Source organism: Eschrichtius robustus, chromosome 5 (assembly GCF_028021215.1).
Source record: "Eschrichtius robustus isolate mEscRob2 chromosome 5, mEscRob2.pri, whole genome shotgun sequence".
Lineage (NCBI taxonomy): Eukaryota > Metazoa > Chordata > Mammalia > Artiodactyla > Eschrichtiidae > Eschrichtius > Eschrichtius robustus.
In genome coordinates, this window is record NC_090828.1 from 905,831 (window position 1) to 964,287 (window position 58,457).

Genomic DNA, 58,457 nt, shown 5'->3' on the forward strand with positions numbered 1-58,457 from the left:
TTGACAGGGGCAGCAGCTCCGGCTGCAGCAAGCGGGGTGTCAGGAGCTCCTCTGGGCAGGGGAGCGCATTCAGGTCTGGTCCCACAGGAGCCCCCATCCTCAAGCCACGCCTTGCCCAGACTCCTCAGTTTCCCCGTCTGTAGCTTGAGGGGCTGGAGGATCCCCCCTCCTCCCCCTCTGGATGGGCCTATCTAGGCATCTTGAGGCGCCTGCCTGCCTGCTCAGCCCTGGAGTAATTGCACCGCGATCTCCATCACCGTGGTGCAGACAACAGGTGTTGGCTGGGCGGGCAGAGTGGACCTCGGCCAGGGCTCCCCGTGGCTTTTAGATGACGGTTTCCCACGGGCAGCGGGAGTTGGGGGGCAGCCACTTTTGCCAAGCACCGATGCCCACTGCCAGATGTCAGCTCTGTCCTGTGTTTCTCCCTCAAACCGGCCCGTAACCATAGCAACTTGCTTCAACTCTCGAGCCTCTGTTTTCCTGGAACCCAAAGGGGTGGTAGAATCCTCACAGGCTGAGGGGGTACCTGGCTTGGAAACTGGCGTGAAAGTGGCCCTCCCTCCCCTGACCCCCCCACCGGCCCTCATGGTCACCGGCACCCAGGACCTCACAGAGCTGGGCCTCACGGGAGCTGGACAGAGAAAGTCACCCCACCCAGGGCCATCTTGTCAGTCTTGCTGGCTGCCTCACCTGATTCAAATATCCTGCCCTTGTCGTGTTCTGTCCTGCGTGGGCACCTGTGTGTGTGCGCGCGCACGTGTGGTGGCTCCGCCATGTTATTTAATTACGGGGACAGCTGTGGGCAATTACTCTTCTGTGGTGACCTGTTTGCACAGGGCCATGTCACCCCCCTCACACAGCGCAGTTTTGAGGTTCTAATAACTGGGTTAATAAACAACTCTGAGTCAGCTGGTTCCCAGGGGTTCGCTGGGGTCCCTGAGGGGTGAATCAGGGTGGGGACTGTCTGTCTGTGATGGCCGGCGGGGGGCACTTAAGGGGGTGGGGTGGCAGGGCCGGGCATGGGGCTGGAAGTAGGGAGTGATGAGGAGGGGGCGTGGGGTAATTCCCAGTAGTTACCGTTGTAGCTGCTGTTTTTGTTATGCAGGTGGGTGTTGTGAAGGAAAACTGAACCAGCACTTCTGGAGCTCACAGAATAGACACTGGGCATGGACCACCCCCACGGGTGCACGCCTCTCCAGGGAAGCCCCCGCTGATTCCCACACCTGGCCCCAAGGCAGTAGTGAACTAGACCCCAGAAGGTCGGGGTGGGAGGGTCCTCCCTGCCCCACCCCCAGCGTGCAGGCAGCAAGCCTGAGGCCCAGAGAGGGGGGCTGACAGCCCGAGCCCACACAGCGCGGAGCAGGGAGGCTGGGCCTGGGGCGCGGGTCCCCGGCCCCCAGTTCAGTCTCTCCCCAGGCTCCTGTCCCGAGCAGAGTCTGCACGTGTGTGCGCCTGTGTGTGTATGTGTGTGTGCGCCTGTGTGTAAGGGCACCTGTGTGTAAGGGCGCCTGTGTGTGTGTGTGCACACTCGTGTGGTGCTCATGCTGACCACGTGAACACGTGGAAGGTGCCCCTTGGAGCCGGGGGGTGTGGCCTCTCTGTGCAGGGTCCTTTCCCTCCCAAGGTGCCCTTGGGGCCTGCTCCCAGCAAGGTGCCCTTGGGGCCTGCTCCCAGCAGGGTGCCCTTGGGGGCCTGCTCCCAGCAGGGTGCCCTTGGGGCCTGCTCCCAGCAGGGTGCCCTTGGGGGCCTGCTCCCAGCAGGGTGCCGGAGGACAGCCACGCCACTGACCTGGATCACAGTGTCCAGCCCCGGCTGGGACCGCTCGGCAGAGCCCCCGTTGCCAGGCTCGCTGGAGGCGGAACTCATCGTGGGCTGGGGCACAGGACCCAAGGGAAAGCAGGGACTCTGCTGCCGGTGAGTTTCCTCCTGGGACCCTGGCCGGGCCAGGACCTCCTTCTGTGCGCCGACCCCGCACCTGGGCAGCACCTGGCTCCTCTGTCCTGGGCGCCCAGCTGCCCTCTCTGGGTTGGCGGGACAGTGTGGCTGACTGAGCCCGTAGGCGTTGCTGCGGCAACCGCGACGCTGAGGGCTGGTTTTCCCTGGAAACAGGAGTGCAGGCCCCGTTGCCATGGGGACTAAGGAGCGCTGTTGTCCAGAAGCCGTTCCCCAGGAGACCTGGAGAGGCGCTGGGTGAAGCCCTCCACGTGAGCGACCACACCCGGGCAACCGGCCTCTCCCCCAGGCCCCGAGCCCTGCAGGGAAGGACCCTCAGCCCTCCACTGGGCAGCTGCCCCAGGAGGAGTTGTGTGCTTGGTGGCCACACACCAGGTAGAGGAGGCGTGCAGACCACGGGTCCTTCCTGATTGAGACTCATAAACTATGACTCTTTTCCGAGCATTTGCAAAGGAACTTGAGTTCAGTAGGGCAATGCCGTGTAACAGGTGGGCAGACTGAGCCTGCGGAGGGGAGGTCACCTGCCCAAGGACCAGAGGAGACCCCCGTCTTCCTAACTCGCCCTTGGATGCGCCTTCTGGAATCTGGTTTCCCTCTGGAGCCCTTTCAGGGTGACCTGCCCCATGGGTTGTGCATTTCATACTTGCCACGGGAAGTTCACTTCTCCCTCACCTGAGCCTCCCCGGAACCACACAGAACATTGGCAACAGCTGACCCGTCGGGGGTGGTGATGGGTGAGGAGAAGGGGGGGATCGGGGCTGTCCCTGCAGACCCAGAGCTCTGTCCTCCCCAGCCTTGGCCTCTGCAGTGAGTCTGGCACCCCAGTGTTCCCTCCCCACTCGCTGCCCTCAGGGGATCCTCCTTCAAATCTGGACCTTTCCCAGCCGGGCTAATGCCGACAGGAGTCCCTCTTGGAAACGGGCAGCCTCAGGAGGCGGGCCCTGCAGCCGGGAGTGACAGCCCCCCTAATAAAAGGAGGCCAGTTCGGGGCCCTTGGGATGGCGGTGGTCCCCAGACTCCCAGAGACCTGGGCTCTTCTGCGGCGGCTCAGGAGATAGAGGTGGCCTGCCGGGCAAGGCCAGAAGGGACCAGCAGTGAGGGTGGACACTTAGTGGGTCAGCATATCTGTCCCCAGGGGTGCCAGGGGCGAGACTGGCGGGGCCCAGGCCACTTCCTCAGAACCGAACTTCACGACGGCGGTGCCGTTGCTTAAAGGAAGCTCTCCCCGAGAAACGCGTGCCCTCTGTCTCCTCCTGGTGTCCTCAGGCTGCCCCCACCCCCTCCCCACCACCCGTGGGGAGAGCCACGAGCATGCCCCACGCAGGGACAGGCCGGGCTCTTGGCCAGACACAGCCCTGCTGGGCATCCGGGGCTGCTGCGGGGCTCACCGGACAGTTCTGGGGGAAGGGGGACAAGGCCATCTGACCATGGCCCCTCTGGATTAGTGGTGACTTCTGGCTTCCGAAGGCGCCAAGCTGAGGTCCAGATTCTGACCGCCATGGCTGGGGCACCTGCCTGGCACCCAAGGCTGCCTCTAGCTCCTTGAGCCCTGGACCCCTGTGGGCCCCAAGGACTGAGCATCTGGGGAGCTGGGGAGGGGGCTGGGGAAGGGGCAGGCTCAGCACTGCCTGCTGCCCGGAGGCTGGGCCTCGTCTGCCCCCAGGGAGCTGGGCTCGGGGGTTGAAGAGTGTGACCCTGCCCTCTGGGGAGAGTTCCTACCTGGGGGGCTCAAAGGGGGGGGTGCTCGGACAGTGGGGGGTGAGAGGCTGCAGGGGTGACGCATGGACCCTGCCCCCCGGCACCTGCTCTCGTGTGGTGGGTACAGCGGAGCACCAGACTCTACATCACGGCGAAGACAGGAGCCCGGGGGAGGGTGCCTCCACCTGGGGCACCTGGGAGGTGTGGGGCTATCGGGGCATTAAAACCCTGCCACGAAAGTCCTCATCGTCAGAGCTGAGACGTAGGGGAAAATCTTCGTGGCCTTGGATTTGGCAATGATTTCTTGGATATGATACCGAAAGCACAGGCAACAACAAAACCAAAAATAATAAACTGGATAAATTAAAAACTGTGCATCAAAGAAGCTATCAAGAGAGTGAAAAGGCAACCCTCAGGATGGGAGAAAATATTTGCAAATCATATACCTGGTATCGGAATTAATGTCCAGAATACACGAAGAACTCCTACAACTCAACAACAGCAAACTCCAAACAACTCTATTTTAAAATGGGCAAAGGCCTTGAATAAACATCTCTCTAAAGAAGACATATAAATGCCAATAACTCCATGAAAAGATGCTCAACATCACTAACCGTTATGGAAATGCAAATCAAAACCACAATGAGATATCACCTCACACCCATTAGGATGGCCACTATCAAAAAACCCCAGGAGGGACTTCCCTGGTGGTCCAGTGGTTAGGACTCCATGCTCTCACTGCTGAGGGCCCAGGTTCGATCCCTGGTCGGGGAACTAAGATCCCACAGGCCGTACAGCATGGCCAAAAAAAAACCAACCAACCAACCAACCAAACAAACAAACCAAAAGCCCCAGAAAATAACAAGTATTGGCAAGGATGTGGAGAAATCAAAATCCTTGTGCATTGTTGGTGGGAATAAAAAGTGGTGCAGATGCTAGCGTCCTCAAAAAATTAAACATAGAATTACCACGTGATCCAGCAATTCCACCTCTGGGTATAAACCCAAAAGAATTGACAGCAGGGTCTCAAAGAGATATTTGTACCCTCGTGTTCATAGCAGTGTTCTTCACAACAGCCAAGTGTTCATTGATAGATGCATGCATAAGCAAAATGTGGTCTGTGCATACAATGGAACATTGTTCAGCCAGAAGGGGTGAAGTACTGACACAGGCTACAGCATACGTGAACCTTGAAGACACTGTGCTAAGTGAAATAAGCCAGCCACAAAAAGACAAACGCTCTATGATCGCATTCATATGTGGTCCTTAAAGCAGTCAAATTCATAGAGACAGACTGTAGAATGGGGTTTACCAGGGTCTGGGGGAAGGGGAGGGGGAGTGAGTGTTTAAGGGGGACCGAGTGTCAGTTTGGGAAGAAGAAGAGTTCTGGAGATGGATGGTGATCTTGGTGGCACGGTGTGAATATTTTTAATGTCACTGAATTTACACTTAAAAATTGTTAAGATGGTAAATTTTATGTTATGTTTTTTGGTCACAATAAAAACATATCAAAAAGAAAAACAAAAACGACCCAAATCTGCCTGCAGCACCTGGGGATCAAATTCTTCTCCCCCACCTGGCAGCTTCAAAGGAGCTCTAGTAGCTTCTTTGGTCCGGGCTGTGCAACAGATGCCGCATTCTAGGGGAGGGTTGGGGTGACGCCGGTCTGGCCCTGGGCTGACTGACTGGGCCTGTACGACAGAGCTGGGTCACCCTGCATGACACCAGGTGACCATGTGGCTGCTCCCTGGGCCTGAGAGAACGTCGGCCCTGAGCCCCTTTCTCACCCCCCCTCCTCCCCACCCCTGTGCCGAGGCCCTTGGGACCCCCCTCTCCCCATAGACCCCGGCCCGCCCCGTCCTGGGCTGTGGCCACCCCTGGCTTCCTTCCGCCTTGGAAAGCTTCGTGGCTCAGCTGTCTGCTCCCCACCTGGTGGGGGGGGGTTACCTTCCCGGTGACCCTGCTGGTCGGCCACATGCCTGCTTCTCTTTGGGCGGCCCGAGTGTTCACAAGCGCCTGGATGGCTCACCTCCTCGAGGCTCCCCTCCGCAGCCCCCATTGGAGAGATTGATCCTCACATCCCGGCCTGCGCCCCCCTGCCCCCTGACACCACACGTGCATCTTGCATGTTGTGCAGAAACCGACCCGAGTGCCTCCCCAGGCGTCTCCATCAACCTTGGGGTCGATTGTCCCATCACCTCCTTCCACACCTAGTCCTGCAGGCTCCCTGCGTGTTTACGTCAGAGCTGGGCGCACGCTGAGAGCTGGGTCCCTGTGAGAAAAGGCAGCAGGCTGGGTGGCCGCCTCCCCGGGGGCAGCCTGCCTCCCCTCTGCCCCGGGGCCCCTCCTAGCGGGTAGCAGCCTCCACACCCTCCGCCTCCCCCATGCCAGGGAAGAGGGGAGAGGCTGCCGTGCTGAGAAGCAGGCCCGCGGGGTGGTGATGGGTGGTCAGGAGGACAGCCCCTGGGCCACGGGGACCAGGAGCGGGGACAGATCCTGGCTGCAAGGGCTCACGTCCTGTAACCCGGGGGAAATGCTTTCCCAGGAAATCACTGGGATCCAGGGGCTCCAGCCCCAGGGGCATCACTGTGCACGAGTCTGACGTCCAGTAACGGGGGACAGCGGGCGACGTGGGATGCGGCCCAGATGAGCCGGGAACCGAGGGGCCAGGGCGGAGCGAGGCCACGCCGAGGCCAGAGTCCTCTCCTCCGTCTGACGCCGGCCAACCGGGAGGCTGCTCTGGAGGGCAGCCAGGGCAGGGCCGCCACCTGTGTCCTTCCAGGGGCAAGCCCCTCGCCACCTGGATTGTCCCTCACCTGTGCCGAGCCCTCGCGGGGGCTGCCATTGTGCTCCCAGGATTCATTTCACGAGCCTGTTCAGGTGGAATGCGTGACCCCTTTCCCAGCACCTCTGGGAGCTCCTGAAATACAGGCTCCCGCGCTGCCCTGAGCTACACTGAGATGGAAGCAATGCAGACACGCGCAGGCCCGCCCGCCCAGGGCCGCCAAGGCCCACGGGGAGCTCTTCAGATCCGCCCGCGACGCTGAGCACGTCCGATCCTCCCCTCACTCCCTGCTCCTCCCCGCTGGGGTCCCAGCGCTGTGGTCCTGGCGGCTGTGGCCCGAGGTACGTGGCTCCTCCGTGGTCTAATGCTGCTTGGCCGGCTGGGGTGGGCGCCTGCTTCCCCTCCGCCCTCGGCCCCGACTCTCTCGTCTCTCTCCCCGCTCTCCCGGCTGGGTCCTGGCAGGTCCAGGCGGAGCTCACATCCAGCTTTCCTGGGGCCTCCACTCATTGTGCCTGCTGCATGCCAGCCTCTGTGCCCACCCTGGCGTACAATGAGGAGGTCCACCCTGCCCCAGCCGCATGGAGCTTACCATGTGTTGGGGGCATTTACCACCCGTCCAGGGGCTGCAGGGGAAAGGACGTGGCCTGGCTCATCAGGGCTCCGATCAGAGCTGAGGTCTGGGAAAGCACAGGAGGGCAGCGGGCAGGGGCAGGGCATGGGGGAAGCGTGTGCAGAGGGGCCTGGGGTGGGGCAGCAAGAAACTGGCAGGGGACCAGTGTGCCACAGGAGGGGTCAGGGGTCAGCCAGGCAGGGCCTGCTGTCAGGCCAGGGGAGGAAGAGAGCCCTGTGGGCATGCAAGTACGGAGACGGATGACACCAGAGGCAAGCGGTGGGGTCGGATTTCTTCCCCTTGGGTGGGCAGGCTCTGGAGGCTCAGGGCCGTGGCTGGGAGGCCCGGGGAGGAGCGTCGTGGGGCTGAGGAGGGGTGGCTATGGGTGGAGGTGTGCACGCAGGGAGGGGCGAGCAGATCCAGGACTAACTGGGCAGACGCAGGTGACCTCGAGATGGGAGCGGGGGGTGGGAGAACCCTCTGGGGGCAGACTGGAGACGCATGTTGAGCTTGCTGGGTACAAGATGCCTGAGACGTCTGAGGGCAGATGGGCCTGGTCCTGGGGCCACAGGAGCAGGGGTGTCAGCAAAGGGCGATGATGGACACACACGGCAAGGGAGAGGAGCCCACACAGGAGGGAGAGTGGACGGCCAGCCTCAGGAACTTCAATGTCCCCGGCCGGGGGGAGGGGGCTCCAGGGGCCAAGAGAGGAGCGCTCCCCGGACACAGGGCTACCCCTGAGCCGGGAGCAGATACCTAGTGGGGCCCGTTGGGCGTGGAGCTGGGCCTTCCTCTAGGCTCAGAGCCCCTTGGCGCTTTGGGTACACAAAGTGTCGCCAGGTCTCCTGGGCAAATTCAGGAGAATTGTGAGATTCCTTGGAAAGTGAAGCTGGAGGAATGTGAGAGCCATCGAATCACAGGCAGTGGAGCCAAGGTGCAGACAGGGCCCCATGCCCGAGGGTCAGGGTCAGGAAGGAGGGACCCCAGTTCCTCTGCAGCAGTGCCCCCTCCCTGCAGGTCAGAGTCCCATAGAGACAGAGGGGCCGTGGCAGACGGCTGGGCAGGTGCTGGAGGGGGCGGCAGGGCGAGGCTTCCCAGCCCGGCCGGGCGGTCCCAAGGAGACTGTCCCCGGAACCAGGCTGGGTCCAGCTCCAGGCTCAGGTGGTGACAGCCCCTCTCAGGCGGAAGGGCAGGCAGGGTGGGAGGCGGGCACCTCCAGGGTCCGAGGGCCTGGGGCTGGGGGCCAGGGGCCGGACACACACCCTGCAGGGGGAGGTAGCAGGATACTCACCGGCACTTGGGAGGGCACCAGGTTTGAGGCTGCTGCTTTATGAGGGCACAGGTGCCTGAGGGGCTATCCAGGTTGCTGTGGAAACAGCCCCGGCCTGACCCACTGTGGGGTCTCGGGCAGCCATCGCCCTGCCTTACCTTTCTCATCTGAGCAGTGAGGATGCCACGTGTCCCACCCACTTTTGGCCCCAACGTCACAGAGACCCCGTGGCTGCTGCTACTGGGATGAGGGTGGAAAGGGGGGCACCAGGGACAGCACAGCAGCGGGGAGGCCAGGCCCAGGAGGGGCGAAGTCCTGAGCCTGAATGTGCCTCGGGCCTAAGGCGGGGTCTGTGTGACAGAAGGGAGGAGCCAGGCCCCGCCCCCTGCCCAATGCTCCTGTGACATTCCTAATTGTTGGTGACTGACTCACCCTCACTTCAGAGGCCTGGGCCCAGTTCAGCCATTTAACCCGCTGCACCCGGCCCGCCTGCCAGTCACCCGTGGGCACCTGTGGCCCCACCTGCGGACCTGCTGCTCACCGGGGCAGGCGCCTCTTCCCAGCCTGTCTGCAAAGCCGGCCTCAGAGCGGTCTGTGCAGGCTGCGCCCTCAGCCCTGGCCGCAGCCATGGCTGTGCAGGTGCCCCTGTGGCACCACTACCCGTAGGCCATCCGCTCGCGGGGGGCGCCCCGGGCCCGGGACTTCCAGCGAGCTGAGGACGTGCTGCTCTCGGTGCTGGAACAGGTGCGTGCCCTGGACCCCCGCCTCCTCGTGGACTACTCCCGGGGCCTGGAGGCCTTCCGGTTTGCCCTGCGCCCCTCACGGAGGTGCCCCAGTGGGTGGACGCAGAGGCCCTCGTGATTGAGGAGGTGAGGGCTGCCGAGGCAGGGCCGGTCTGGTTGCTGCCGCCCGGGCGTCCCCGGGGAAGGGCCCGGCCTGGAGCGGTGGATGACAGACGATGTCTTCAACACCCCCCGGAGGGCAGCGCCCAGTGCCGTGGCCACATCGTGCCCAGCGAGGTCCTGCAGGTCCCCAAGGACCTTCTGGTGGTGGCCGTCGTGAACCGCAAGCGCCACGGCCTCTTCACGCCACGTGCAGCCCAGATCACTCCATGCACGCGTGCTTGTGTGCGCGGGCGTGTGATTCCTCCGTATGCACATGTGTGCGACTGCAGGATAGTGAACGCATGTGTGCGTACACCTGTGCGTGTGCACACGTGTGAGTATATGTGTCAGTGTGTGCGCATATGTGCACATGTGCACAGGTCTGTTTCAATGTGTGGCTCAGTCGCTAATTGGCCTCTTGGCCCTGAGTGGGTTCTGTGGCCGGAAACTTTCAAGTGAGCCAGGGCTCTGGCCTCAGTCTCTCCCCTGGTTGCCTTGTCGATTGATCCGGTGGGTGGCGAGCGCCGGCGTGGGCAGTGCTCCTGGCAGACCCAGAAGTTATGGGCTTCCTTCCCGCCGGGGCTGCCGGGACCTCGAGGGTGTTGGAAGAACGGGCCAGCCTGTGCCGGGCCCAGCAGGGCGGGGACCCTGGGTGATGCAGCCCATCCTCCTGAGGGTCAGGGCAAAGGCGGCAGGGCTGGGAACCAAAACAGAATGTCCTGCTTCCCTTGGGAGGGGACAGGCATGTGGCAATGGTGGTTGCCACCTGGTATATGTGTGGCCCTCACATCTGCCGTGAGGTCAGCAGGTGGGGGTGGTCAGCCCGCCTGAGGGACGGTGAGCTGCCCTGGAGCTCAGGTCTGGCTGCACGTCCAGGCTCGGGCCCACTTGGTGCTGTAGGGCCCGGAGGACTAACCTTTCCCCAGACTGCTTCCTGTGGGTTCTGGGGAAGCCCGGCATGTGTCTGCAGGCTGATGTGAGGGACCCCAACCCCAGAAGGGGTGGCTGCCAGCCCCGGACCCCCCCCAGACCTGCCCGGTGACCTGGGGCAGGTGACCACCCTCTGGGGGCTGATGACGAAAGTGCCCTTGTGGGGCGGCCACAGCCCATCACGGGGAGCTCCTGAGCCTGGCCCCGCCGACAGCCTATCCGGTCATCCTCTGAGTCTTACAGTGACCGCAGGCAGCTCGGCAGGGGTCTTTCTCTCTTCTCCTGTCCCTCCCGGCCCTGTCACCTCCAGGCCTGGAGACGGACCCACCGGTTGGGGTGAGCTCTCAGTCTGACCGGCCAGGCCCCTCCTTCCCATCCCCTAGGTCCCCGCCGTCCTCTTCCTGCTGGAAGCCACACCCAGGCCTAACTTCTCTGGGCCCGCAGGGAAGTTCCAGGCACTGTTTCCTGACACTTGCCTTAAAAGGGAAGCAGTGCCCCAGGTGACAGGGCTCAGGCTGCCGCCACCCTGGGAACTGGTGAGACCAGGGGGGCTGAGGTGGGGAGTGGCTGGGACAGTGGCAGGTGTGGCCGGCTGCCTTCCGAGCCACCTTTCTGTGAACAAAACGTGTGACCAAAGGTAGATAAGGAAATGAAACTGCCCATGGTGGCTTTGCATGACAGGTGCCTCAGACATTGAACTGGGAGGGGCCGGGGATCACTGAGGCCCTTTCTTCCCTTAACTGATGGGGAGACTGAGGCCTCTGTGGGGAACAGAGTGGCCCAGGTGTGGCAGGGCCGGGACCTGCTCTGGGCTGGGTCCCAGGAGGTGGCCCAAGAGCCGCCCTGCAGGAGATTGTTGAGAAGGGGCCTGCGTACCGGGGGGCGGGCTCCTCCCTGCAGGACCCCCAGGGCGGTGGGTGGCCCAGGGCAGGCAGCGCAGGCTGTAGGACGGTGGGGAACCGGCTCCCAGGCTCACTAGCTGCGGAGACTGCTATCTAAGGCACATGTTGGGGACTCCCTTTGGGACGTGATGACGTGCCATTCAAGCCCCAGCTGGTCGGCCCCCTGACCTCTGTCCCAGGCACCCTCTCTGGGCAGTGCTGGGGAGGGCAGGGGGCCGCTGTTCATCAGGGTCTCATGTACGTGCCCCTCCCGGCCCCCTGAGAGATGCCCGCTCAGCCCGCCCTCCTCTCTCGGTGGTGTTCATTTGTTTGGGGGAAGGGATACCTGACGCAGGAGACCAGAGGACCCTGGTCATGCCAGAGGGCCCTCATCTCCCCAGCCCCACCACCCCATGGAGCAGCCCTTCCTGGGTGGTCTGGGGAGTGGGTGCTGGGCTGGGCCCCATGGGGTCTGAGTCCGGGAACGGGGGAGGGAGTGGGAAGGACGTCAGCTCGAATGTGTTGTCCGCAGTAGCAGGAGGAGAAAGTTCTCGTGCAAGGCCTGGGGTGTCCAGTGGAATCCAGGGCCCCCTCCTGGATGAGGGCAAACCCGGCCAGCTCCTCCCCACCTAGGCCTGCAGGGACACTGTGCGTTCAGCCCTGGGGCCTGGCCCTGACCTTCACCTCCACGGCCCTTCTTACGAGGTGTGCCGCGGGCTGCGCCTGAGATGGGGGCTCTCATGCACGGACCACCCCGGGGCTCTCGGGGACACCTCGAGGAGCAGGAGGGGGCGGGAAGGAGCAAGCAGGTCTGATCAGCAGAAGTCCAGCCTCAGCCTGACCCTCCCGGGCTCTGGAGCTCAAGTGCCCACAGAGGCTGCCCCCTATCCCCAGAGGACCCTCACTGGCTACAGGCTGCTGGGAGGGTGGGGCTTGACTTCCAAACCCCGCCGGGCAAGGTGGCCCAGCAGCCAGGGCTGTCCTCTGCAGAGGGCCTTCTACGACCCACTGGGCACGGGCCCAGGAAAGAAGTGCTGGGGCAACAAGGGCACCCCCGAGACGCTTCCAGAGGCCTGAGGAGGCACTGGGGTGTGTGGAGGCAGTGGGTGCAGCCTCAGAAACCAGCCACTTAGAGAGAAGGGTTAGAAACCTTGCTCCAGCAGAGAGCTGCGGGTCTCAGAGCTGCCTGGGGCCTTGGGGGTCCTGGAGGGGGGACCTGCGGGAAGCACCCGGCCCCTCCCTGTGGGGCCGCCCCACCCCGGGGTCAGGCAGGTGAGGGCCTTCGCACCCAGCCGTGAGGCAGTGCCTGGGGACCACTGTCGGCGAGACCCTGCCCTGCAGAGCTGCTCCCCCCTGAGCCAGGCCTCTCCTCCCGCAGAGAGGGCGGCCGCGAGGAGAGGCAGCCTGGGCGGCCGGGGCCCTGGGCCCAGGCCTGGAGCAGCGGGCGGGCACGGGCAGGCCTGGGGAGGCGCAGGCCTCGGGGGGCGGGGCGAGGAGGGTGAGGACGCTGCTGACCTGGGCACCCGCCAAGGGAAACCTCGGGGCCGGTGCCGCCGTCTCCCCGGGGCTGCGGAGCTGCGGAGCCGAACAGCATCCGCACCGTGCTAGCACGGGGGCCACGCGGCAAATACCAGACGCTGGGCGGCTTAAACGACAGAAACGTATTTCCTCAAAGTTCTGGAGGCCAGAGGTGCAAGGTCAAGGTGTCAGGGGGCTGGCTTCCCGAAGGGCCCTCCTGGGCTTAGAGATCTGCCCTCTGACCGCGTCCTCAGGTGGGCTTTTCTGTGCGTGCAGATCCCCAACGTCTGTTCTATAAGGACAGCCTCACGGGGTCAGGCCCACCCTCACGGCCTCAGCGCACCTTAACCCCCTCTCGAGGGGCCTTGTGTCCAAATACAGTCACAGCCCGAGGTGCTGGGGTTTGGGGCTTCTGCACAGGAATTCTAGGGGACACGACGCAGCCTGCGTGACAGCCGTGCAGGGCTCCCCTGGGGGCGTAGCGGTTAGGAATCCGCCTGCCAGTGCAGGGGACACGGGGTCGAGCCCTGGTCCGGGAAGATGCCACGTGCCGCAGAGCAGCTAAGCCTGGGCGCCACAACTCCTGAGCCTGTGCTCTAGAGCCCGCGAGCCACAACTACTGAGCCCGTGCGCCTAGAGCCCGTGCTCCGCAACAAGAGAAGCCATCGCGGTGAGAAGCCCGCGCAGTGCAACGAAGAGGAGCCCCCGCTCGCCGCAACTAGAGAAAGCCCGTGAGCAGCGACAAAGACCCAACGCAGCCAAAATAAATAAATTTAACAAAAAACAAAAAACCCCAGCCGTGCAGGGACTTGGGGGCTCCGTCAGCCCTGTGCCTGCCTCAGGTTCCAGAAGGATGCAGGCCTGGGTGCGGGTGAGGGGTGGGGTGGGCCGGAGGAGCCGCAGGCTTCAGGTAGGGGAGGGTGGCATGGCTGAGCGGGCAGGAGGGCCGTGGACTGCGCAGGTGGAGGCTGGCATGGAAGAGGGGCTGGCACGGCGGGTGGCTCGTTGCAGGCTCTCTGAGTGCAGACAGCCTGAGGGAAGAGCAGCTCGGCCCGTCCCTGCTGGTGTCCAGCAGCTGGAGAACGATCCACTTCAACGTGGTGCCCATGGTGCAGAGGAAGCTCAGGGTGCCCGCTCTGGAGGGGGCCCGGCTGGTGCCCGGCTTCCCCGAGGGCGGCCTGGAAAGATCATCCGCCAAGAGGTGGCCCTGGTTCCGGCCAGCTGAGCATTGGAGGCAGGACGCCCCTCCCGGGTCTGTGGGGTCCTGGGGAGCCGGCAGGGAGGGGCCGTCATCCCGCTGCTCCCGCACTCCAGGCAGGAGGACCTACGGGGTCCCCCGCCCGCCTCTGCCCTGGCACCTGTACAACGCTGCTATCACTGGGGTCTCGGGGAATTTGGCATCCGACCAGAATGCCCGCTCCCTGCTGCCAGCTTCACGGCTCTCGGAGCTGCGGGGAGGGGGGAGATGTGCCCTCTGTGCCCTGGGACGGGGTTGGGGGGGGGTGTCTGTCAGGCAGCAAGGAGGGACTCGGAAGTATAGAGGGTTGCCCTGGACGGGACCCTTCACCACCCAGCCCAGTGCCTTCAATTCAGGTGGGAAAGCGGCAAACGGGTCAGGGGACTTGTCCAGGGCCACAGGGCTTCCTGGGGCAGCTGGGAGGGGTCCCCATGCAGCGAGGGTGGTCAGAGTCTAAGGAGAGGAATTATCACTGGGGTTTTGCTAGCGTCCTCCATCCGGATTGCCCTTCCCAGATGTGTGTCCCGGCCCTGAGGCCCCCACCTGGGGTGTCTAGCTGCAGATGCCCCTCCCCTGCCCAGCCCTGGAGCCCCAGCAGCCCCTCCTTGGGTCCCCGGTCTCCTCCCCAGTAGCCTGCCTGCAGGGAAGGGGAGCCCCCGCGTCCACGTCTGTGAGGGGAGGTGGGGGGCATGGGGCAGAGGCTGAGCTCCCCTGGACAACTCGAACCAAGGGCTGGGGACTGAGTCCCCTCCAGACCTGATACCAGCAGCTTGCGTGCAAGGTCACTGTGGTTTGTCCAGGGTAACTCACCCGCCAGCTCTCATGCCTGGGGTGACACTGTTAGGAACGTGACACGGTTGCAGTCTGCAGGGGTTGCCCTTACAGTCAAGTTGATTCTTGGAAGCGATAAGCTGGTTGTGCCCTCCTGTGGTTTTCTGCCCTAGCGGAGTCCCAGCAGAGAGCCTGCAAGCCCTGCCCCCAGGGCTCCCCAGCTGAGCCACCTCTGCAGAGTAGTGGCGTGTCCAGGCTGCCCACTGCCCACAGAGGAAAGGGAAGGGGTGAGCTGGGCAGTCACTTTCACAAGTAAATGGGGAATTGCCTTTCCTGTGCCCCGTCCGCCACAGACTCAGGGCACGCAGCCAATGGCCGTCCAGTATTGAGACCCTCAGAGAGGGGAGCCCGCAGGGCACCGTCCTCAGTTCCCGTCCCTCTGGTCCGCTCAGCGAGTGCCGCTGGTGTGCAGTGCCCGAGCTCTGAGCCCTGCTGGAGGGCCAGATTCCGAGTGTGCAGCTGCCGGGGACGGGGCAGCTGGGCTTCTCAAACGGGGCCTGCAGTGGAGACGTCACCCTGCCAGGCCGGGTGGCTCCGCCCAGGCCCCTGCCCGCGGACCAGGAGCTACTCCTTCGCCCCGGGCCGGTCACAGTGGCACCTCCCTGTCCACACCAAGAGGGCTAGGCATGCCTGAGGGCACCCTGCCTCCCTCCACGCTCTGGGGCCTGAGCAGCTACATAGAAAGTGGACTTTTCACACTTGACGGCTCATCAAGTGTACTTTCCGACAAGCACATGGGGGTGGGCCGGGTGCAGCAGGCCATCCCCTGTCGTGGTCTGCGCCGTCTCACGGGGCTCAGAAGCTTCGATCCTGGCAAGGCCACAGGGGTGGGGGGGGGGGCGCTGTCTTTCTTGGGGATGAGCTGGGGATGCGGCCGCCTGGCCGCCTGGCCAAGGCCCCAGTGCTGACCGAACATGGTGTGTCTGTCTGGGCTCCAGGGTCTCCACTGACCACCTGCTCACCAGGCTGCTGGCTGTGCTGGGCTCCCTCCAGGGCCATCACCTGGACGGCCTTTCCATCCTGGACCGGGTCAACCACGAGAGCTGGCGAGAAGGCGGCGAGGGCCCGGGCCTGACCCTCGGCCACCTGAAGGTACGCGTAGGGGGCTTGGCGGTGCCCCGTACCTGCTCGGCCTCCGCCGGGCCCGTGTCTGTAACCAGGGGCCGAGGCCAGGGGCACCCGGGTTGGACCCTCCTGCCGGCTCCCCCGGTGGACAGCCAGGACTGAGCTCCGTGTCAGAGGTCTCCGAGGCCTCCTCCGGGTTCCCAGGAAGTGAGACCGCAGCTCATGAGTGTGGCCATCAGGCTCAGGGCTCTGGGACACCTCAGGCCGGCCTCCCCATCCTGGGGCTGGTATCCTCGGAGGCCGTCCTGGGCCTGGGTGCAGGTCTCCAATCAGACCGTGGGGTTGGGCTGCACAGAGCGGGCACTCTGGCCAGCTGGTGTCAGGCCTGGAAACCCCTCTGTCCCCATGCCCCTGCCGTCCGGGCTTGATCCACCCCACCCCGCATGGCCGTGAAGGGGAAACAGCTGAGGCTGGGAGTCTGGGGTCTCCGCTCAGAGTGAGCGGTGGGTGAGAGCTGCAGGTGCTGCCCCACACCGGGCGTCGGGGTCAGAGAGGGGGCCGAGCTGGCAGGGAAGACGGCTCTGCAGCGAGTCCCCGTGTGCCCTACCCACCGCCCCCTCGGGCCTTCAGCCCCACCCCTGAGGGGGTGCCAGCTGCTGAGGGGGTCCCGTGGGGTGGCACGCTGTGGCTCCTGAGCCCCTCAGTGAATGAGGGGTGACGGGGGTGTGGAAAGAGAGGGTGCAGCAGGGCACCTTGTGACAGGAAGGGACCCCGGCTGGGGGCTCAGGGTCGGGGAAAGAGAAGGTACCGGTGCGGGGTGGGGCAGGTAAGTCCATCCTGGTGGCTTCAGATGTATTCTGGGCCCAGGCATCCTGGGCACACAGACTAGGGCTGGGACGATGCCACAGGATAGGGCTCTTTGTGTAGGGCTGCAGGGCATCAGTAGGAGTTCGATGAAGGGTGGGGCACATGGGAAAGGCCCAGAGGATCGGTAGGAGCCTCAGAATCTCCTGAGAGGCATCCTGGGAGGCTGGTGTGGGGCCCTGGGGAGAAGAGAGGCGCCAGGGCGGGGGCAGCAGGCAGGGAGCGGCTGGGACTCGAGCTGGGACCAGGGGTGGCACGAAGGATGGGGACCGGTGGGGGTGGGCAGGGGGCTTCCAGGGTGGGGTGCAGGGTGGAGTGGGACGGCTTTGGTAAGGGCGGTGGGCTGCAGGTGGCCAGGTGTGAGGGTGGTGGGGGACTGACCCGGCCATCCTGCTGCAGATTGTGATGCTACGGGCCGCATGCTCTTCCCGGCGCCCGAGGGCTGGGCGGAGCTGCAGGGCGCCGTGTACCGCCAGCTCGTGGTGCTGCTCTGCTGTCTGGCCACCAGGAACCTGCCCCACTTCCTGTACCCCGAGCGGAACCTGCTGCAGGACTCCGGCCTGGACCTCAGTGCCCTCTCCCAGCGCGTGGAGCGCTTCGCCGGCCAGCCTGAGGCCTCCCTGCGCATCCGTGTCACCCACCTGGGCTGCAGCCCCCGCCGCGAATCGGCAGCGGGGTCAAGGCGCTCCTGCAGCTGCCAGCCAGTGACCCCGCCTACTGGGTCACTGCCTACTTCGACGTCCTGCTGGACAAGGTGGGGGCAGGGCGGGGCCGGGTCACACATGGGTGCGGGTGGAGGCCCGCTCCACGACCCCTGGTCAGGAGCCGAGGAAGGTGGGTCAGGTCAGTCCTTGGGACAGCGCAGCGAGAGCATCTGTCGGGGAAGATGTGCCTGCTGGGGTCGGATAAGCCATGCGTGTCGCCAACCACCGGTGGCCTCGAGGCCAGGGCCAGTCTCTGGGAACCAGGGTCGTCTGCGCCTGCCCCCTTTTTCACCTGAACCTCCCGCAGACCCACACTGGACGAGTGCTCAGAGCCCCGCCTGCCCAGCCTGGGGCTCCGCAGCGGCCATGCCCGTTGGGCGTTCAGGTGCTGTCTGCCAGCTGTCCCTCCTTGAGTGCCAAGATTCAACCAACTGGGCTTGGCCTCCCCTCTCCCACCCCACAGAGCCCCCTCTAGCTCCTGTCCCCCAGGGCCAACTCCCACCCTCCTTCCAGGGCACACGGGGCTGGGGTGGTGGTAGCGGGAGGGGTGATGCACGCTGAGCTCTCAACCAGCACCTGATGGGGCTTCCCCTGTGACGGGCCCATCCAGGGAAGGGCCAGAGGAGAGGGCCCCGGGCAGGTCCACCTGCAGGGAGGGCTGCGCAGGCAAAGACCCAGAGGCGGAAAGCCCAGAAGCCAGGGAGCGCATGAAGTCCCACGCTGGGCCCGGGGCCCCGTCATGGCCCCCAGATGTCACCGTGACCCCTCTGTCTTGCCCCACCCGCAGTTCCAGGTCTTCAACATCCAGGATAAGGACCAGATCTCGGCCATGCAGAGCATCTTCCTGAAGACCGAGACCCAGGGTGCCGAGAATTGCTGAGCTGAGTGCCTGTCTCAACACCCTCCGTCTGGCTACACTGCCCCATGGAGGCTCCTGGAACATTTGGAGAAGGGAATGGGCTTCACCTAGAGTGGGTGGGGGGAGGGCGGAGGGCCTTTGTCCCCTGGGACCACCTGAGCCTGTCCAGGGAAGGCCCTGTGGGAGTCTGGGAGTGCTGGACAGTGGGTCTCCAGAGGTCCTGGGATGAAGGTGCCACGTACTTCATGGGACGGTTGTTGATCCATCCATATGATGTCATCAAGACTCTGAAAACCAAGAATCCGCGTGAGACAGGAGCTGGTCCCCACCTGCGTAGTACACTGATCTGCGTGATGAAATCTCGGTATCTGATCTTGAATACATCAGTGCGCTGCTTGTACACAGTGGAGATGGTACCTACTGCTTTTTGTGTATCTGCGGGGAGATTATTTTTCCTGAAAACATAAAAGTAGAAAAAGCTTGTATGCAGACAGGCGGTTCAACCCTCCCCCATTCTCCGTGAACGACCCCCTGCCCACCCCCGAATCCTCACCTTCTAGTTCATGAAGGAGGCATCCGCAGCCGCACCACCAGCCGCTGCTGATGCTGTCACGTGAAGTCAGGCGGCTCCTCCTGGCATCTGATGCCAGCCCCTCCATCTCCTCTCTCTGCCCTACTTCCCACCTGCATTCTCTCATCACCTCACTGCAGACAGCCGGCAGCCTCTCACCCTCCACGTGTCCCAGCCAGCAGGCATTTTCTACTCTTCACTCTCCTTGCCTCTCAGTGACGTTACTCCTCAGATTCCGAGCTGCAGCCCACGCCCCGGGGTCCTGAGAAGGGCCTGCAGACCCTGAGCGAGTCCATGTAGCAGCCACTTCCCTGAACCTCCTCCAGAAAGACCTGTGGCCACGGAGAGGACATGCGAGTTTCCCTGAAGGCTGTGGGACTCAGGACCAGAGTTGACACTAACACAAGGAGACAAAAAAATGCCATGATGCCCACTCCCCCCACCCCCTGCCATGAGGCAGAGGAGGCTGCAGAAGACATTATCTTGGTCCAATCTGATTTGTAATGGGTACAAAGTGTCCAGGCCCACCCTGTGGTCATTTCCTTGCTGTTTGAGGTATGTCGGGATGGATGGCTGTACTTAGCAGGAGTAAGAGCCACAATGGTAGGAAAGGCCAAGGGGAAGCCTTTAAAACCACCTACTCCCATGGCCAAAATTGTCCAGCAAAACATACTGTGTGCCAGTGCAGTATCAGGGCTTAGAGCCACCTTCAAAGACTGTGACTCACCAGGATGACCTCAGCAACAGATGGGTCAAAAATGAAGTGCTTAGATATAAATCCAACAAAATATATACAAGATCTATTAGAGAAAAACTACATAACTCTGATGAACAAAATCAAAGAAGATAATAATAAATGGAGAGATATTTCATGTTCATGGATAGAAGACTCAGTATTGTCAAGATGTTAGTTCTTCCCAACTTGGTCTATAGATTCAATGCAATCCCAATCCCAGCAATTTATTTTGTGGATATCAACAAATTGATGTAATGTTTATGTGGAAAGAAAAAAGACCCAGAAGGCAACACAATATTAAAGTAGAAGAACAAAGTCGGAGCACCGACACTGTCAGACTTCAAGGTTTACTATAAAGCTACAGTAATCAAGACGGCAAGAGACTAGACGAATACATCAATGGAAGAGAATAGAGAGCCCAGAAAGAGACCCATGTGCGTAGTCAACTGATCTTTGACAGAGGAGCAAAGGCAATACAATGGCGCCAAGGTGGTCTCTTCCACAGATGGTGCTGGAATCCCTGGACATCCACATGAAAAAAATGAGTCTAGACACAGACTTTACACCCTTAACAAAAATGAGCTCAAAATAGATCAGACAGCAAAATGTAAAGCATAAAACTTTAAATCTCCCCAAATAACCTTGGGTATGGTATTGACTTTTTGATACAACGCCAAAGGCATGAAAAAAGCAGTGGATAAGCTGGATGTCACTGAAATTAAAAACCTTCACTCTGTGAAAGACAATATCAAGAGAATGAGAAGACAAGCCACATAATGGGAGAAAAAATTTGCAAAACACACATCTGATAAAGGACTGTCATCTGAAATATGCAAAGAACTCTTAAAACTCAACAATAAGAAAAGAAACAACCCGACCAAAAAATGGGCCAATGGCCTTAACAGACACCTTACCAAAGAAAATGTGCAGATGGCAAATGAGCATATGAAAAGATGCACCACATCATAGGTCATCAGGGAAACACAAGTTAAAACGAGATACCGCTGTACACCCATTAGCATGGCCAAAATCCAGAACGCCGACAACACCAAATGCTGGCGAGGATGTGGAGCAACAGGAACTCTCATTCGTTGCTTCTGGAAATGCAAAATGGTACAGCCATTTTGGAAGACAATGTGGTGGTTTCTTGTAAAACTAAACATACTCTCACCATATGATCTAGCAATCACACCCCTTAGTATTTAACCAAAGCAGCTGAAAACTTATGTCTACACAAAAACCTGCATGCAGATGTTTATAGCAACTTTACTCATAGTTGCCAAAACCTGGAAGCAACTGAGATGTCCTTCAGTAGGCGAGTGGATAAATAAACTGTGGTCCATCCAGACAATGGAATATTATTCAGATTTAAAAAGAAATGAGCTATCAAGCCATGAAGGTACATGGAGGAAGCTTAAGTGCATATTATTAAGTGAAAGAAGCCAATCTGAAAAAGGCTACATACTGTATGCTTCCAACTCTATGACATTCTGGAAAAGGCAGAACTATGGAGACAGCAAAAAGATCAGTGATTGCTAGGGTTTGCGGTAGGGGTAGGGATGAATGGGGGGGCGCACAGGGGATTTTTAGGGCAGTGAAAATACTCTGTATGATACTATAATGGTGGACACATGTCATTATACATCTGTCCAGACCCATAGGATGTACACCACCCGGAGTGAATCCTAATGTAAACTCTAAACCTTAGATGATTATGACGTGTCAGTGTAGGCTCATTAATTGCAGCAAATGCACCACGCTGGTCGGGGATGTCGACAGTGGGGAGGACTACATACCGGTGGGGGTAGGGGGTGTATGGGAAATTTCTGACCCTTCCTCTCAATTTTGCTAAGAAGCTAAACCTGCTCTAAAAATGTGTCTTAAAAAATAAATTAAAAAATTAAAAACCCAGTGGGGTTGTGGTGAATGGCAGTGGATTACATAAACGGAACCAAGCCGTACCCTGCAACCCAGGTGCTGTGCTTTGTGGTTTCTTTAGTAGAACAGACAGCACAGCCTCTGGGACGTGCTATGTGACTGCTGATCTGGGAAATGCATTCTCTTCGGCCCCCTTTAGAGAGGAGGATCAGAAACAGTTTGCATTCACTTGGAAGAGGCAACGATGTGAGTTCGTGATCTTGCCCCAGGTTCATCCTCGCGCTCTGTGTCACAACACAAGCCTGATGGGCCTTTATCATTGGGACATCCTGTAGAACGTCACTCTGGTTCACCATTTTGATTACATCCTGTGAAGAAGACCTGGGGAGCATTAGCTAGCAGTTCACTGGATGCCTTGTTACCTCCAAAGTGCGGAGGGTAAGTGACTCGGAAGGCTGTGGGTTCCGAGCGGGGTCAGAGCCCAGCTGGGCCCTCCAGCAGGTGCAGGTGCAGGTGCTGGTGGGACCCTGGGAGAGTGGGCGGCATGTGGCACCTCCGGAAACCCTAACGTGGTCATGGAGGTGGTGGAGCGGGACCGACCACGTCATCTGCAGCCTCACCGCTCAGCACGGTGTCTGCCATGATGCGCGGCCCCGGCAGAGAACGAGGCCCTGCCTGCGAGACCCCAGCGGACCGTGGGCTCCGAGCTGCCCATCGGGAGCCACCTGGTACAGGGTCCTCACCTGTGCAACGAGGCAGGAAAAAACGATGAAAAGATATGAACACTGGAAAAGAAGGAGTGAAAATGTTGTTATTCATAGACAACTTGATTGTCTACATAGAAATTCCCAAGGAATCTGCAAAGAAACTACTAGGTTTGTTTCCAGAGAAGGGTTAGCTATAAATCTATATATTAAGAATCACTATTGGAAATGAAATTTTAAAAATACCATCTACGGTAGCATCAAAAATACCAAACACGGGGCTTCCCTGGTGGTGTGGTGCTTAAGAGTCTGCCTGCCAACGCGGGGGACACGGGTTCGAGCCCTGGTCCGGGAAGGCCCCACATGCCGTGGAGCAACTGAGCCCGCGAGCCACAACTACTGAGCCCGCGAGTCCCAAGACATGAAGCCTGCTCACCTAGAGCCTGTGCTCCGCAACAGGAGAGGCCACCGCACTGAGAAGCCCGCGCACCGCGATGAGGGGTGGGGAAAGCCCACGCGCAGCAGCGAGGACCCAATGCAGCCAAAAATAAATAAATAAAATAAATAAATTTATATATAAAACAGAACCCCAAACACCTAGGAATACATCAAATAAAAGATGTGTAAGACCTCTACGCTGAAAACTGGAAACACGGCTAAGTTTAATTTTAAAAGACCTAAATTAATGTTCATGAATAAGAATTTGCAATATTTTAATAGTTTCCATTGTCCTTAACTTGATATATAGATTTAGGGCAATTCCTACCAAAATTCCAGTAAGCTATTCTGAGGAAATAGACAAGATGACTAAAATTTATATGCAAATTCAAAAGATCTAGGATAGGAAATACAATCTTTGAAAGGGAGAATGAAACTGGAGAACGCACACTACTTGATTTCAAAACTCTCTATAAAGCTGATGTACTTAAGACAGTGCGGTGTGGACAGAAGGGCGGATAAATTCAGCAACGAAAGGGAACAGAGAGGCAGAAGGAGACCTGCACCTATGGTCAGCTGGCAAAGGGGCCATGTCAACTAGATGGGAAGGAAAGTCTATTTAACAAACATTGGAAAGACCGCGTATCAGTCTGGATAAAAATGAACCTTGCCCCCTTCTCGACTCCACGCACAGAATCAATGGGAGGTGGGTCATAAACCTCAACATAAAACCTGACACCGCAAAGTTTCTAGAAGAAAACATGGGAACAGATCTTCAGGACCTCAAGGTAGGCAGAAGTTTCCTAGGGAGGAACCAAACAGCACAGACCATGAAGGAAACACATGAACAAATAGGACTTTAAAAATGGGATTTCAGGCCCTCTGGCCTCTCAGCTCCTGTGCTGACCACAGCTACCGTGTGACAGTGTCTGGGTCACCCTATGAGTGCCATCTCTCCCAGTGGCTGTGAGCACCATGGGGCAGCGGGCCTCGGGTCTGCTCAGAGCCCCACCCCAGTGCCCAAAGCTGTGCCCGGCCCCCAGCTGGGTGAGCGACGGGGTGGAGCCAGGCCAGCCCCAGCCCTCCACAAAGACACAGGGCTGCATGGGGTGTGGGTGCCCATCTCGACCAGAGGGAGGAATGGCCTGCATCCTGGAGGATCTTAGGACGGGTGAGGACCTGGAAGTGTGGACGTGGCTGTGACTGGTCTGGCCTGGCCTGACCCTTCCCAGGAAGGAGAGGCGAGGGAGCCTGGCATAGGCAGAGACCAGTGAGGGGCAGGAGCGAAGGGAGAGGGGGTCAGGGGGAGCCAGGCAGAGGAGGGGGAGGGGGCTGGGGGCTGGAGGCCCCCCTCGGCTGCACATTCAAGGGCAGAGTGGCCCCAGGGCTGCGAACTCCCAGACGTTCAGCGCCTGCAGTGGCCTGCGTGCCTGTGGTGTGCCCTTGAGTCATCAGGGCTCAAGTCCTGGCTGTTTGCTCTTGGGCATCTTGGTGCCCTTGTCCCGTGACCCTGGGGGCCTTCCGTGGAGGTTGTACGTGAGGATGTGTTTTGCAGGTTCAAAATCTGGGCCCAGAGTGTGCAGTGTCAGGGCCCCCAGCCCAGCTGACTTGGTCACACACCCCGTCCTCCAGCCCTGGGGAGGCCCAGGCGAGGATCCGCTCCCTGAGCTCCCCGCAACAGAGGTGCAGTCAGGGAGCTGGGGGCCTTCCTGCCAGACTCCTCTGCAGCCCAGCCCCACACAGTGAGGACAGATGACCAGCTGCTTCTTTATTGAACATTCACAGGCCAGTGACCTATGGGGACGGCAGCTCATTGGGGAGGCGCTGAGGGTCCAAATGGCCCACATCCAGGAAGCTCCACTCGGAGGGGACGGGCCGCTGGGGGCGGGGGCAGCTGCCCGGCCCTGCCCCTCCCCCCTTCACCTGGGCTGGGTCAGGAGCTGTCCTGTCCCCGGGGCCTGTCCCCCTTGCAGAGTCTGTTTGCCCCTGGGCCCCCACCCCCAGTCGACTGCGTGAGCGTGGGACAGGCAGCCGGGTCACAGCTTGTTCCGGGGGCAGCGCTGCAGGGCCTCCTGCAGGGCCCCGATCACTCGGTCCACGTTCTCCCGGGAGGCGTTACAGCCCAGCAGGCCGATCCGCAGCACCTGGGGCAGGGGCGGGGCGCAGACATCAGCCTCTGTCTGGGGCCCTGCCTGGCTGTGACTGAGGTAAGGGCAGAGCCAGCTGGTGTCCCCCGTGCGGGAGGAAGGGGGCAGGAGGGTACACTTGGCCTCGGTCACTCCCAGTACAGTCCCCGGGCTTCAGAGAAAGGTGTTCCCTTCCTGATGCCCTGCTGTCCTGGGTCCTCAGATGACCGCTGACCTCGGCCTGGGTGTGGAGCACTCAGAACCGCAGGTCCCCCTTACCTTCCCCACCGAGGGCCCAAGGCCGCCCGTGATCTCGATGTTGAAGTGGTCCATGACGTAGTTGACAAGGTCTCTCCAGTCGTAGCCCGCAGGTGCGGCCACGGTGGTGACGGTGGGCAGTCGGATGGCCTGCAGGACAGGCCGGGCTCAGCCACCTCATGCCACCACAGCCAGCCCCACCTGCCCTGGCCTGGCCAGCCCCGGCCGCAGGCTCCAAAGGGGCGGGCAGGGGTGCATGTGGGGGACGGAGAAAGGGCCCCAGGAGAGCGAGGTCACCACCGCCCCAGGAGCCACGCCCACCGGCTGGTGCTCAGGGCAGGGCGTCCAGCCTCCAGGGACCCCTCCCTGTGTCTGTTCTCTGACAGGCCACATGCTGAAACTCGGGGTGCCTGGCTTATTCAGCTGAGCCCCTACCCCCAGCCCCTCCAGGACGGTGTCTGGCTGGGGTTCTGGAGGCCGATGGGCGTCTTCCAGCTCAGGGATCACCCATAACTACTCCAGGTGGGGAGGCTCTGGGGGAGGTGGAGGCATCCAGTTAAATGTCCTAAGATCCGGAGGCCAGGAAACCGTGACAATGACGCTGACTGCCCCCCCCCCATCCCCAGGACCGTCCCTGCCCCCACCAGAACTGCCGTATCCCTAAAGGGGGCTGGACAGGAGCTCTCCCTCCCCCCACCGCCACCTGATGCCCTCTGCCCCTGCCCTCCTCACCGGATCCTTCACGAAGAGCTGCAGGCCCAGCCCCTGCAGGCGCCCGTGCAGGTACTCTGAGGCCTCGCGGTGCTGCTGCCAGCTGTTCTCCAGGCCCTGGGTGGGGAGAGGGCAGTGGGGTGGGCAGGGGGTGCTGGGGGCCCTCCTCGGTGGGCAGAGAGGGAGAAACTGGCTGGCATCCACAGGGGGCAACTTTGGCCGGCGGAGGGGCTCCTCTCCTGGCCTGGGCTCTGAGCCCCTCGGGAGCCCCCTGGAGCCCCAGGTTCAGGGCCCTGACTCTGCCCCAGGGGCCGGGCCCGGGCTACCTCAGGGTGGTGGAAATAGTCTGGGTCTGGGAGGGGGACGTGGCGGCCCAGCCGGTTGTTGGGTCCTCCAGGCCCCTGGGAGGGGTGGGGACGCCCTGGCCAGAGGTGGGGGGCCGGCAGGGGGCAGAAAGGCTTCTGGGCCACACGCTGCCTCCTGCCCTCCCAGCCGCTGAGCCCACAGTCCCAATTCCACGGGGGTCCAGCCTCTCCTGCCTGCGCAGCTCACAGCCGTGGCCCAGCCCCCTCCCCCGCAAGCGTCAGCTCCCGGCCTCTCTCTCGGCTGCGCACGCCAGCCCGGTGCTGGTGACCACCCAGCCCATGGGACACCTCGAGTCTAGCCCAGCCCTGGGGCGGTGGCGACGTGAGTGGACGCAGAGGGCAAACGTGGCCAGCGCAGCACCGCAGCCTCGCTGGAGGCAGGCCTTGGCCCAGGTCTCTCCCTGGCCTCTGGACCGGCAGCTGGCAGGGCCCCTGGGGGCCGTCCTGGGGCTGTGTTTCCTGGCCTGGGCCACACTTGGCCTCTTGGGTCCCGAGAGTGTGGACCTTGCACTGGGCCAAGGCACCACCCTGGTCGTGGTCACACCCAGCTGTCCCCACGTGGCTCCTGCCCACACCCTGGAGCGGGTAGTGGCTGAGGGCACAGCCCAGCCTTCTGACGGTGGTCTCACCCCACCCCCCTGCCCTCTGGCTCCACTTCCTGGCCGCCCGCCCTCTCTTCCTCCCACCTGGCCCCTCTGCTCAGCCAGGCCCACGCTGAGTGCTTCACTGAGAACCGAGGGGTTGGAAGGGGGTCCACACCTGCCCTACCACCACATCTGCCCTCAGGGCTCTGTCCTCCGGGGCCTCTACCCTCAGCTGGCAGCCGGCTCTCCCACCTCTCCCTGACGCCTGCCCAGAGCCTATCCCCCTCCACACTCAGGGCTACTCTCCAGCAAGGCCCCCAGCACCTCTCCCTTCCTGCGGGCCCCTCAGTAAACCAACCAGCAGTTCTCCGAGTCTCAGCATCCCTCTCACCCCCTGCCCCCAGTCAGCTTGCGGGAATCTCGGGGGGGGGGGGCGCCTCCCAGCGGCTCGCCAGCCTCAGCACCCGCCGGGTCCCAGCTCCACGCTGCTCAGCTGCCGCCTCCGCTCACCTGCTCTGCTAGATGGGCCAGGCTCTCCCTCAGGCTGTACAAGCTGATGACCGGGGTGGTGTGATGGTATCTGGAAGACAGGAGGGGGTGGCCAGGTCACTGGGCGGGGCCAGGGCAGTGACTGTGTCTCTCCCAGCCCCAGCTGGCCCAGGCTCTCTGACGACGGGTCGGCCCCCACCCAGGGGAGCGCGGTCCAGCTTGGGGGCTACAGACCTGCAGCCAGATCTGGGGAGAGCCTGGTTCAGAGCAGGGCACTGGCCAGGCTGCGGGGGTAGGCTGATGGGCTGGAGACCAGGCGCTGGCTCTCACCTGTAGCCCCAGTGCCCCGCTGTGCCCGCTGCGGAGGGCACAGTTCCTGGTGTCCCTGTCTACGTGTGTCACGTAAGGGGCTTCGGGTTAAGGTCAAAGCCACCTCACAGAGAGCCCCCTGGTCCCCCCCTCCCTCTGAGAGATGGGTAAAGCAAGCCCAGGATCGGGAAGATGTGTCAGGCCAGGTCCAAAGTGCCTGCAGATGTGCTGGGACTTCTGGGAGGAGAGGGCCGCATGGAAAGGGGGGTGGGGACCATGCCTGGGGGGCCTGAGGGGAATGGGGGGGACCCTGTTGGGGGCATTGAAGGCCTGGCACTGGTGAATCCCGGGGCCCCAGCTGGGGTGTGAGGGCATGAGGGTGGAGCCTGCCCATCCCTTAGCACTTCCCTCCCCTCCCCACCCACCCTTTCCCTCCCTGCCCAGCCCCGCCCCTCTCTTACATCCTGGGCTTGTCCTCGCAGCCCCAGAAGTTGGCCAGCCACTTGATGTCCAGGTAGAAGGAGAAGGGCTTGGTCCTCCGAGTGTAGATCTTATTTCTGGGGAGGAGAATCAGCCTGAATGCCCCCCCCCCACCATTGCTCAGAAGTGAGCCAGATGGGTGGGGCCCCCAGGACCCCCATGTCTGTATTCAGGCCCCTGGGGCCCAGCCTCTGCCTCTGCCTCGAGGGTGTGCGCTTGTCACTCGGGACGGGCTGATTCCCATGGAGTCACCCCAACTCATTCCTCAGGTCAGAGAAGGGGGACCGGAGGGTCTGCTGTGTGGTGAGTTCAAACACATAAGAATGACAGAGGGGACCCTATTTGAGGAAAGCGTCCTGGGAACTTGTTGGAAAACCCGGAAAATTTGAAGAATGCACTAACCGTGGAGTCTCCAGACTGCAGTTCTAACCTACAGGCCAGGACTTGAGCTGCAACATTTCCAGGCTCCAGGCAGCCCCGCTCACTGCAGACTGGCCCACAGTCCCAGCTGGCAGGAGCCCGTTCCTTAATACCTACCCTGGTTTGCTACTGCTCCTCCCGAATTCAATGGTTTTTATACAAGGGCAGAGCCCTTGGTTTGTCTCAAGTCTGAAGTCAAGGGCCTCTCTGTTCAGTCCTCCAGTTACCTGGCTGGTGCCTATGCTAAATGTATACCTAATGTATAAAGGCACGTAGTTATATCACCCCTGAGATTTTCTCTAATTGTTTGATATATGGTACAGCATTTATTGCACACTTCCCTTATCTGCCCATTTATCTTTGTTTCAAAAATCTGAACATAGGGTCAGCATATACTTATGCTCAGTGTTTAATGGTGAAATTTAAACGTAATTAAAATAAAAATAGTGTACCCATAAGAAAATGACAGAGGGGAGACTGAGGCTGGGAGTCTAGAGATGAGGCCTCACCTCTCCTAGAAGCAAGTGCAGCCTTGGGGACAAAACTGTGAAGCCGGGGTCTGCCGGAGGGGCCTCTGGGGCAGCCTGGGAAGAGCCGCGTCCCCGGGCCAGGTAACGCCAGGCTGCCCTGGCAGGCCTCTCCTCCCCACCCGGCCCGTCCTGTTCTCTCCTCTCCTTCCCCCTGGTCTCCCCAACCCCTGCACCCCCGTGGGCTCCTCTGCTCTCAGGTCCCAGGCGATGCTGGCTGATCTTGAAACGTTAAATAGAGGTGTTCTCCAACAGCTCCAGATGGACGTGAACAGACCGGGGCCGCTGTCTGACCTCCGGACTCAGACCCAGATGCCTCCTTGACCTGCCTCCAGGCCCCTCAGACTTCGCACACCCACACAGAACTCCAGATCTCACCTCACATCCTCTCTGTTCCGTCACCTGGGTGCAGCTCACGGTGATGGCCTGCTGGGGCCGGTCCTCAATCCCCTCCCCCAGCCCACCCAGGCCTGGTTCAGGGTCTGGACACCGGGGACATGGGGCGTGTTGAGGCTGCAGCGGGTGAAGGGGGCCTGTGCCTAGCCCGGGGAGCAGCTCCTGCATCGGCTCCTGGATGCTGAGCCAGGGTGGGGGCAGCAGCGGGCTGGCACTGCCCCCCATCCTGGGCTTGAGGCCAGGGACCTGCTGGAATGTTGGGCCCTGCAGCCCATACACAAGCCCCGGGTCCACAAGGAGCACCTTCTGGAGGCCAGCCTGGCCAGGCCACTCGGCCACACGCGTGGCCCTCAAGCTGCCCCAGACACCCCGCTCCCGGGGAACCCAGAGAATGGGCTCACCTGTCCAGGGCGGGCACCTGTCCAGGCTGGGGGGAGCATGGCAGAGCACGGCCCGCCCGAGGAGCCGTCCCCTCCCTTGCTCTGTCCCTCCCTCCTCGGGGCCGTCTGGCCTTGCTGCCTGTCCAGCCCTGGCTGGGGGCGGGGCTCACTCACTTGGCCTTGTCGCTGAAGGAGATGAGCGAGGTGCCTGCAGGGGCGTTCAGGACCTTCTGGGAGCCCGAGTATAAGACGTCGATGCCTGTGGAGGGGAGGGGCGCATGCTCAGGGGCCAAGCCCCACGTGGGGGAGGGGTCATGGGGGGGCCACCCAGCCCAGGTCCTGAGAGTGAAGCAGAAGTTGCGGGAACCTGGGACCCACCAGGCAACTGGTGTCGGCAATGGGAGGGACAGTGTTGGAGGACTAGACCCTTAACCTGTGGGGTCCGACGCTATTGCAGGGGGGCTGAGCTAACTGGAGGGCACCCCGTCAGCATCTGCTTGGTGTGGAAAGCCCACACGCCTGGGGTGAAGCGCTGGGAGAGAGCGGGGGGCGGCGGAGCGTGGAGGAGCAAACGGGTTTTTCCTTCACGTCTTGCAGTGCCCGTCCCCCGGCCTTCCACATAGCCTGAGGGGATTTTCAAATTATGGGGCAGCCGCAGAGGGCGGTGGTCAAGCCCGAAGCTGGCAGGACAAAGGACCAGGGTTCCCATCCAAGCCCTGCACCCGTCTCTGACTCCCTGAGGGTGGGGACCCGAGGGAACTGCGTGCCCAGGTGCACGGACAGGTGGACCCAGAACGTTCTTTACAGTTCATTCCTAAAGCCTAAAACTGGGCGGACCCGAAGTTCTCCCGAGAGGAAAGGGCTGAAGGGGGTGTTTTCACACAAGCGATGAATACTCAGGAGCAGCAACACGAGGGACCCTTGTTGACATTAGGTTGACGCCTGCTGACCCACAAGGTCCCGTGGCGGCCGGGATGGGGCAGTGAAGGCCAGAGGCCCTGAGCCTGGCCTTGCTGTTCCGCGGCCTGGGCCTCAGGCTGGAGCCTCCTTGCCTGGCTTCTCCCTCCACGGCGGGGGCGGCCAGCCTGGAGCCCAAGGGTGGGTACCCCGGGGACAGCACTGCCCCCCTGCTCCTATGCCCAGGGCCCCTCTGTGCGCCTGTCCTTTCAGAGCAGTGGTTGGGGTCAGCCCAGAAGGCTCGCCCTTCAGCACTGGACCCCGCGGAGCAGAGCACTCTGCAGAGCGAGAAGTGGGCCAGGCCATGTGGGGCGGGCAGCCGTGGGCCCAGCACCACCCAGGGTGGATCCAGGCTTTCCTCCCCGAGGAGATGCGGGGCCTGGAAGGCTTCCCCGGGCTGGCCTGCAGTGACAATGTCAGCGGTGCTCCCGGCGTGTGACAGGCGTTGGGGGGGTCTCTGCCCTGATTGGCAGGGGCCCTGACACTGTCCCCACCCCTCCTCCAAGGCTCTGAGTGCCTCTCCAAATGTCTCCCCTGGAGGGTCCCTTCCTCCCGCCTTCCCCCCGGTCCCGGCCCGATGGCCCAGCAGAAACACGGGGTGTGGCCAGTTTACGGAGCGCGTCCTCCCTGTGAGGAGTTGGTGCTCCTCCCACGCCTTGTGGACACCAGCGCCTAATCCGGGGTGCGGCTGGCGGACACCAGGCCCTGGCACAGGACGCCTCCCAGCCAGGGCTTCTGACGCTTCGGGCCACCGGTGGCTGGGGTGGGGGGCACTCCCTTACCCTGCTGGTCCATGTAGATGGGGACCCCGCCCAGGGAGGCCACCGAGTCCACCAGGAGCAGGCACTGGTACCTGGGGGCAGGGGCAGCAGAGAGCAGGAGGGGCTTCAGACTCTGCCCCTGGGTGGGGTTTCTGGAGGGGCCTTACGAGCCTTCAGAAGGGCCACCGGGGAAGCAGGGGGAGCCACCCGCCTCCCACAGGATGCCTCCTCCGGGGCTCTCAGCCCCCCGGGACCAGCTCTGTGTCTGAACCGGGGTGAGCCCCCGGCACAGCGAGCGTCACCCTGGGGGCCCCAGGTGGCCGGACCCAGGTGCTCACGAGGCCAGCCAGGCAGTCTGTGTCCTGGGGGCTGGCTGGGTGCTGAGTGCTCAGGCCCAAGGGCCGTTGGGGTCCAGGGACCAGCCTAGCACAAGGCTGCATCTCCTTCTGCAGACAGCCCACAGGGCAGAAGTCCACAGCATGGGGAGGACAGAGTCCAGAAACAGCCTGAGCTGAAACAGCTGACTTCCCTCCACCTCCACATTTTCTTTAAAAAAGGCACAGAGTATCCCACGTGGACCTATGGGAGTCGTAGCCCAGGTGACATCGGTGAGCTTGATTCACTGGACAAGACTCCAGGCGGCAGGCGGTCCCGGCTGGGCTGTGCCCAGTGGGCCCGAGGCCCCCGTGGAGGATGGCAGCCCTGCCGGGGTGACCCTGCCTTTCGGTGGAGCTTCTCTCCTTCCATCCTGTGGTCAGCTGTCCAGAGCACGACTGCTGGTCCCGGGAGGGAATCCCACCTGACCCCACGCAAGGCCCTGGGCAGCCCGGGCAGGGGTGGGGGGAGCCTGGCCGAAGGCAGTGGAGCACGGCGCTGCGTTGGGGCTCTGGGACTTCGGGGCGAGGGGGGCAGGCTGGGGCACCAAGGCTGCAGGGTCAGCGTGAGCCCACCCTAGTCATGGGCCAGGAGGGCAGTGGCGCTGGGGGGACACCTGACCCTGCTCTCAGATGGGAGGGTCCATCCAGCCTCGGCCCAGGGCCAGGAGGACCTCCGAGGACCTGCACCCCCATCACACGGCAGAGGCTGGGGGGACCGGCCAGCAGCCCACCACACTCCTACCCTGTCCTCAGACTGGGTCTGAGCTGTGCTTGGCTCTGCCCCCAGCACTGCCACCCTGGAAGAAGCCCACATGAGGGACAGGCCCACCTGTGGGGACAGGCTCACCTGAGGGGACAGGCCTACCTGTGGGGACAGGCTCACCTGAGGGACAGGCCCACCTGAGGGGACAGGCTCACCTGTGGCAGAGCTCCCCGTAGCCATCGAGGGGCTGCAGCACGCCGCTGGATGACTCCCCCTGAGTCAGGAACAGCAGCACAGGCTTGTGCTGGGCCAGGGCCTGAGGGGACGGAGGTTACAGCCGTGGGTGGAGCCAGTGCGGGGAAGGGGCCTCCGCCTGGTGTGGCCCCCCACACATTCCCTCCCCAGGGGCAGCGCACATCTGGGCAGCGGGAGCTGGACGCCCCTCAACCCCTCCTGCCCCCCAGCTGACCGGCCTCCTCCCCGGGCCGGCGCACCCCCCGTACCTCCTCCACCTCCTGCAGCGTGAAGTGGCCTCCAGGGTCCTTGATCATCGGGTGTACGCGGGCTCCTGGGGGCAGAGTGAGTGGTGAGCAGCCCCGCACGCTGGGCGGGAGCCGGTGCTGGGGACAGAGGCCGGGCTGAGCAGGTGGGCCCTGTGAGGGCCGCCCACACCTGCCCCCAGCCGCTGCTGGAGGGGGAAGGCGGAGTGTGCTGGGCGAATCCAGGTTCCGCGGTGCCGTGGATGAGAGCGGCTCCCTCAGCTCCACTGCCGCCTCCCCAGCCCACCTTCCCTGAGCCCAGCCAGGCCGGGCACCCCGGTGCTTGGCAGCGCTCTCCACACGGGAAGTAGAGAAGCATCTGTGCAGGGCGGAGCAGACGGGAGCTTCCCAGCAGAGGGCGGCTTCGGAGGGGCCGCGCAATTGACGGATGACTGGGTGACGGATTGAATGCACGCGGGAAGCAGGAGCCAGCGTTGCCCGCTCTGGGGCCCTGGGGCTCCAGGGAGGCAGGCCCTTGTCCTGCTATGCCTCTTGAAGCCCTGCACCCCCGTGCACAGCAGGCCCCCAGTGTCATATGCAGGAGGCGGGGAGGCCCTAGGACCATCCCAGCCTCAGGGGCCTGAGGTGTGCGGTGGAGGCAGGGGAGGGGCTTGCCCAGGCCAGGAGGGTGGCCGAGGTCCGCTCAGGGTCCTGGACCTTGCCCGACCCGGGCTCCCCTTGAAAACCAGCGTGTGCACTGGAGGGGCCCCAGTGAGGGGTCAGGATGCCCTCGGGCTGTCGGGGGTTGTCCATTAACCTGGACCGAGTGTGGCCATGTGTGGAGCTGACCAGGCAGGGGTTCCGTGATGTTTCCAAACCCGCAGTCAATCATTAAACCCAATGCACCCTCGGGCTTTCGACTTCTGTCTCTCCCTTTAGTAAATTTTACTCTGGAAGTGGAAACCCTGTCCATACCTCCGTATTTTGCAGCTCTAGAAACAGAGCTGTTTCTGAGATTTTGAGGGGGGGATGTCAGCTTCTGAAACCTTGTCCTGTGACAGAGTGGAGGTGGCCCCTGGGGACCCCAGACAGCTGCGGGGACGCTCTGGGTTCGTGCTGAGACCAGAGGAGCCCCTGCAGTGCCGTCCCCACCACGGGCTCCGGAAACAGCTGCTCCCCAAACTCCGGGAGACCAGGGGGATGGGGGCCCCTCGAGCATCCCGACGCCCACTTGGAGGAGACAGCAGGCTGGCGGGCAGGTGGATGCGTGAAGGGCCTCCAAGGGGGGTAAGTGCTCAGGGCCTGAGGTTGGTACCTGGAGAGGGGGGCTTCCAGGCTTCGTGCCGGAGGAGGGAGGCCTCTGGGGAAGGATGGAGCGAAGGGCCGCACCCCACGCCCACACCGTCTCTTACCGATGCGCTCCCCGATGTCCTGGGCCCGCTGCCCCCAGACGCCGTTGACCCCGACCAGGAAGGAGTCCCCCGGCTCCAGGAGGTTGAACAGGGCGGCCTCCAGTGCACAGTGCCCCGAGCCGCTGATGGCCAGCGTGAGGGGGTTCCGGGTCTGGAACACGTACTGGATGCCTTGCTTGATCTCGTCCATGATCTGGGGGCAGTGGACATGCAGGTCACCGCCTCCCCTACTCCCACCCCAGGGAGGAGGCCACTCAGGGCACTGACCGCTGTGTCTCAGTGGCCTACCTGGAACATCTCCTCGTGCATGTGTCCTATTGTCTGCCGCCCCCCAGCCGCCATGACGCGGGGGGTCAGGTTAGAGGGGCCGGGCCCCAGCAGAAGCCGGCTGGGGAGGGACAGGGGCTTACTCAGGGCTTCTGGGGGGGCCACCAGCAGTGGGTGGGAGGCCATGGTCCTCACCCAGCCTGCCGCCTTGTGCCCCAGGGCCGCACTGGCCGCGGTCAGTGCCCGGAGCATTTCCCAGCAGGCCCTGCACTGACGATGGGCAGCGGAGGACACGGGGGCGCACAGGAGGTGAGCCTGGTCGATGGGTTTCTGCTCTACCTGCTGCCTTTGGCTGTTTGTCGTTGTTACCAGACCGTTATCAATGCTCGTCCTGCACGTGAAGGCTTGGCAGCCGGGGTGTTGAACCCTCGGCGGGAGAGGAGGAGCCAACAAAGTCCAGTCCGTGAAAAACAGATCTTGGCAAGTGGTCCTCTGCTCTCCAGCTGCCCCTCCCGCTCCATCCCCAAAGGATGCCCAGCCTGGTGCATCTGGCTGGGCTCAGGGGGCCCCAGCGTTTTTCTTATGGGACTAGAGCGCCAACATTTCAGACTTGGCAGACCTACAGGCTGTGTTAAAACTACTTAGCCCTGCTGTGGTGGTGAGAAGGCGGTTACAAGGGTGTGGCTGTGTGCTAATAAAACTTTATTTACAAAAGAAGCGGTGGGCCAGATTTGGCCCAGGGCCACAGTTTGCTGACTCTGGCTTAGCTCCTGGAAAGACTCACTTTAGAAAATATATATGCTCCACGTGTATAAACACACATACGCACACACTGAGGACATGTCCATTCCTGATCCTTTTGGAATAAGTATTTCCTCTGCCCGTCTACACCTGAGGGCCCTGATGCTTGGTCTCCACACACGTAACCAAGGGGTCCTCACTGGGGAGCCTCCTCAGCTTCTGAGTCAGCAGGTGGGTAGAATAAATGCAACCAAGACTCCCTGCAGGAGGAGCCAGGCCCAGCAAGGGTGGCAGCCCAGCAGAGCCGCTGGTGTCCTGGGACATCGAAGGAGCCCTGCGTTGTGGGTGACCAGGCCAGGGAGGCACTGGACCGGATGCTCTCTGAGTAGCTCTTGCTTCTGACAGCTCTCGAGGGGCCGGGCTGGAGCTTGCCAGGACTTCCCGTTTTGTGTTTAGGGATCTGACGCCTGGGCCTCGGTAAGCAGGGAGCCGTCCGGGCTTCCACGGAGCCTCCATGGTCGGCAAGCACCTGCACGTGACCTTCTCCCATGGGGACTTGCTGCTCGGCTCAGCAGAGCCCCTGCATTCAGCACTCGCTGCTTGGGCTGGGTTCGTCTGGCGTCCTGGGGCGGCAGGGACTCCACGAGCTTTAGCCAGGATGGACAGGCATGGCCTGAGCACTTGGGGACCCTCACAGCCCTGCTGGGTCGGGGCGCTCCGTCCATCGGGGAGGAACAGGCAAAGGGGACAGGCCCCGAGTGGTGGGCAGAAAGCAACTCAGGAAAGAGGGCCCAAATGTGTCCCTGTTGGCCCAGGGCAGGCCTGCCACGCCACCGCTAGCCTGGCCCTGTACGCACAGGGAGGCCCCGCGGGCGCTCCCCCCCTTGCTCCTTCCTTCCCTCCTTTCCTCACTGCCCCGACGTCTTCCTTACCAAGCGAACCCTCTGGGCCAGGACCCAATCTGGCAGCTCCAACTGATGCAGGGTCAGCAAGAAGAGAAGCAGAAGCCCCTACCAGCGGCCGGCGGGTGGGGCAGAGGACCTGGGGTCTGCGACAGCCTCCTGGGAGCTGAGAGGAGAGGCCTGAAGGGCCTGAGAGCCTGGAGGAGGGGACAACCCCAGGGGGCTGCTGGGCAAAGCTCGTGGGGGCTTCGGAGCTGGGCCTTGGAGAAGGGAGAGGCGGGCCCACCCCAGGGTGGGAGGGGTGGTGAGGGCCTGCTAGGCAGAAGGAGCTGCAGGGACCTGGGCACAGAGGTGGAGGCCTGTGTGAGGAGGGCCTGTGCAGACCCCTGCTGGGGCCAGCAGCCTCAGGTCTGGCCCGGCCATGGCGTCTGGGGCCCGCTGCTGGCCTGGTAATGCCCGTGCGGCACTGGGCCTCTGCAGTCACAGGTGTGTCAGCCCTGCCCAGCCCTGGTGCTGACCTGCCACAGTGAGGAACCTTCTCCTGCTGGAGGGGATGCCAGCCCCGCAGCTGTGTCCACCCTGGGGGTCCCCTGCCTGCTGGGAGCGGGAGGACCCCTCGACTCTGCTCCTGCCCTGGCCACCTTGTCTGCAGCCACACGGTCCCTGGGATCCTTCCCTCAGTCACTGAGCCCGTCCTGCTCGGCCCGCCCTCCGCCCACCTGGGAGCTGCACCACCTGGACCAGTTCATCGGGGCCTCCCGCCAGGTACACTGCCGCCTTCGCGCCAGTCTAACAAAGGCCTCTGTATCTTTGCACGTGCTGTTCCGTCTGCCTGGAAGGCTTGTCCCTTTCTTCACTCAGCCCCTCTGGCTCCTCTCTCAGAGCTGTGGCTAAGCCTCCTGTCCGGGGAGCCATCCTGTCTGGGGTTCCTCAGACGTCCTTCCGCCACGCCACAGGCTGCATGGGCCGCCCTGTCTGTGCAGGCCTCGGGCAGGACCCCACGTCGTGCAGCCCTGCGGGGTGCCCAGCGCGGCACGTCGGGGCGGGAGGAGCCTGGGCCCGGGGTTGGCCGACCCGGCCTGGCCGGTGGACGGGTGGGGGCGGCCCAGGGCAACCAGGGAGGTTTGTGTCCTTTGCTCCAAAACAGGAAGACGTCCTGCGTCGACGTAAGCGGGACGGGGTGTTGCAATCCGGAGAGGCGTCTCCTCAGCCCGAGAGCAGATTGGGAGCCGCGAGCCACTGACGACAGCGAGCAGTGCGGCAGGCACCCGACCTCTGTTTCCCGGATCCCTGGAGATAAGGGCCACCTGGCCAGGTGGGCTAGGCAGATCCTGGTCTTGAGGCCAAGGTCGGCACAGCATCTCCCGGAAGCTGCGTCTTGTAGCTCCGGAAGGGCCAGCCAGCTCACCCCAGGCCACCGTGCGGGGCCTTGAACCAGCGGCCGTGGGGGCCTGGGGAAATGACGTCCAGACCAGTTCCTGGTGCCTGCCCACGGGGGGCCTCCCAGGCCCAGCTCCCCGTAGACCCAGGAGTGTCTTAGTCCCCCAGTCAGTGGTGGAACCCACGGGCTGATGCCTGCCACACCGTGCCACACACTGAGTCTGGTTTTTAAATTTCACTTCTGGTTTCCCACAGTTGATGTGAAAAGCACAAATGATTGCTTTTGCCTGAGGGTCTGCAACCTGCCGCGCCCCAGAGGCGTGTCGTGAAGGCAGGTGGGTGCCATCTGTCCCTTTGGCCCTCCGGGCAGACAGTGACCTTGTTTGCTGGTGCCGGTGGGCTTCTCGTCCTATCTACCAGCTGGGAGTCTCCCCGGATGCTCTGTTTCAAACCTACGGCTAAAGCCAGCCTGTCCTGACATCCTGGGCCAGAGGAGGCCGTCAGAGGCCCGCCGCTCACATTTTCACAGACAGCCCGCCAGGTCCCAGATGGCCTGAAACCCGCAGCCTCAGCCAGAGCGGCAGGACCCCCAGGGCTGCCTGGTGTGAAATGCAGCTTTGCCTCAGGGCATCCGGGCCCAAGGCGCCACGGCCAGGTCACCACCTGAGTGGTAGGGGTGGGTCTCTGCTGGGAGAAGGTCACTGGGAGCCTGTCCCAGTGAGCAGCCCCTGCTGAGACGCCACGTGCCTGGTTATTTGTTTAGTTGTGCCCTGGCAGGTGCTACAGGGCCAGGCTCTGGACACCATCGATTAACTGCCGCCCCTCCACCCAACCGCGGTCCAGCATGATGTTGCTTCCCGGTGGTCAGGGCGCCCTGGGTGAGGACACCAGGTCTTGGGGTGGAAGCCTGCACCTGCGGCGAGGGGCCAGGAGCCCAGCGGAGGGCACCGCCCAGCTCTGCCTCGGAGAATCAGGACTGAGTAGTCTCAGGGCGCTGCCACAGGTATGGCTCACGTGCTTCAGCTCCACTACGATGAGGGTGGACGGGCAACTTGCGGCAGCCAGTCACCCCTGTTCTCCAGGCGCTGAGCAGGCAGACAAGCCCCTGGCCACGTGGTGACGAATGACACATCGATCACCACAGCAAGCACCCTCGCAGAAAAACCAAGCGTTCCTGGGGCTCTCGAGGTGCCCGCTCTGTGTGTTGTGATTCTCAGGGCCTCATGGGGGGCTCGGCCCCTTTCCCATATGGGTCCCTGGGGCGCTGTGTCATTCATAATGTGACAGACGTGACAAACCAGAGAGGACCCCGGAGCCTCGCGCCTGCCCCATGAGGTAGGAGCTTTGGCCAGGCTGTGTCCCGAGTGCCCTCCGGCCCCTGTGGCCAGTGCCCCAGCGGGACAGCCGGGTACCAGCCTGCTGAGTTTACCAAGAAGTAAAGAGATACTTTTGAGTATTTCCCACTGACATTTGGACTTAAAACATTGCTTTTAACACAGCAGAACCCGGGTCTAGGATCGCCCAGGGCGCCCACCCTCTCACACCCCAAAACCCAGGAAGTGGCTACGTGTAAGTCCCACCTACAGAGCTCAGGAGATGACACACACTGGCCTCACAAACGTCGCACAAGTCAATCCAGGCTTTGTTGTCAGTCGGAGGATACATTTAGCATCCACTTTAACGTCAGTTTAAAATCCAGCATGAGATGAGGGTCGTCAAAACCCAGGACACAAGATTTTGCGGAAAAGTTTGGCGAGACTCAGGCCGGACTGGATGTGCATGCCTGGCGTTTCCTCCCGCGGATCACCGCGGTGCAGGCACTGAACCCTCTCTGCCTGTTTTCCTGTTAACGGGAAGCTGAGGTTTAGCTGCAAGGTAAGGTGAAAGGTGAAAGGTGAAAGATCGCCCCGCCCTTCGTGTTTGGGATCCCAGGGACCCGTTCCAGTTCCGTTGTCAGGGACTGCACGGCCTGTCCGGCTGGTCCTCCAGAGGCCGTGAATGCAGGGCCCCGGCAGGGAGGGAGCTGGCCCAGGGCCCGCAGCTGGACGGGCTGGACCGGCACCTTCGCTCCACTCTCTTCTCTGAGGCGACCGTGGAATCCAAGCCAGAAGGCGGGTTGTCTGCGAGGACTTGCTGCTCAGGGCACGACTGCACGCGGCTCTGCGGGGTCAGTCCCACCTCCACGTGCCTTCGCTGCAGCCCGCGTTCCCAACACCGGTGCCAGGGAAACAGGCCCCTTGCAGGTAGATCTCAGTGCTCTCAGGTGTTGTGGGTTGCATTGTGCCCCCCAAACTGTATGTTCTGGTCCTGACCCCTGGTACCCGTGAATGTGACCTTATGATAGGTCTCTGCAGATGTGATCCAGGTAAGACAAGGTCATCCTGGGCGCAGCAGGCCCCCATCCGATGACGGGTGTCCTTACAAGGAGAGGGAGATTTGGACAGAGATACAGACACACAGCAGAGGCCATGAGACGGGAGGGACGCAGCCACAAGCCGAGGGACGCCAAGGATCGCCAGCCACCAGCAGAAGCTGGAGAGGCAGGAAGGAGCCTCCTCCGGAGGCTTCAGAGGAGTGCGGCCCTGCCCACACCTTGGCTTTGGACGTCTGGCCTCCAGAACCAGCAGAGAACACGTTTCAGTTTGCGGGGATGTGTCACAGCAGCCCTAGGAAGCTAACACAGCAGGGAACCCCTGACGCTGGGGCTTTACCTTTGGGTTTTGCTGTCAACAGCTGTTACGTGTCGAGAGCTAGGGCACTGCTGGCCGCCGTGCTCACAGCCGGGCGCTCCAGCCTCCCGCTGCCCGTCGGTGCCAGCCCCGCACTCCAATCCCCCCACCCCGGTCCCACTGCCTGGCACAGCTCCTCTGTGGGCTCATTGGCGTCTCTTTCACAAGCTCTCACTCTCCTCTCCAATCTCACACCCCCAAGACTTCTGAAACGCTGATTCAGCAAACACAAAAGCGGAAGTTGTTCTCTGGCTACGCAAGCGCTCGGCTGATGACAGGGAGGCCGTCTCTGCGGCCGCTCAGCCCGGTTGGCGAGGCCGAGAGAACGCAGAGATGGAGCCAAGTGCCGGCCCCTCCCGGTGGGCTGCCAGCCCTGCCCCACCTCCGAAACTCACCCCAGCTCTTACGGAAAGAGTTGAGAAATGGCCCGCGTCCCCTGGGACTCTCGTGCCCACGGCCCTCCCACGTCTGACCCTCACTGAGAGCTTCCGAAACGTCCACTGCCCTAAACGCAGTTATTTCTGGGGGCCGGGTGAACGCTGTTGGAGGAGGTTGGGAGACCTGAGTGGACCCTCTTCTTCCTGGGGCCTGGCCCTCATCGGTCACTTAACCTCCCCCGCTGGGATTGCCTCTGCGGCAGGAGGTATAGGCGCCCACCCTCGCTGGCATCGCAGGGGTTTATGAGCCTCAGAAGACATAGTATGTGAGAAGACACTTTGCAAACTCTTGCCCTGAGTCACCTTGGCCTGATGTTATGGAGAACCTGGGGGACTTTGCTATTCACAGGAATTCTCCCAGGAAGAAGAGTTCAATGCCTACCTGACACTCACTTTTTAAATTGAATTTTAAAAGATGAAAGTATTATATGTTCACCATAAGTAATTTTTTAAAAGACAAAAGAAATTTAAAACAAATCAAGTGCTTGGAAACCCTCTATTGACACTAGGCCCCTTTTACACTCTATGTTCATCTTGCCAGGTTTTTGTCTGCATCACTGAAATCATTTAATATACGCTGATATTTCAGTGGTGTTAACACCGGCGCCTTCATGGTCCCTGAGGGAAGAATACAGAACAGGTCAGAGCCGGTGCTGCCTTTCACTCCTGAGACAGCCTGGATGCTCAGAGTTTGTCAGCCTTTCCCGTTCCAAGCTTTTCTTAATGAACAGGAAAAGAAACGACTTCTTAAGCCAGTTCATAGACCTTCAAGAGGCAGAGAGTTGATACTCTCATTTGTTAGTGTGTCGGGTGAGCAGGTCTGTTTGATTCAGCTGCAGCTGAAATCATTTACCTTGGCGTTTCTAGAGCAACATATTTTCAGTGTCTGTCCCTGACATCCCCGGAGCTGCTTTCCACCTGCTGTGGAGAAAAGGGTTAACAGGCAGGCCCTGGGCTGGGAGCTCCCAGGAGGGTCCCCAGCCCCCTCGTGGAGGAGAGGGCCTCGCCGCCCCTAAACATTTGTGCTGGGAGTCTGGAACCTTCACCAGGCACAGGTGCCCGTGACCACCCCCAGGAAAAGCCCCAGGCGCTGTGTCTCTGACGGGCTCCCCGGGGAGACAGCACCTCACGGGCGTCACGGCTGGCGGTGGGGAGCTAAGCACGTCATGTGAGGAGAGGGGGCTCTGGAAGCTCACGCCTGGTCCCCGACTTGTCCCTGCGCCCCCTTCCTTTTACCGATGTTGCTTTGTATCCTTTCTCTGTCCTGAATCCAGCTGTGAGCGCGGCCGCTGCTGAGTCCTGGGGGCCCCCTAGCGAACCTGGGGGTGGTCTTGGGGACGCAGACTGCAAAATATGCACAACTGACTTTTTAAAGCTCAGGGAGTTGAGTGTTTCAACACTGACAACTCTGTAATTAGATCCATGTTTCTGTCCTCTGTTCGGCAAACTTCAGCCTCATTTCTTTTTACATTTTTTTAAAAAATTAACTAATTAATTTATTTATTTATTTATTTTTGGCTGTGTTGGGTCTTCGTTTCTGTGCGAGGGCTTTCTCCAGTTGCGGCGAGCGGGGGCCACTCTTCATCGCGGTGCGCGGGCCTCTCCCTGTCGTGGCCTCTCCCATTGCGGAGCACAGGCTCCAGACGCGCAGGCTCAGTAGCTGTGGCTCACGGGCTTAGTTGCTCCGTGGCATGTGGGATCTTCCCAGACCAGGGCTCGAACCCGTGTTCCCCTGCATTGGCAGGCAGATTCTCAACCACTGTGCCACCAGGGAAGCCCGAGCCTCATTTCTTTCCTATCCTGAGAGAGGTTCTGACGTTTTGCTTCATTAATTTATGTTTTCGTTTGTTCACCATCATTGACTGATGGTCTTCTCTGTGTCAACCGTATGAGAATAAATGATTGTGCATAAGATGATGAGAAAACCCGCGGGCTCACGGCTCCAACATGCTGGCCCAGGGGAGGGACAGACGCAGCTGCAGGCTGTGGCCTCCGAGAAGCCCAGGCGGCAGCAGGGAGCATGTCCAAGGTGGGGACAGGCGGGCAGGAAGCTCTGAATCCGTCAGGGGAGAAAGGTTGACCGGGGCCATGAGGGTGGGAGGCACAAAGGCCCAGCCCCAGGGAGCCGGCACCAGCAGGGGCAGAGGAAGGCACATTTGGCGTCTCTCCTGAAAGCCCCGCGGAACCACAGACACTTCCTGAGCAATGACGGATCCAGCAAGGAAGGTGCTTTGAGAGTTGGCCAGGAGAGGGGGGCGCCTCCCCTGGTGACCTCCGGTGTGTCTGGAGTGCAGAGGGCCCCAAATGGGAGTGAGTATCAGAATCCCCAGATTTCTGCTCAGCAGGACTTGGGTGGGCCCGGGAATCTGCTTTTCTGGCCAGAGATCCTCAGCAGGGAACCCGAGGAGGCCAGGATTCCCAGGGGACCCACAGGACAGGGAGGCTCAGAGGGGGTGGGTCTGGGGTCAGAGGTCACCTGACTCCAAAAGCCTGTGCTTGGGCCCTGGGAGCCTCCAGCCTGGGGATGGGACAGAGGAGGTAAGGGGACCACGTGCTGGCCCCGCGGGGAGCAGCGACACCCAGCAGCCAGACTGAGACCCCACAGGAGACTTCACATTCTCCCCCCTCAAAACACAGCTTTCTTGCTCTTCCTGATGGCAAAGTGACACAGGCTGGTTGTTCCAGGTGGGCGCAGGGGGACTGCAGGAAGGTCTAAAGAGGACGGTGCCCCTCACCCAAGATCCCACCCAGGGCAAGGGCAGGTCTGCTGGTTGGCGAGAGTGCCAACCCTGCAGAGGGTCTGGGCTGTGCACGTCGGCCCCAGGAGGTGGCTAGATCCTCGCCTGCCTGCGCGGCTGTGCTCTGAGCAGCGCGACAGTGACCCCTGCGGAGTCTGCGGGGACGTGCAGAGGGAGAGATGGGTGAACTGCGGGAAGGACGTGGTGGTGGAACCTCACACGGGACAGTCACAAATTTAAAATATCTTCAGTGTGAGTCACGACAGAAACCCTCGAAGCAGACACAGATATAGAGCTCATCGAACCTGGTTCCCACCAGCAGCCCAGGCCCACTAGCCGTCTGCATCTTGTCGACCTCATTTCTTTGATCTGGTCCCCCAGCCCCCAACGTTCACTTGTCTAATTTTCCCTGTTTCAAAGCAAATCTCAGACCTTATGGTGTTTTACCTAAATCTTCCAGTGTGCATCTGAAAAAAATGGACATTTTCTTACAGAGTCTCATACTTAACAAAACTAAATCAGATTCCTTAATATCATCCAATGGCTCGTCTGGAGACAAATTTTCCCGATTGCCCAAAAAATGACTTTTCAAAGGTGGTTTGTTAGAGTTGGGGCTCAGACTGGGTCCCGGCGTCGTGTGTTGCTGGGTGCAAGTCTCCGTTAATGGGTGACCGTCTCTCTTGCGTCGGTGGAAATAGGCCTCAGCAGGAAGCTTGTCTAAAGTCAAATCCTGGCTCAGGAGGTCAGGGTGCGGCCCAAGACTCTGCATTTATAACAAGCCCCCATGTCATGGAAAGCTCTGGGTCTCAAGGGCTTTGCTGGCTGCCCACAGCCCCTGGCCACCCGGCCGGCCTCCTCTTCCTGCATCTCTCTCACCCCCCAGCACCCCCGGGGCACAGACATCCCGTCCCAGGAGCCTCTGAGAGGGGAGGGATGAAGGGACTGGGCAGGAGGGTCGCCTTTCCGCAGGGTCTGAGGTTTGACCCCGTGAGGTGTGGGGCCCCAGGCCGCACCTGATTTCCTGGTGGGAAGGGTGAGACTACCCTGAGAAGGGTCATCCCAGGTCAGGAGATGTCCCCGTCCTCAGGACAGAACCCCCCCTCAGGCTCCTTTCCCGAGACCCCAGCTCAGACCTTCACCCAGTCCTGCTGGAAACCCTGGGGTCCAGCTCCCAGCCTGGATGCCCCACTAGCCTCTGCCCTGCTCTGGTAGGGGCTCTGAGAATGTCAGCACATCCTTCTGTGCTGCCCCTGCCCCCAGAGCCGGTGCTTGCGGGAAGACGGGTGACTGAGGTCGCGGGCCTCCTGCTGACCTCTCCCTGCGCCCCTGCCCCCCAGGAAGCTGGTGCAAGGCATCCAAGCTCCTGAGACTCCAGACGTGGCCCAGGAGGCTACAGACAAGGCCGGGGGAGGTGTCGGGGAGACGTCAGGACCCCGAGAGGATGCTCATTCTCACTGTTCCTCCAGAAGCACAGGCCGTGGGAGGTCCTGAGGGGGACTGGGGCCCCCTCCTCTGCCAGATCCTTCTGCGAAGGGCTGAAGCCAAAAGCCCAGGGGGGAGGTGGGATTCCCGTGTGGTCCAGAAGCCCAGGGCATGGTGAGTGGGCTCTTGGTTTGCCCGTCCTCACTTCATAGAACTTGACTCAGCCAAGCCTGGCGCCCCTCAAGGAAGGTAGGCTGTTTAAATTCCCTGTTTATGAATTAGGACACTGAGGCACGGAGCAGGGACCGACTTCCGCAAGGGCAGCTCCATTACAGTGGGGAGGAGCGCGGGGAGAGGGGAGGGGACCAAGCCGGCCTGAAGGAGGAGGGGCCTGGACCTGTGTCCACCCAGACCCCGGCCACCGTGAGCACACACTGATGGGCGTCAGGGGTGAGCTGGGCTCCCGACTTTCAGCCCCGGGTGGGAGCGTGGAAGGAGCAAACGCTGGGTCATTCCGAGGGGTGCTTGTCGTCAGGGCCTCAGCCCCGATCTCCCTGGGAGGTGGCAGGCGCCCCCCAGCTCAGCCAGGGCCGTGGTCCTCCTGGGGGCGGCGGTGCTGGGCCAGGCCGGGGCAGCTGTCCCAGGCAGGCAGGACCTGGTGTGGCGGCTCACGTGAAGACTCGCCCACCAGGAGTGCTCCGCTAACCTCCCTGTCATTTCCAGATGCATTCCGCGCTCTCCCGCTTTCCCCACTGCTCCCAGCACGCGGCTCAGACCACGAGGCCACCGGCATCTTGCTGCGCGCTGACCCGTCCGAGGGAGCTCGCTCTCCTCCGTCAGGGCCTGCACAGGCCTCGCCTCGGTCTTGGGATCCCCTGGTGCACTGCCGCCTCCGTTTCACCCATTTTTCCCTGGAGATTGCACCTCGGGCGGGAGGCGTTCAGGCTCCCAACCCAAAGCCCGTGGCCGCTTAGTGAGGAGGCCTGAATGCACGGGAGAAATCGAGGCTCGGGGTGGCCGGCCGGAGGGACCCCAGCCCCACGCTCATTCCTGGTGAAAGCTTAGCCGATAGCAGCGTCATCGGGGCGTGGGTGGCCTCCGGCTTCCCTCTCCTCTGCTCCTGAATAGCAGACGAGAAAGGAATTGATCCACAAACTGCTTCCTCCCAGGTCAGCCTCTCTTCTGACAAGATCTATTGATCCACAAACTGCTTCCTCCCAGGTCAGCCTCTCTTCTGACAAGATCTAAGACAAGATTTCACTTCAGCCACTTTTGCTGTCCATTTCATTCCTGCGATGTCATCTTCTGGATTAAACCCTCTGTGAGCTGCGTTCTCTTGGGCTGAAGCCGCTCTGCCGGGGCTCCGTCTGCTCCCGAGAGACCCACGTCCGGTCAGTCCTTCAGAGGAATCCTACTCGCAGGGTTGTCTGCACAAAAGAGGTCCCAGATGATTGATGGATTCTTTAGAAAAATACCAAGCCCATCATCATACGGAGGGAAACACAAATTCGGGGGAAAAAAACACAGACAGGAAGATACCAACACCAAAAAGTGTGGAGGTGAATGACCTCTGAGTACAAAAATTCTGTGTTTGGGAACTTAACCTAAGGGGTCGGCAGAAGTGCCTAATTAGGGGAAGGGGCTCCAGGCAGCCTGTGTGAAGCCGGTGATGGACCCGGCCAGTAACAGAAGGCCGTCTGGATGGGCCATGGGGTGTCCCAGCACTGACTGCTGCGCTCGTGGAGCCCGATAGAGAGAAATGGTGTGAAATGATTTAAGCCACATTTTAGTGGGACAGAAGCCGATGCCTCTGCAGATGGGCCGCCAGAACAGTGGTTCTCAGCCCAGCTGCACACGTGGGTCAAACCCAGGAGCCTTAAAAACGGCCTGGGCCAGACGCCTCCACAGACATCCTGATTCAGTCGGTTCCGTGAGGCTCAGGCATGCTTCCCGGGGATTCTAGGTGCAGCAGTGGATGGGATCCACAGCTTTAGAGGGGTCAGTGAGAACTCACTATGGCTGGTTTGAGGAGAAAGGGGTGTATTGAGGGGTGCTGGTCACCATTCCTGACCATCGGGACCTTCTCAGGTTTCCAGGAATGACCCAAAGCCATGTGACTGACCTGGGCCACCAGGAAGGGCCACCACCCACAGCAGCCCTCTGCCTTCTAAACCCCTGTGAGCTCACGGGGTTGGCAGAGCCTATATCACAGCAAGGGCTACGCAGCCTCTGCAGGGCAGGAAAGCGCACATGGTGAAACGAGACAAAGTGCAGTGCCCACGTGTTCATCTATTTTGATATCTCGGCATAAAAGAGCGACACGTGGCACCAGGCCAAACGAAGACCCCAAGGATATCAGGGTCTCAGCCCTGGCACCTGTGAATGTCATCTTATCAAGTAAAGTGTTTGCAGGTATGCTTAAATGAAGGATCCTGAGATGGGGACATTTTTCTGGATTATCCAGATGTCCCTAGATGCCATCACAAGAGCCCTTATAAGAGAGGGACAGAAGGAGATTAGACACACAGAGAAGGCAGAGGACAATGTGACAATGGAAGCGGGGATTTAAAGATGCTGAGATACTGACTTTGAAGATGGAGGGAGGGGCCATGAGCCAAGGAATGTGGGTCCAGAAGGTGGGAGAGGCCAGGAGAGATTCTCCCCTGGAGCCTCCAGAGGGACCCTGCTGACGCCAACACCCTGATTTCAGTGAAGTGAAACTGATTTGGACTTGTGGCCTCCAGAACCAGGAGAGAATGAATCTGGGTCGTCCTGAGCCATGTTTGTGGTGCGTTGTTACAGCGGCCACAGGAAACTCATACGCGTGGCCCAAATGACAGATACAAACACACACACACAAACACACAGTCACAACAAGGTGGGAGCTGAAAGGGCCTGGACCCCACGCTCCTCCATGCCCCAATCAGCCAGGACCCTCCCCTGGAACCCCCTGCTTCCTGACTCCTGGGTGGGTGGGGGAGGGAGTCACCCAAGTAGAGGCCACCCACAATTTTCTGAGTCCTCAGGGCACTTTTTTATAACCTCATACTTTCTTGTAGTTTTTAAAAAATTGGTTATTTATTTCTCAAAACACTTCAAAGTTAGAACCTTCTTTTATAAACACTCAAATGTACCTGAAGCATTGATTTAATATTTAGAGGTATTTCAATGTTATGAATACAGATACACAATCTTTTTTTTTTTTATGTCTGGGAGAACAATTTCTCTTGGCCATTGCTCTTTTTTTGTTTTTTAATAATTCTTTATTTTATTTATTTATTTTTGGCTGTGTTGGGTCTTCGTTTCTGTGCAAGGGCCTTCTCCAGTTGCGGTAAGCGGGGGCCACTCTTCATCGCGGTGCGCGGGCCTCTCACTCTCGCGGCCTCTCTTGTTGCGGAGCACAGGCTCCAGACGCGCAGGCTCAGTAGTTGTGGCTCACGGGCCCAGCTGCTCCGCGGCATGTGGGATCTTCCCAGACCAGGGCTCGAACCTGTGTCCCCTGCATTGGCGGGCAGACTCTCAACCACTGCGCCACCAGGGAAGCCCCAGATACACAATCTTTTATGTGTGTTATAAACATTTTCTCCTAGGTTGGATCTTTTTTTTTTTTCATGTAACTCTGTCTCTGGTTGATTTTGTCACATTCAAGTTCTAGATTTTGATGTGGCCCCATCTTTCAGGTTTCTGGATTCCTTATGTTCTGGAAAGGTCTTCCACAGCCCAAGGAAGTGAAAAATAGGATTTGTACTTTTTGTGGGACAAAAATAACCAGAAGTCTTAATTTTTATTTTAGATTTTGACTCCATTTGGAATTTTGTGTGTACGTAAAATGAGGAAGACACCTTATTTTTTCCTCCCCCAAACAGATCTTTAATCAACAAACACAGTTCAGAAAATAGACTGATTTTCCCTATTGGTTTGAAATGCCACCTTTATCACAAGCTAAATTCATGTATGTCTGTTTTGTTTCATTTATCTTTTTGTCAGTTCCTTTGACAGTATTGAACTATTATCATTATTATAGCTTTAAGGTTGATTTCCCACAAGATAGATAAATTTCCCTGAGTATTTTTTCTTTTAGTTGTGTCAATTTTTTCTTGCTATCCACTGTTATTGGTTTTGCCTAGATTAACCTGAGAACCAACTTACCTTCCTAAAATACTCTCTTACGATTTTTATAGAAATTACATTAAATTTATAATACTCAGTCTTTCCTTCCAGGAAAGTATACTATCTCTCAATTATTCATATAAATTCTATGTCTTCAATAACCTTCTATAGTTTTTTTTAATAAAGAACTTGTCCGTTTATTGTTTAATTTATTCCTAGGTACTTATATGTTTTTGTTGCTGTTGTGGTTGGAATCTGTCTTCCATTACATATTTACATTTTAAAATATTTTGAAAGGTTTCAAAATCCATGGACCCACCACTAGATTTAACAAATGTTAACATTTTCCTCCTTTTGCTTCAGATCCTGTTTTTTAAAACAATAAAGTGTACTGATACCTACAGTAATCAAGACAGTGTGGTACTGGAAAAAGAAAAGACCAGTTGATCAATGCAACAGAACAGCGACTAAAAACGGACCCAAAACATACGGTCAACGGTTCCTGTCAAAGGTCCCGGTGCGGCTGACCAGCGAAAGGAAGGCTCTCCAGTGAGTGGCGCTCCAAAAATCGGGGCTGCATCGTAAACCTAAAGGTAGAAGTGAAAACAACAAAAGTGCTAGAATAAACCACAGGAAAACAGGAGCAAATCTTTGCAGCCTTGTAAGCAAAGATTTCTCAGGACACAAAAAAGCACTAACCAAACACACAAAAAAAAGATGAATGGAACTTCATAAAAATTAAACACTCCTGCTCATCAAAAATATCATCAAGAAAATAAACAGGCAAATCACAAACTGGTAGAAAATATTCACAGCACATATGGTTGACAAATGAGTTGTATCCAGAATATGTAAAGAATCCTGCAATTTAATAATAAAGAGACAAATATCCAGCTTTTTTTTAATGGGCAAAGACTTGAACAGACACTTCACACACACACACACACACACACACACACACAGAGATATACAAGTGGTCAATAAACACATAAAAAAGTTCTTAACATCATTAGCCATCAAGGAACTATCAAGGAAAATAAGGTGGCTAAAATTAAAAAAGGCTGACAATACCAAATGTTGGCAAGACTGTGAGGCAGGTGGAACCTCTCACACTACTGATGGGAGTGGAAATTTTTACTGCAGTTTCTTGGAAAGTTAAATATATATACATTTTTTCTATGACTCGGCAGCTCCTCTTCAGTTTCAAGAGAAACTAAAAATACATATCCCCCAAAAGCCTTGTACAAGAATGTTCAAGCTTAATTGATAATAGTCAGAGACTAGAAACAACCCAGATGCTCACCGACAGGAGAATGGCAAGCAAACTGTGGCATAGCTACAAGCCGGATCACTACTCAGCAGTGAAGAGAGACTGCTGGTGTATTAACAGCATGGGTGAAGCTCAGAAATATTGTGCTGGAAGAATCCAGACACAGAAGAGTACAAATTCCATTTATAAATTCCATTTATTGAGATTCTAGAGTTGGCAGAGGAACGCCTGATACTAGAAATCAGGTCTGAGATTGCTTCTGGGGTGGGGAATGGACCGGGAAGGGACACGTGAGAACTTTCTGGAGTGATGGAAAGGTGCCTGGCTTGCTGGGTATTTGTCAAAACCAATTAAGTGGCACACATCTGAGCATTTCACTGTGCGTAAGTTACACCTCGATAAAGACTAAAGCCAAGAATATCTCACAGACGCAATTGAAGCTTCTTATGTACCCTTCCCTAATCCTATTCTCCTTCCTCCCTCCCCAGAGAAACTCAGCTCCAAGGTCTTTAAAATTAAAATCGTGCCTCCAAAATTTTACTATATTTGTATGGATTCATAAACAATAAGTAAAAATGTCTTATGTGGTCAAATGCACATGGTAAACACTGGCTGTTTGCCCCTTTTATCCAGGGTTATGTTTTGGGGGTTTAATCCATGCAACTATACGTAGATCTGGTCCATTCATCCTAACTGCTGTAGCACTTTTTACACGAGCACATCACACTTTATTTATCCACCCTTCCACTGGTGGACTTTCAGGGGCTTTCTAATTTTGGGGTGTTGAACAATACTGTGATGATTGTCCTTGTGTGTGTCTCCTCTGGACTTGTGCTGGGGTAACATCCTGAGTGTAATCGCTCACCTTCCGAACCCTAGTCCCTGAGCAGGGTCGGGGTGGGGTTTACCGCATGGCCGGCAGCCTGGCCGCCTGGGGCTGTGCAGGCTGAGTGCTCATAGATCTGAAGGCCGTGGCTGCTATGGCATTACCGTTGTAATCGTGATTTTTGGTTGAGCACCTTTTCAAGTGTTTGCTGTGTCTGCTGGTTATTTGGGTTTCCTCCCTATGAGTCCTTCTTGCCATTGTGTTCTTTCACGTTTACTGCTGGAATTTTTTCTGGTTATTTTGCCATTTGGCCAGCTTACTAAATTCCTTGTTTGTTCTCTTAAATTTCCCAAGTAGTGAAAATATTTCATCTGAAAGTGTAACTCTTTCTTCCTTTCCACACTTAGATCTAGCATTTGTTTTCTCTTGCCTTCACATGGAGTAGAAGCATCATAAAACGCTGAACTTGAACAGCAATAGCATCCATCCTTGGTTGTTTTCAACCTTGATGGAACTACGTTGAGTTATCCATCCCAATATTTATTTGTTTCTTTGTTTATTCAGTCATTCATCAAATATTTCTTGGCCTGTATTTTTTGTGCCAGGCACTGTTCTTGATTCTGGGTGCACAACTATGAACAAGGCAAACAAGATCCTTCCTCCCTGGAAGAAGAGAGGAAGTAAACAAGAAAAAAAAATAAAACAATTTCAGGGACATGTAAATATTACAACGAAAATAGAGTAGGGTACCATGTCTGAGAGTGATGGAGACTGTGTCTGATGTTAGGTTTTGATCTATCTCTCTTTGAAGTTAGGAAGATTCATGCTATTACTAGTTTAAGAATTTGTATCAGGAATCATTGTTGAATTTTATCAAATGTATTTTTTGCATTGATCAATGCAAAACATGGTTTTTCCTGTTCTACCCTATTAAGGCAATGAATTTAATTATAAGATTCCTAATGTTGAACCATCCTTTCATTCTTGGAACAAATTCTACATGGTCAAGACGTGTCATTCTTGTACTGTACTATTCAACCCTGCTTAGGATGTTTGCATGTATATTAGAAAGTGATATTAGTCTTTAGTTTCTCTTTTGTGCTATTGTTGATGTTGATCTCAGGACTACGTTACCTTCAGAGGACAAATCAGGGATCGTGCCGTATTTTTTCTGCCTTGGATCACTTTAAATAACAGATATTATGTTCCTGGAGGAGTTGGGAGAACTTGCCCATGCAACAATCCGGGCCTAACCCGTGAGCATGTGTGAGGGAAGTCAAATCATTTACTGCCTCTCCCATTTTTTCCCCTGTGTTACTGGACCATTCAGCTTTTCTCTCTCCCTGTGTCTTAGTCTGCTCGGGCTGCTACAACAGAACACTATAGACTGGGGGGCTTAGAAACAACAGAAACTTATTTCTCATAGTCCTGGAGGCTGGAAGTCCAAAACCAAAGAGCTAGCAGATTCGGTGTCTGGTAAGGTCTGCTTCCTGGTTCACAGACATCCGACTTCTCCCTGTGCCTTCACATGGTGGAAGGTAGGAGGGAGCTCCCTGGGGTCTCTCTTCTAAAGGCACTAACCCCATTTGTGAGGGCTCCACCCTCATGACCTAATCACTTGCCCAAGCCCCCACCTCCTAACACCATTACATCAGGGGTTAGGATTTCAACATATGAATTTGGGGGGACATAAACGTTCAGTCTATAGCACCTTGTGAGAAAATCTTGGTAATTAATATTTTCTTAGAAAGTTATCAGTTTTATTTAGATTTTCACTTTTTATATAAACATTGCATTTTAAATATCTTTTCTGTAGTTATATCCTCTCCTCATTTTCAAAGAACCAATCCTTTTTTTTTTTCTTAAGTCTAATTGTTTATTTTCTATTTCATAATTTCAGGTTTTCCTTAGATTCTTTCTTGTACTCTCTGTTGAATTTTGTTGTTGTTACTCATAATCTAAATTCTGAAGTTGGACTTCTCTGGTGGCGCAGTGGTTAAGAATCTGCCTGCCAATGCAGGGGACATGGGTTCAAGCCCTGGTCCAGGAAGATCCCACATGCTACGGAGCAACTAAGCCTGTGAGCCACAACTACTGAAGCCCACGTGCTCTAGGGCCCGCGAACCACAGCTACTGAGCCCGCATGCTGCAACTACTGAAGCCCTCACGGTCTAGGGCCTGTGTTCCACACCAAGAGAAGCCACCGCAATAAGAAGCCCGTGCTCCGCAACAAAGAGTAGCCCTCACTCACCACAACTACAGAAAAGTCCGCGCGCAGCGATGAAGAAGACCCAACGCAGCCAAAAAATAAAATAAAATAAGATAAAAAGATAAATTCTGAAGCTGAATGTATAGGTCAATCATTTTCGATCTTTCTTGAATTCTTACCAAGCATTTAAGGCTTGAATTTGTTTCTTTGAACACAATGGCTACATCCCATTGGTTTTTTTTTTTTTTTTTTTTCATCCCATTGGTTTTGACAAAGCACATTCTCATTCATTTCTAACTAGAGTATAATTTCAGTTTTATTTCCTCATTTAACCAAATAAGTTTTTTAAGTTCTAAGATGTTTGATTTTGTCTCCCGGAGCTACACTTTTCTTGTTTACTTCCCGTTTTATTACCTGGGGCTCAGAGAAAGATGACCTGTACAGTTTCTTCTTTGAATAATTTACTAATATTTTGGAGGGCTCTAGGCCTAATTAAAATTATGTCAACGTTCTTGGGCTTTTGCGAAGGGGCAGCATGTACTGGTGAGGGTTACAGGAGGAAACTCGCTGGGGTGGCTGCAGAGAGTTCGTGAAGGGCTGTTTATTCAGCGGAGGCAGGGCTGGGGGCCCCTGAGGGAGGGGGAGCCCCAGGAGTCCGCAGCCTGGGAGTCTGTGTCGGTCCCGGAGGGCACAGGGAGGGGCCGCACCAGAACCTGGAGAAGGTTGTGCGGGAAACAGAGCCCTCAACAAGGGTGGCAGCCCCCCCAGGGAGATCTGAAAAGGAGGCGGTGGGGAAACCTGCCCCCACCTCCCCCCACCCTCTCCCCCTGCCCTCTAACCTCCTGTTGGACCCTCCCACTGGCTGAAACCAAAGCAGAGCCCAGAGGAGTCAGGGACAGAGCGGGCGGAGGCTGACTGGGGAAGCGGGGGTTCAGGGAGGGGGTCCTGCCCTGTGCACTGCCGGGCATCGCCACCGCAACACTTCCCACCTCGCAGAGATTTCCTGGGGAAGGCTCTGTCTTCTGTAAGGCTGCAAAGTTGCCCTGAGCAGGACGGTGTCCTACCCAGCCCCTGACCCCTTGCCGGCATCTAGCAGTGTGCCGGACGCCCTCCACTGTGATCCCCAGAGCACCTGCTCTAGCCCCCAGAGCCTCCCCCGGGCTTTACATGCCAGCTGACAAGAGAATCCGTGCCGCATCACTGGGGAGCCTCAACCTTCCCGCCCTGGACGTGGCTCAGGGTGGGTGGCGGGAGAGTCCTGATTCCTAGCCCTACCTAACAACATATTCATGATACAGAGGACACCCTTCCTGTTCCCTCACCCTACAAGCTCAGACACAGCTCAGAGCTTGTGGGGTCTTTGCAGATGCGCAGAGGAGGGAAAACAGTGGAGGGGCCAGGAGGGGGGTGTGTTGGGGACTTTGATTGACCTTTAAAGAGTCAGCATTTCCTTCTGGGCTGGGTCACGAAGGGAGCTTCTGGAAGCAGCTGCTGTTCGGACACGGTTCCCCACAATGGGCTCTGGCCCCAGCCCAGCCGCCCGGCTGCCAGCTGCTGCTGGCCAGACACTGAGTCAGCAATTGGCCGTCAGGCGCACCAGGAGCAGAACCCAGCAGAGCTCTCCAAATGCAGTGCAGATCCCCTCCAGGCCTCCCAAGCCCGAAGCCCAGGGACCTGTTCACTTGGGGCCTCGCCAATCTCCACGCTCGACTGGGGGCGGATCTCCCAGCTCTGCTCTGGGTTCCAAATCTGGGGCCCAGCAATGCCTCTCTCCTGCAGGTTATTTCCCTTCTTCATAAAGTTTGATAACATTAATCCTACCTCCTGGGTGATTCTGCAGTGAAGTGAGATTGGGAGTGGTTAAGGGGCAGGGTGTTTTCCTACAAATTCAGACTCCTGGGCCTCATCCCAGCCCTGCCCACTTTCCAGGGGAGGAGCTCAGGGGTCTGGCTAATCAGAGCCTCCAGTAATTAAAGGCTGGGGTGGGCCAGTCACCTGGGAACCTGCTTCCTACCATCCCCCAAGGGCTGCTTCACCCCCTGTGGCTCTGGCCCCTGAGAAGCTACTGGAGTCGTAGAAAGTGTGTTCAACCAGGGGTCTGGCTCAGGCTGACCGCGAGTACCTGGGACCCTCAGGGCCTTTTCAAGTCTCTCAGCCTTGGTTTCTTCATCCACAAAATGGGGTTGATAATTGTGCCTCCCTGTGCAAGGGACCCTGCGTGTAAGGAGCTCAGTTATTCAAAAGTAAGCGCTTTGCAAATTCTGCAGCATGATGCAAACGCTGGCAGGGCCCAGGTTACTGGTGCGAGCCCAGAGCAGTGTCCGTATGCGGGCTTGAGGCTCTCTTCCTGGCTGCCCCTGCATGTTAACGTGTGCTCAGCCTCAGGCTGCCCTCAGCTCAGCCTGCTTGAGAGTCCCAGCCCTAGGACTCGAGTCTCTGGCCAGTTCTGGACCCCAGTCCCACTGCACATGCCAGGCCAGTGGCAGGAGCTCTGCTGGGCCTCTTCCCCTGCACCCAGCTCCGTGCCTGGTGTCTGGTCCCCACCCCATCTCGGCAGCCTCCGGTGGGTCATACAGGAATCCTGCCCGCACTGTTGCTGAGGTTCCTGGATGCTTGCACACGTGTTGGCCCACCAGCCTGAGGGGTCTGTGTCGTGCTCTCCTGCCCAACACTGACCCAGACAGCCTGGTTCTCAGACAATTTACACACTGCCTGTTGGCTCACTTGCTTTACTCTTCCCCAAACCCCAAGGAGGGTATTGGGCCCACTTTAAACACAACAGCATGAGACTCTCAGAGGATGAAACAAATGAGAACTCAGAGGGTGGAAACGTTCCATCCAGTGGTGAAGGCAGGAAGACTGCATGGAGGAGGCTTTCTAATAGCGCTTTGGAGGATGGGAGTCTCAGTTTTAGGGAAAGGCTGCAGAAACTGAAGAGAGAGTGTGACTTCAGTGTAGCTCGGCAGATGCCTACAGGGCAGCGGTTCCCAACCTTTTTGGCACCAGGGACTGGTCTCGTGGAAGGCAATTTTTCCACGGATGGGGGCGGGTGTGGGGGGGATGGTTCAGGCAGTAATGTGAGCGATGGGGGGGGATGGGGAGCAGCAGATGAAGCTTTGCTCCCCCACTGCTCACCTCCTGCTCTGCGACCCGGTCCCTCATAGGGGCCCGGGGGTTGGGGACCCCTGCTATAGGGGATCAACGGGGACCAGGTGTGCAAGGGAGCTTCAGCCAGATAAGGGAGCTCTGTTCAGCTCTGCCTGGACATCAACGCGTTGACTTGGAGCAAGTCCTTCCCTTCCTGGCCTCAGTTTCCCCATCTGTAAAATACAGATAAAGGCCTTCCAGCGTTGGATCTGGAACCCCATCGCGACGCAGCTCGAGCCCACAGAGCTCCCCCCGCGGCCTGGCCTCACCTCAGGGTCCGGATCCGTACCCCGCGGGGCCCTCTCGCCGCAGGGGCAACGGCACCCCCGTCCGCGGGGATGCGCGCCCCGCTCTCAGGACCAGGCCAGACACGCCCCGCCGTTGCTGTGGCAACGGCGTTCCCCTGCGGCCCCGCAGAGCCCGGAACTCGGCTGCAGTGGGTTGCCGCGGCAACCAGGCGGCACCTCCAAAGGGCGGGGCCTCCAATGAGAGGGGCCTCCAGTGAGGCGGGGTCTCCAGGGCCAGGACCGCAAGAACACCAGATGCTCTGCGGCCCCTGAGGGGAGGCGGGCTTGGGCAGAGGAGGCCCAGGTTGAGGCAGTGCAGCATTGTTCAAATTCCACGTGTCCCCTCAACTCCTCCAGGGCTCCCACCTAGTTCCATAGCAGCCTCGCATCCCACCACTCCCCCAGCTGTGGCTTCTTTTCAGGCGACCTGTCTTTTCATTCCATCATTCATTCATTCATTCATTCATTGTCTCTGGTTTCTGCAGATTTGGTTTTCTTTTTCCTATTCGGGATCATGCTGATTCCTCATTAAGTATTTCCATCTATCTACAATTCTGGAAAAGTCTAAGCCAATTATTTCTGCAAATATGGTTTCAATGACTCTATGCCTCCTTCTGGAATTTCAGGAACGCTTCTCAAGCACAGGTCACGGGTTCCACCTGGCTCCCAGCTTCCCCGGACCCCACCACCTGCCCTTGGCTTTTCTGCTGAGCCCTGGCCTAGCCTAGACTTTGGGTGCCCACCAGGCAGGAGCCCCGGCCCAGCCTTTTCCTCCCAGCTTCCCCCCAGTTCAAGCACGTTCAGGCCCCAGGGATGACCTGTGTTGGACAGTCGTTTTCCTGACCTGGACCTGACATCCTGCCCGCAGAGCTCCTTCAGCTGGCTCCTTTCCCACCTGGTTCAGCTGGTCCCCTCTGCACCTGCCCAGCTGCTGTCCAGACATTACCATCCTGCCCCCAGCTCACCTTGACTGTAGCCACCACTACATTTTTAGTTTCCTCTTGGTTTGTGACACCTGGGTAGTTTTTCTTTTCTGTTTGCAAGCTTGGTTTGTGTATTTTGAATTTTGTAATATATTTTTCTACAACTTATTCTTATGAGGTTAAACCATTTGAAATTACCATTTTTCATGATCCAAATTAGTTGAACATAAGCAACTTTATATAACTTAACCTAATATTTGGAGGGTCTGGGGTCTTTCAACAGCCTTAGGGAAGTCTACAGCTTTGATAGATTTTTAAAACTTAAAAAACTTAATGTAGTATTTATTAGTACTGTAAATGGTGCCAAAAAAAGTAAAAAATGAAAATGGGTCTTAACTTCTACTCTTAGATAGTGCCACTGGCCTACAAAAGATATCCCTGAATATGAGTAGAAAATTCAAACTATATAAACAGAAAGTAGATAGATCGATCGATCGATAGATAGATGGATACTTTTTTTTTTAAGCGAATGCAACCTTGCTTCCCTCCCCCAACAGCAGTCCCAGCTCTGGCAAACACTGCCAACTGTTTCTTGTGATTGTTTGGGTATATTATGCACACTCTTCTGTGCCCCCTTTAAATAACTGAACAAACATCTCGGTGGTCTTTCCACACTGGCGCGTAACTTTTGAGACTCATTCTTTTCAGTAGTATCAGAGAAATCTCTCCTGTGCACCCCGATTGATTTAACCAGGGCTCGTGGGTGAACACCTTGGTTATCTTGTCTCTTGGGAAATTTTTGTGCGCAGATACTGCAGGCAGATTTCTAGCCGTGGGATTACTGAATCAAGGAGGGGGCACCTGAAGTGCAGACATGCCCAGAAAATTCTCACCCCTTCCCCAACCACAGCCGTGGTGT

At 58.7% G+C, this 58,457-nt stretch overlaps 2 protein-coding genes across 2 annotated transcripts; one reads left to right on the forward strand and one right to left on the reverse strand.

Moving 5' to 3' along the window:
* The first annotated feature begins 2,845 nt into the window (after positions 1 to 2,845).
* MAB21L4 (mab-21 like 4) lies at positions 2,846 to 18,960 on the forward strand. Its single transcript, XM_068545404.1, is given in 13 exon segments — positions 2,846 to 3,047; positions 3,779 to 3,913; positions 8,813 to 9,136; positions 9,139 to 9,193; positions 9,195 to 9,286; positions 9,289 to 9,408; positions 13,541 to 13,730; positions 15,500 to 15,689; positions 16,926 to 16,941; positions 16,944 to 17,171; positions 17,174 to 17,280; positions 18,018 to 18,093; positions 18,893 to 18,960. Coding segments are annotated over 13 exon segments (1,803 nt in total).
* Positions 18,961 to 24,164: 5,204 nt separating this feature from the next.
* On the reverse strand, positions 24,165 to 34,819 carry AGXT (alanine--glyoxylate aminotransferase). Its single transcript, XM_068544085.1, has 11 exons — positions 34,439 to 34,819; positions 34,151 to 34,343; positions 32,763 to 32,827; positions 32,475 to 32,575; positions 31,201 to 31,271; positions 29,636 to 29,720; positions 27,720 to 27,815; positions 26,971 to 27,040; positions 25,533 to 25,628; positions 24,822 to 24,950; positions 24,165 to 24,560 (listed from the first exon to the last, which is right to left on the reverse strand). The coding sequence occupies exons 1-11, from the start codon at positions 34,667 to 34,669 to the stop codon at positions 24,453 to 24,455; spliced, it is 1,245 nt and encodes a 414-aa protein (XP_068400186.1). The 5' UTR covers positions 34,670 to 34,819; the 3' UTR covers positions 24,165 to 24,452.
* Between the last annotated feature and the right edge of the window lie 23,638 nt (positions 34,820 to 58,457).

Coding starts and splice junctions, on each gene's coding strand:
- AGXT (XM_068544085.1), bottom strand. CDS start 34,669: ATGCTCCGGGCACTGACCGCGGCCAGTGCGGCCCTGGGGCACAAGGCG. Junction 32,828..34,150: donor GGACATCGGGGAGCGCATCG/GTAAGAGACGGT, acceptor CTCTGCCCCCAG/GAGCCCGCGTACACCCGATG. Junction 27,041..27,719: donor TGCGAGGACAAGCCCAGGAT/GTAAGAGAGGGG, acceptor CCTGTCTTCCAG/ATACCATCACACCACCCCGG.